General features: G+C 31.1%; 1 protein-coding gene across 2 annotated transcripts; it reads right to left on the bottom strand.

Moving 5' to 3' along the window:
• Positions 1 to 5,949: 5,949 nt before the first annotated feature.
• LOC132757795 (uncharacterized) lies at positions 5,950 to 28,780 on the bottom strand. Of its 2 annotated transcripts, none has more exons than XM_060749183.1 (3): positions 28,468 to 28,780; positions 7,911 to 8,316; positions 5,950 to 7,473 (listed from the first exon to the last, which is right to left on the bottom strand). In XM_060749183.1, exons 2-3 carry the CDS (start codon positions 8,275 to 8,277, stop codon positions 6,938 to 6,940), a joined length of 903 nt encoding a protein of 300 aa, XP_060605166.1. In that variant the 5' UTR covers positions 8,278 to 8,316; positions 28,468 to 28,780; the 3' UTR covers positions 5,950 to 6,937. The 2 variants fall into 2 exon arrangements, with proteins under 2 accessions (XP_060605166.1, XP_060605167.1); XM_060749184.1 differs by lacking the exon at positions 28,468 to 28,780 and adding an exon at positions 12,173 to 12,375.
• Positions 28,781 to 64,088: the final 35,308 nt, after the last annotated feature.

The raw sequence follows: 64,088 nt of genomic DNA, 5'->3' as shown, positions 1-64,088 counted from the left end.
GAATTACATTTACTATGCTAAACTATTAACAACAGTTCTAACATCACGTGCTCCCATTTAAATATATATTTTTTCATTCATTTTAGTTGTAACCATGACTACTTATAAAGATGAACCCTTCGATGATTAAGAAGAGATAATGGCTCCATTAGTTGGCTCGTTTCTTGATGTATCTTTAAAGGAGACAGTTAATAGTGAGATATTTGACTGTGTCATTTGTGGCAGAGGTTACAAGTCCAAAGTCTAACTGAAAAGACATCTAAGATAACATTTCAGCGAGATTTGAATGCACAAGATGTACACAGTATTGGAGCCATTGCCTAACTTAAGATTTATTTTTCACTGCTGCGAAATATATTTTCCGTATTTTGAATGGTGTCTTGCTGGACTACTTTCACTCTTAATTCAGGCAATATACAAAATTATAGGAGAAGTCTTATGAATTGAAAGGTCAAAAAAGAGAAGAAGTATATACAAATAAAAAAATCTAGTTTTTTTCCCTAGAAATACAGGATTTATTTTCATCTTGTGATATGAATCATCGAAAGGTTCATCTTTATAAGATGTCATGGTTACAACTAAAATGAATGAATAAATATATATTTAAATGGGAGCACGTGATGTTAGAACTGTTGTTAATAGTTTAGCATATTGTAAATGTAATTCAAAGGCAAACTACAACGCTATTACAAACATGAAAATTTAAAGAAATGAATCCACGTTGTCGTGTTTTTCAAGAACTTGATAATATTGGAAAATATTTGAACTGTCAATAATATTATCTTTCAAATTTACATTAACATAATATTGTTTTATGATACACTGATGCCAGTTGCGAGGGTTAATAGTCTCCCTTTATTACATCAATTTAATATCTTATAATCTGCGCCGATTATGTAAATTTCAGCCTTTATTTGTAATAAAGCGATGAACACATTATTACCTCGAGAAAATAATGTCATATGCTAGCAAATGAATATCCACTTACAGAAGTTACTTGCTGTAATATGCAATTGGCGTTATGTCTTAAAAAGGGAGTGCGCTGCTAAACTTAAGATACATATAGTATTGTATGCATGTAACTGACATACACAACAGATCAAGCACACAGTGCATGAAATATAGGAAAATGAAGTTTTTAAATGTTCATTTTCTCTATTTATAGTGCAATTTTGTCGTACTAAATCATCACTTTTTGTATTGTAGCTGCATGTTGCTAAAAAGCTTTTTTCGATGCACATACCGCATTAATAACTTTTCTATCTTGAGAAAATATTAGAAATGATAGTTTAACGTCTTAATTCCGACTAAAAGGACGCAAAGAAAAGAGGAATTGATAAAAGATTGACCTTGATTTTCTGTCAGACTGTTAGCCACTTTCATGGTATTTCTGCCATCGACGGCAGCATTTATAATATGTATCTGCCTACAACGGCAGCATTTTTTCTTCGACCGGACAAGATTGAGCGTCTGTAAAACTTTCATGAAATGACTCACGGAGTAGATATTTGGCTTGCGTGACCCCAATGGATGATTGTCTATATTGATAACAGGAAATCCTGCCATTTACTTAAAACTTGAGATATTTTGAACAGAAAACAGGCAATTTCACGGATTTTTCCGAGGCTGTCACTTTTAACCTACTCAAAATAGTCTTAAAACAGGAAATAAAGAGTCCAAAATTACCTTACAGTATCTCCATTCAATGGACAATAGTTTTATAGCAATGATATGGGCCGTATTTGTGTAATATAATTAAACCAACCAAATTTATAACCTACCTGTACCGATCGGTAATTTTCAGATATCTGCCATCACTGCAGTGATCTGCCATCACTGCCGCCGGTAATACGGTGTGATGTAGTACAATTCATTCTGCAACTTTTATACACTTTTCAGTTTAATTTTATTATAGTAGGAATAGTAAGAATATTTGTAAAAAAAATGCATGTATAGTAAAAGCTAAAATAAATGGCTTTAATCCTTGACCCTAAATGATATTATATATAGAAGATCCAATCCATAACGGAAATCAACCCAGTATTTTTTATTAACATTTAAAGTTCCATTGCAAAAAAGCAACACAATTTATTACATGTACATGTTAAGGTATTGAATGAACGTAAGAGCGGATGGAAGGCGCTTTTTTCAGACCAGTACGTGTAATACAATATTAGATCCACTTCTCGTATATTGCTGTTTTCACCAATGAAAACAGCAATGAAAAGTGAAACAAAATGAAAAGTTTGGATGATCTCCAAACTTTGTCTGTAGCATTCTAAGGTAGTGTTTTATCAACTTTGCTCATATTAATTTGATTGGCCCCTTTAAGCTAAAAAGTAGAAAAACCTTTGAACATCATCTCCTACTGAAATAATTGATGGATGATCACAAAACTTTGTCTGTAGCATTCTTTAGGTAGTGTTTTATTATCAAGTTTGCTCGTATTAATTTGTTTGGCCCCTTTTAGGGGCCGCGAAAGCTAAAAATAGAAATACCTTTAAACTGATATAAGAGGTAAGCACAAGTTTATACAGTTTGGTTGGAATTAAAATATTATTTATTTCCTCCTACACTATTGGCCATCTTCACACTTTCTCTTCATTATAAAACAACATTGATTAAGGTGTCACTGGTGTACAATTTTGAGAGTAAGAAAAAGAAGATTTGCTGTTTATTTGAAAATATTTTATTGTTGTTTTGCTACTGCCAATGTTCAAATACATGTTCAATTAATCTGTGTTATTGTTATTTTAACAACAGTCCAAAATGTGTCATGAAACATGCTAAAAGAAGTGGAGTGTAAATAAGCATTAAAAAGTATTTGAAAAACACTTCTACAATTTCGATCTTATTCTGAAATTTAAAAAAGAAACCTAAAGAGGAACATTTGACATCAATCAGTAAATAGAGTAATAATAAATCCATAAAGTAAAACGAAAACGCAAGTCTGTTTATGTTTCTAATTATATCATTTCCGAACTTTTCCGTATGCAAATGAGTTACTTCCGAATGAAAGCGATCGACCACAAATGGCGGGGATTTAGAATATTTGCGATGTTATTTCCAGTTGCATCCGAGTGTTTCGGCGAAATTAGATGGAAATTGTATTGCAGTTCATCATTAATGAGGATATACTTATGATTTAGGTGAAAATTTATGAAAACTAAGGTCTAAGGTAAAATATTCTCGTTCAACGGAATTATAATTTTGATATTGTTTTCTGATAACATAAATATGTAATAAAAATAGATAAAACCTTTACTGAATGAATGGAATAAACAAAACGAATATTATCGTTACTACTGGTTATTTGATAGAATTTCAAGTTCCTGTGAAATAACTTATCTAATCTTAATATTTAACTTTTGTGAGAAAATAATATTTAAATTAACTATATCGTAGTATAATACATTAATTGACAGTGTTGTTTTTATTGACACTGTGGTTTACATATGATTAACATACAGACACAAAACTTGATATTTCATCAATATTGAATTAGAATGTACTGTAATGAGGAAGTCCCCGTCGCTACAGAAAAACACACTAAATGTGTGCGTACAGTTATTTTACAAGTTTGCTTCTTTAAAAAGAAGGATGTGAGAGGTCTTTTTGCTGCTGTAGGAGATTTGTTTAATTCGAAAATATTTGGGGATATTTTTGCATAAAAGACACAATGAATGGTTATAAATTACAATTATTTAACAAAATAGAATTTATTTTATACATTGAATACAGTATCATAATGAAAGTTTGTTTTACACTTCATTTTTTTTAAATGTTTTGAAAGATTATATGCCGGAGAAATGGACTTTTTTCTTGTCGCTTAAGGGATACTTTTTCTACAAAGGGAATAATTTATGTTATGTCATCAAACTAAATTTAAAATAATATGCACATGTATATATATTAAAAGAAGTATCAAAATAAAAGTTTCTTGTAAAATTAAATAAGCAAATTTTCGGTTATATTTTGGTAAGTATATGGAAATATTTCCTCTACATTTTCAAAAACAGGCATAAAGTATTCTAAGTCCCAGATTTACATAAAAAATGTTAGTATCATTTGATTTGAATAAACAGTATGTAAAGCTGCATGCCTCCAACCACAATTAATATTTGACGAAAATCTTGAGTAAAATTTGCGTCATTTGCGCCAAAAAATCTCCGTTGCGTTATTTAGTCGTACCGGTTAAAAAGTTTAAGGAGCAGCAACATTTCGGTACACGGTTCACTCGGTCATATTATAGTGCATGGTGATATTTTACCTGTTATGTTCATTGTTACTATTTATCGGAATATGAAATAGTAAAACGCTATTAAGAAACAATACGGTAATTAATTTATACAATTTAAATGTTTAAAACAGAATGAAACATCCACGTAGCGCTAAGTGACGTAAATGATATTTTCCGATTTTTCTACGTGCCGATTTGTTCACTTCGATGTTAATTTTTCGTTTAAGTTAAGTCGTATTTTGAAACGGAGCATGCGCAAAACAATTTTTGTAGACTGCTCCTAATTAGTATACGCTATAAATGAGATTCATTCACTACAATCAGATACGCAAAAATGGATGCCGCCAGCAATCAGTCTGAACACTGTGGAGAGGTCTGATGACCTCTCCAATAAGACCAATTATTAGGCTTGCAGTAAGAAAAATTGTATACATTTTCGGAAGGATGCGGAAAACTACTCTTCTATATCGTTTTGTTATCAAAATTAAGCATGTTGGGACTTTAACTAATCGAATACTCGTTTTAAAACTACTGATACTGTATTCGTTTGTATGTGCATACCAGGTTGACGGTTGATTTTGCAGCACAAAAATACCTCAATAACTTCCTCATTACTTTATATCTTATTTTGACGATCATGCAAAATGTTAAGTTCTGATCAGCATGCACAATGCTATTCTTCAAGAAATCACAATATACAACAAATATTTGGGGGAAAATGCTCATGCCGACTTTCATGGCCATTATTCCGTATCGCATGATTTCACCTCGCTTAAAGAATTTTCGCACCGCTAAACGTTCGACCCCCTTTCTAAAGACATCTCAGATGCAATACTGAAACCGGCACATACCTATGAAAGTTGTCAGAACGAAAATGTCTTGCACATGTGTAACATCAGACCAAAGCCCGAAATCAGGTCCAGATTTGCTTGTACAAGCAGTGGATGTAGAAGGCACTGGTCAACCACAGAGGAGATCTACAAGTGTATCTCAGTAATTATACTACCTGTCATATAAAAAGAGCGGGAAAGGGTTGCCCCGTTCTTGACCAATATAATCTTGTAAATGCTTACTAATAAACACTAACCTATACACAAAGAATAAAACGCAACAATATTTTTATGCGCGCGCGTAATTGATAGTCTACGATGTATGGACATTTAATATGTATATCAACCTATTTTCAGATTGGGAAAATCCAGTTCAACCTGTGAATATGATACTTCACCCAGTGAATATGACTATTTAAATTGTTTTGAAAAAAAGGGAAAAGCTAACGGCATTGTGTCACTATGAGCAGAATTAGATAAATCATTTCCGACCATTTGGTCTATCAACGTAATTCAACAAAAGTATAGGAACTGGTTCGAAAAGGGCGAGTTTACTGTACATATTTTCTTGGAAAGCTCATAAACGGACACTACATTTACTTACAAATATAACAAGGTTTAAGTTTTTTAAGATTAAATAAGTTGCATACATTGATTTAAATATTCAATGTTTTAAATATTCAATGTTCTGGTCCCGTTTTGATTTCAATTTACCGAGCAACCTGTCCATCCGTATACGTAGTATAACTTCAACCAAATTTTCGCCTTTGTGTTTATGAGCCGATGAGTCTCATCTCTATCACGAAGATCAGTGAATGACAAACACTATTTGACAATTGATACAAATAAAATAACAAATACATCAAGAAAAAACAAAATTTATTTTCTTACATAATCAATTACTTGTACATAATTTGAATGATTTTGGTCAGCTTATTTAAACGAACAAAAACAAATTATATTTGTAGTGTATATCTGTATCATTTATGAAAAGAAATAGATTTTTGTTTGTGCTTAAATAATTAACACACAGAACTAATGTTTAGAGTCACGTATGAAGAAAATACATGCAACTAATTAATATAATTTGTAAGATAAGATTCAATGAGACAGATTAGTGTGGGTTCAAATCCAACCAGGGACTTCTTTCATGTAGAGAATATGTCCAGCTGGCTTATGGAGCGCTGTTAGTTCACCTTAGTTGCCTGCTCGTGTTTTAAAATAATTAACGGAGGTGTTCCCGAAGTCTTCCTTCTCCTGTAAAGCTGAAAAGTCGCCGTATAACCTTTGTGCCACTTGACAACCAACCAACCCGAACAAACAATCATGTCAATAATAGATACTCAAGGCAAAACATTTTGCGATTAGAATTAAAAGTTAGAAGGACTCCACTTATACTTTTTGACATGAAGGGATTTGAAATGTTTTTCGAGACGCGTGTACCCTTACATTAAGCCTAGACCAATTGTTTCTGTGCAAACTTTTAGATTATTCTCCCTCTCCGCTTTCCCAGAAAATGTGTTTTCACTGGGCAAAAAAAAACATAAAAAAAGCGTTGCAACGTTTCTCGTTAATCGCGGAATTATAATCGTACAAAAAACTTTTACAATTCAACTCTTTGTATATTTTGCAGATTTTTCAAATTTAAGTGATCCCTTGTTATATGCTAGGATTTCAAGTTTTATATTTTCAGGCTTTTTGGACTCAGTGGAGTTCCTTGAAAAAGGAACCCCACTAACTATATAGTGGTTTTTGAATCAAATGATGGTCTTTTTCCACGTAGGGACAACACAAGGACAACTCGTAAATAAATAATACATCATCACGTATTGGCGTTATGAATTCATACACGTAATAAATGCCGCCGTCAAACTTCTACACGTGTACTTATGACTAAGATTGGAGTACCGCTGTTTTTCTGTCTTCTTTTCAAAAGTTTTTGCTGCTTTCTCTGTTTGTGTCTTCGTTTTCTGTAATTTTTTCCACTTCTTAATTTATCACTACCCTTTTCAGCTTTGAAAGCATCTAACATATCTATATTTGTCCCAGAGCTTTTGTTCAATACTAAATCCACTAAACGACCACATCCTATACATTCTATTTTTAGATCTAATGACTTCTTGTCGGAGTCTAAAAGTTGTTGGGCAGATTTCACTGGTAAACTTATTCGCTTCCATCGTCTCTTTTTGACTCTCGTCTGTAACACTGCCAAATATTCCCACGTATTATTGTTTGCGTTTAACTGGGACACTCTTAATATAATTTTCTTTCCTTTTCCGCCTTTTCGAATTTTTCGTCGTCTATCGACATAAAGTAACAAAGACGCTCCAAGTGCCTCCTCGTTTTCAAAGTGTTTATTACTGTGTAAACTGAATTCCAACACATCTCCTCCTCGATCGTTGTCTGAAATGATGAAATAAAACGCTTTTTTACAAAAAGGAAAATTCTCTTTATTTTAAAATGCAATATAACAACAAAACCCTAAAAAAGAAAGTCGTTAATTTAAGTAATGCAATACGTATTTTATTAGTTTGTAAATAATGCCACGAAGGAGTGCATATATATATATATATATATATATATATATATATATATATATATATATATATATATATATATATATATATATATATATATATATATATATATATATATATATATATATATATACACACATATTAGATGCGAGAAACAAACTTTTAGCAACTTCTGTATGTAATTGTTGCTATATAAAAACTTTCTATCGGAAAAGCAGTTGTTTAATTTCTATGTTACATGTATTATATATAAAGAACAACAACCTTATCTATTTTGAATACTGGACAATTTGGTGTACTTACAAACAGGTTTTGAATAACTTATAATCTCATTAAGACGATATCCAATACGCTTTGGGGGCCTCTGTGTCATTGGTATTTCTTGTACATCCGTGGCGTGTCTTATCTTAAAAGGCTTAATTTGATTGGATAAACTATTTATAGGCATCGGATTTCGTCCAATGGCATTCAGGATACGCTGTTTGATAAGTGTCAGACGCGGGAGTACTTCTTGCACGTTCATCACGAGACTCTCTTTACAAGTTGTACAATTGGACCGTCTTAATTTGTCCATGTTCCGCCATGAAGGTTGTTCAAAACTAACAGTCTGGTCGTTGAAGACAAATATAAGCACAAGACAAGGGACTAGTCTGAAGAACCTGTGCGTCATTCTGTTTCACCTTCGACAATTATCTTGACATCCTCGAATCTGAAAAACACAATTATACAACTTTTAAGACTTTCAGAGATTGCTCAATAATTCTTTCTTGCCAACATTCTAATGACTAAACATCACAGTGTCTGTTACTTTTTTTCTATAAATAACTTGGTTTTTAAAGGCACTTCCACTTTTGATCTATCGAGAAATAAGTCCGTTATATATTTCTATAGTAAGATAATAAATACTATCCTTCACGTTTTTATCTAAATCACCAACTATATTATTTCAACCATTTCTTCTTAAATTATATACACACCAGTGTGATCAATGGTCAGTTGCTGTAGAAATGAAATACTATTTGAATGAATCCAAAACGTTACGAATTTAGTTGACTGTGTTCGAAAGACTAGAGACTTACAATGAAATATGGAATATCCAACCGAAATTAGTAGCGGCAGTTGATAAACTACATTAATTAGGAAACGGAAACACTAGCGTTCTTTAGTATTTGTTTTTGTTAGATAATGGTCATCGTAAGGGTCATTCCTTTAACAGCATGTCAATTTGACCTGCTCTCAAGTGCAAATATCTAAGTCAGAGTAGTTTATCTTACCCGAAAGAGCCACTACAGATTATAAAGGGCGTCTATCTAAATAAAAGTGTCTAATTTAAGTATGCTCGGTTAATTTAGAAAAGATTTCAAATAAAGTAGCTAGACTCGTGCCTTACACCAAACCACGCGCTCAATTTCGACAAATAATTAAGAAGCGGTCAAATAGTTCGCTAAAAGGTGAAATGCCGAGCACTGGTGTCGCTTTAATAGAGTTAGATCAATCAAAAGTTATAAATTGAAGTAATTTATTTCACACAAATGCAAATTCATTTTACATTTCGTCATCACTTGACCTTAGTGGCCTTAGTTAACGTCCAGCTAGTAGGCCATCAAGAATGTTAGTACACTAAGTTAAAGATACTTTTAATTTGGTTTCTTTTTTCTTACTCTACACTATGGTTTAATGCTGTTTATGCCATATACCGGTACGCCGTTTTGTAGCACATTTTGTAGCCCATAAAAACATGTTATACGGAACAGATTAAAAAGCATGCTTAATGCAAGGCATATGTTAAAAACCTAAAGGTCATGTTTAAGCCGTTAATCAACTTATTTTATGATTTTACGGTGACAGTGTAACTTTCTCCACCGTTGCATTGACTTTAGGGTAATAAGTTTTCGGATTTTATTTTTTTTTTATATAAACAATGTTTGAAGAAAATGCAAAGCAAATATAATTGTTTTGATAGCAGCCAGGTAGATACATTACTATTACAACCAGCAATGAACAAAGTCTTATACTTCTGTTGACCTTTACAATACCAACATGACCTTAAACTTCATCCGCCATTTCACCTTTCACATAAAAACCTATAAAATCACCGTGTGTTCTGATTTATATTCTCTTAAATTATACAGAGCACAATATTTTAACGTTCACATCGCATTTTAAAAGCCCTTATATACATGTATATAGTCAGTATAAAATTCATCGACATAAAATTAACATGAGCTTTTTTCAAGCATAATCGTTAAGACGTAGATTGCCAACTTTCTTATATTGTTTATTTTTTATATAATGTTTCATAAAGGCCAACATTTATCAAATATTATTTATATGCATACATCAACATAATCATTAAAATCTTTAAAAAGCGAGACGGTAAATGGTGGACAATGCAAAATTCAAGGTAGACATATATGTCTTTATATTAAGCTAGATAATAAAAGGGTATAGTAACAAAATCTTATCACATATGATATCTTATAAATATAGACACAATCACCTCATCTCTTTTTGTAATAAATTGTTTCATAACATAAAAATTATGAACTACTTTTATTAGGTTTCGTCAGAATTGGGGTAATTTCTGTTATTAAATCTAGAACGTTCGAGCTTTGTTTGGTTACTTAAGATTAACAATGCAGTAATCTTCTTACTGGCGGATCAAATACACCGCCTTTAATCCTATTGTTTAGCGAATTTTAAGCAATGATATTGTTAACTTATTAAGTCATGCTTAGATACGTAAGGTTGTACTACGGTAAATATTTATAATGCCTAAACATAGCTCTTGTGTTACTGTATATTTTAAAACATTGCATCAGTAATTGGTATTACCGAGCACGGGGCGCGGTTACATTTTACAAGTGAATTTTTGCGGGATTATAATTTTAATAACTGATTTCAGAAGGAAAAAATATAATTAACACATGGCAAATATCTACAGAGGCCGAATCTCTCTGTATAAAAATACAATAACAACAAAAATAAACATCGTGTCTTAAACAAAATAGGGAGAACGGAATTATTAAATACAACCAAGAATGGCACTAAAAGCTCGGTTTGATCGAGTCTGTTTATGGATGGTAGTAGTAAATTCAAGCAACAGGCCACGCCCCGTTTAGACTTAAAAAATAATTCATCAATTAAGCATGATATGGTGGAAATACAAATTTGCAAACATCTGCAGTGGGGTCACATCACTTTAAACATAGCGACATTCACTACAGAGTTAACAATAGCATATTCAGTCATATACTATGATATTTAGATTTAACAGAGAGAACTATCATTACGTTTATAAATCACGTATTTTATATTTATTTTATTTCATTTTGTTTTGAAAAAAATGAGCTATATTTAATAACTTTAGTCTTTAGAGGAAACATATCATTACAAAATGTACTAGGTTTAAATCGGTAAAACACGATAAACAGTTATACATTTATAAAAGACATTAAAGCATTCATACTGAAGATGCTCAATGTTAAGTATTCATATTTTATGGATGTTGTCCACAACAAGCACATGTGGTCAATAAATACTACTGGAACATGTAACTCAAAACAAGAGAACCTCAATATGCGAAACCCACGTTATTTATCCTATTTTTCTCCTCACTAAACAATTAACAGTGACCTACATATCAATTCTTTGACCTACATATCAAGTGTTTTTAAGCGTTTTAAACAGCTCTAGAGGCCACTAATTAAGCACTACTATGTGATTAACCATTACACGTGAACACACACTATGATATATTACGCTTATGAGTCAGTTATTTTCATGTATAGTTTGATTTATTGCCGTTTTTAATGACATTGATGTTATGCTCTATTATAAATAATGTACTAATTCTAATAGTATAAATAACATACTTATATTATATCATTTTACCATACAATATACAGACAGCATATAACATTTTCTTACCTTATGGGAGCAATATGTATTGTGTTTGAACTGATATATATTTTTGCATGTTTAGTCCACTCATATAACTATTGCAGTTAAAAAGATGAACATATAATGTCTTATTTTCATTGAATCATAAAACATTTGATTCAATAAACGTGTATGTATTATATACCTGGTATTTATACACGTACTGAACGTTTGGATAATATTATATGACTGCTTTACATATTATTATCACATCAACATTACATTATACATGTCTATAATATAAATGGTTGGAAAGAATATAATTAAAGGCATATTCTAAATATTTCCTTGCATAATAAGAATGATCGTTTCATTAATCGAAGTAAGAACTACAGTTTATACTCCGCCCCTCACCCCACGATTTTTTTTTGTGTGTTTTGAAAATTGCAAATATGCTAATGTATCTATTTGTTAACAATTGCCTTGTCTTGATAATAGATCTTACTTTTTATTTAAACTTCAAATGTTTTTCTTTTTATGTTTTTTACAATTAAACTAATCACTTGAACAAAATTATTGCATTTATTTTATTGTCATTTAGATCTTAAAACAAGACAGGTGAAAAAAATATTAAAGATATTAACAACAAAAATCATATAATAAAATTAATATAGTTTTCTTACCAGAAAATAATCGCTTAATTATAAACACAGCACGTACGGCTGAATTCCAATATTTGACAAATTTTAATACGATCAGAATTATAATACAAATATAATCCGCTACAGTGAGAAGTGTTTCTCCAATAAAGCGACATTAAGCTCTACGTTTTGCGGCAGCAGTTTGGCCTGATCAGTCAGCCTTAGTTATACTAAATGACCATTGTAGCAAATATTTACTGGTCTATTAATACTGTTAAATTCAGCTAAGTGTGTACACGACTAACAGAATGACCAATCAATTATGAAAATTCAATTACGTCAACAATTTCTAAGTTACGGTGTACTTTTAGAGCCATCGTTGAATGAAAAGAAATAACTTTGATGCTCACTTGTAAATGTCTGTGATATTTGGAGAGCTGTACTTTGTTCTAACACTATCGAATATTTAAAAGAAGACCGGAAGCTTGCTTAACTTCATAACAATACACTGTAGCGCCGTTCGTATTAATATGCATGCGCATGCATCGTTCGTCGCGGAATCCAAAATACCAGGATTTTTATGTAATATTACACGGTATGCCATTCAAAAGCTTTGTTATTAATTAACTTATATCATCTGAGCTCCATAATATTGAGCTAAAAAAACAACGCTCTAAAACAGATATATATCTTTTTGAATAGTATCATACATTTCTTTAAGCTATTTGATCCCTAATTGGAATTGTTTGTATTTTTTTACAAAGTTTAAGAAGAAGAATTTGAACTAGCGGTAAGTGTAAGAAACTAACTATCTGTGGAGCAGATATATCAATGAGTAGAATGGTTATCCACATTTCGTTATCAATTTGTTTCAATCACGATTCTTTTTTATCATGCAAAGTTAAATAAAAAAAAATCTCACCACTAGTTTGAATTTTCCTTTTTATTTGTTTATAAATGTGCAACACCTTTTAGTTATTACCATTTCGCTTTAGTGACAATAACATGCCTTCGTACTTTTTTGTTGCATAATGGTTTAAAGGGCATGGTTTAAGCTACATCCCACATGAAAAGTGATACCAATTGAAAGGCATACTTTTGTTTTCTGTTCAAGATCGTTAAATATTGGTTTATCTAATGACGTTAGTAATGCCACGTGACAAATCATCGTGTATAAATCCTCGCTGCTGTAAAATGGATTAAAGCAATTTGACGTGAACAAAACAAATAGCAAATTTTACAGCAATATGATGGATTGAATGTTATTCTTCCAATTTTTAAATTATTGTTTAAAAGCCCTACCTAAACCGCAGTTTGAAATCAATACCGCCTGAACTCATGGTAAATCACGAAACATTACAGCAAGATAATAAACTTATTGCTCATATTGAGCAAGATATGAAAACACAAAATAATATTGATACAGTGTTAGATTGATCCAAGCAAATATATATATAAAATGTTTGAATTATGCTAAAACGTTTAAAGGCCATGGTGAAATTCAGATTTAAATGAGCTTAATCTATGTGAGGCAGAGAGAAGATGGTTTTATTGACTTTCGAAAAGCTTTCAATTCAGGAAATTCAGTCAATAGAAATGTGCTGTGGAAGAAGTTATAACATATATTTTTTTCAACAAAAATGTTAAATGCTGTAAAATCTCTTTATTGTAATGTCAAAATTTTGTGTAAAGTAAAGCAGTTTGACTGGTTCCCAGTCAATCATAGAGTCCGACAATCTTTGTAAATGAAGAAAACTTTCCGTCTCTGTTGAATTTTGTACTGTAAATGGTATGACCGTTTTTATAAGAGGTACCTTTTGATTAATTGAACAAATATCAAATTTAAACTGTATCTCTTTGTTTTAACCGCATTATTCTTCGTGAAAAAATAGAGAAAAACAGAATACCTAAAGAAAGCCCAACACGACAAAATTGAAAATATTGCAGGCACGGTTTGATTAAGCCTGTTCATGGACGTTACCGGAAAGTGCAAGTTACCATCAAAGCCCCCTAGCAGCGGCTTATGCAGAATTCAACATTAAATACAAGTTTTGCTCAGTAATTTATAATTATAGGTACTATACAATGTATATTTATTGTTTTTATTTATTTATTTTATTATTTTTATCACATAACGGCCCAGACATTTCTTTAGCAAAAACACCCCTCGATGTCGCCCCAGCCAGTGTTATATCCTCGTAACTATCTCGTTTCATATACTATAATTATAACTTATACGCAATATAATATTGGCCGTGAATAAACATAATTACGACACCAAGTTTGCAATATAATATTGGACTTTCTAGTTTTATAAACATATATTTGCTATGATATAGAGTGTTATAATAAAGGCGGCTAAACATGCTATTTTTACTATGTCCAAGAACTTAATTATATGAAAAATAATAAATCGAGCGGCATTATAATATTAAGCGTGAAGAGTCACTTTTCAATAATGGTGAGATACAGATTTCATAAAATTAAATCAGAAATGTCAAACAATCACACCAAAATAAATATTTCTATGATAAGAGAAAATCTGATAGTCCCAAGGTTAAAAGGAATGCTTAAAAGCATGAAATTCAAAATTCTTATAAAGATTAATCGGGACACTTAAAAACGGAAACATATGCAAAAGAAAATAAAGAAAAATAAAATAAACTCAGAAATGAATTTAAAAAAATGTGCCTAATTATCTGAGTTAAAAGCATTTAAACGCTTTTTCATTTTTTGCTTTTTTTCACAATTAAAATAATCACATTTAAATCAACTATTCTGAGAAAATGGATTAAACGAATATCGGAAATAATCGAATGGTACGTAAATCTTGAAAAATATTTCCAGTCCCATCAGTTCTAAAGACATCAGTGTGTCATTTGATGTTGAATTTTAAGCTATCTGATTTAAGGGTTTAAAACTGTAATAACTTGTGCAATATTTTTTTTTGTAAAATTTTATAAAGTTTAATAATGGTAAAATCATGTTGTTTGCACAATCTTTTGGTCGGTTTTCGAAGAATTTTTAACATAAAATGCTTAACCTACCTATAAAATAAAATGTTCCGGAACAATATATTATACTACTACTTTAGTAGGTTGGTGGGTTTTAGCCGTTTACAAGCATCTGTTGCACCATTTGCTCAAAAATAAATAAACCAATATATTTCTTTCAAAACGGAAATTAGGAATTATTCTTTTTCTAAGTTCAAACAAAAGTTTTGTAAACTGTAGGCAGCAGTGATGTAATTTTATACAGTTTAAAACGTATATATTCATAAAACATGTACATGTAGTTTAATTTTACCTCATCTAGATAACGTTAAAAATGAGAGGAAAATGCTATAAGCTCTTGCGTTCCATTCACTAAACTTCTACACATGTTTCATTAAGATTTCTACAGTTTAGTAAATCCCACATAAACAGAGGTCAATAATAGAACTAAGGGAAACTACATTTGCAAAAGAATATTTTTAAGGCAAATTCATTATCTTTTAAAACAATTATAATGTATAAGTTTTGTCAGAAATCAAATCAATTATATTACACAAACATCAAATGAATTTGCATTGTATTTGATTGGTTGTATTGATCTTAAAACTACATAACAATAATGTGGGAAATATAAACCAAAGTTATTGCTTGCTGATAATTTTGGTTTACCCATCATTTTTGTTTAACGTACACTCACCCTTAACACCCTAAACTATAGTCAAGGTCAAAATAATCTATGCCATGCCTTACTTTCAATTTAATTTTCCATTCACTGATTATAATAAATCCCCCATCGCATTTTACATCCCTTTGATGCGTTGGAGAACAACAATAAGATAAAGTAGACGTAACTAGGATAATTGAGTTGATATCACGAATCTTCAATGAAGCTTTGAAATTAACATGACATTATTGAAATTGTATGACATTCATTGCCATAGCGTTTATACAAATACGTCATTTCTTTAAGTCGGTAAATTGATTTATTTTGAAAAGATATCCATTATTTTATTATAGTGACTGATTAATGACATACTGAATGGACAAGTTTTCTTGGTAACAAGGCGAGAACAAACGCTAAAGGTCGAAAACATGACACACAGTGTCGTTGTTGTCGTAGTTTCGTGTTTGCAATCGGCACCCGAAAAACTATTTGGGACTGATCAATACCGAAAGACAAATGACAATCTGTTAAGAACATATCAAACTTACGCTATAAACACATCTGCGGATGTTTCAAAATTCCAAATTTTACTAGTCCATGTTAAATTGTTGAATACTGCTTAAGCCGGTCCTAGGGGGCGTGGACGGTAGTTTGCACTTACAAATACCGTCAATGTACAGGCTCAATCAAACCGAGCCTGCAACATTTTCAATTTTGCCGTGTTGGGATTTCTTTAAGGATTCTTATTTCTCTCTATTTTGCATAATAAACACTAAAGTATAACAGAAAAAGCCAGGGTGGGTGTAGCAGTGATATCAAAATTATTGCTTATATGTACCTTTTTTGTATTTCAAATACAACAAAATTGATGCACATCTTTTTACTATCATTGAGATAACGTGGGAAGGGCCAACGCTAATGTTGTTAAAACTTGTTTTTCCGAACATTTTGCTTTTTTATGAACAACTACAACATCCATGCAGATACTGTAAAAATCATCCAATAATTTCTTGTGTATTCATTGTATATGTTTTGTATAGAAATAACAAAGAATTATAAAATGATGTATATTTATTTGTGAAATAAGAAAGAAATGGAGGAATGGAAGGAAGTTAATATTTAATTTACAAACATGTAAACAAAAAAATAAAGATTACTATACTTACTATAGTTACTGTTTACACGTTGTTGTAGTAAATTAAAACATGAGCACGTTAAATTACAGGAGAAGACGTGACTTGTTACATTACAAAACATGAAATAATGACATAAAAATGATGAAACTTGCGTGTTCCAATCAAATCCAAAAACACTCTGCTGCCTCTGTAACAGTTGAGGTATTGAAGTGATTAGATATATTAAACTAACATATTTATTCATTCCCATCTATTTTATAATTACCCAAAGCCCGATTTTTTACTAAAACAAATGATACAGTAAAAGACTTATACAGAAAATGAATATTTGGTAATTTTAACCTTATAACTCTTTTATTGTAAATAACTGTCGCTCATAATAAATTTCTCTATTTCAAGGCACTGATTGATGAACGATGGTATATATGCTTTTTCAAAAAATGTACCTAGGTTCAAACATTGCAATTTAAGATGTTTTAAAACAACAGATTAAAAAATAAACATTAACTCTTGAATAAAATCTGCTTTACTTGATAGCTCAAAACTATTTATTTTCAATGTTAATAAATTAAGGTTATCTATTAAAAGTTAAAGGAAGAGTTCCTATTTTCACGTTCGTTCATTCTTTGAAAATACAACACTCACAAGTCATTTAAATTCTTGATGCGTGGGCTAGAAGAACGAAGTCTTTCATTGATCATTTTAGTTTGTAATTATGCTGCAAATGTTATTGATATCAATGCGTTGAAAGTTAAAATGAGTGATCAGTTTCTCCGAGAATGGCGAACAATATTTCTTTCACAACTGAGTATTTCTTTAAGGAATATATACCATTGTTCATCAATAAGGAGGATTTTTCTACTGAGAAATACTTGAAAATAAAGAAAAACAAAATCCCTAAAGAGCGCCGAAAAAGGAGAAAAGTGAAAATGTTATAGGCTATGTCTGATTGAGCCCCCTCCCCTTTAGCACTGGCTTATTAAGCAGAAATCTATATTTAAGCAGGAAAATGGTAAAACTTTGAATTTAGAAAAAATTCGCAGTTCTATTCAAACGAAAGTCGTATTTAACGATGATTTTAGAATCCATTGACTTAATTGAGATTGATACGTGATATAGTTTTAACAGCTGTCAGAGAAGATAGCACGCCCGACTAATTTAATACTGGACACGTTATCTTTGTTAAGAAAATTTAAAAAAAGAAAACTAGTTTTTAGCGTTGAAGAAATGACTCTACATCAGATATACATATACAAATGTATTTTATATCTTTATATTTAAAGGCATAATTGGCTAGGACAGCAATGTCAAAAGTTATATACTACTAAGAGAAGATTATCGAAATTTTTTTTTCCAATAAAGATGCCTATGATTATGTTATGACGTAATGAAAAAATAAACATCGTATTTATTGCTTGATATGTTTTGCTGAAAATAGTGTTATAAATTCTACTTTCTGACAAAAAGGAACAACATGATATATATTTGAGCCATTATGATTTAAGTTAAGTAGCTTACAAACAATTAAGGGGATAAAAGACCTGTAGTAAATGGCATACAGGAGCGCGTTGACATATTAATGGTCATTTCTTAAATGTACTCATCCTATGGTGCTAAATTCATGCCGTTTTCTTCAATGCAAGCTCTTATTAAATGGTGTTTTTTGTGTGTTTTTGTAAAAACATTTCAAAAACAAATTAAAAAGATGGAAAATCGAAATTGTGACATAATAAATAAGGGATACGATATCACTAAATGAACACTGAATGAAAAGTTGCGTGTGAAAATTTTATTTAAACATAACTCAGCCTTTTGTTGTTGTAACAAGGGCGATCAGTGATCACATATGTCGCCTCATGATAGCCATAACTCGGCCAAAAATCACCCAACCTAAAAACCTGTATTATATGCACAAGAACTTGAGCTACCGAGCAATCCTGTAAAGTTTCATTGAAATTTCATTTGTAGTATAACAGGAATAGTCCGGACAGATTTAAAAATTAAAATAATTAAAGGGCCAAAACCTGACAAAAATCAATGAACCTCAAAATGTTGATGAGATGCAAACTTAGACATGGTATTTATCATTCCCTTAAGTTTTGATGAAATTGCACCAGTAGTTTCTGAGGAAAAGAACTGACAAACTATGTAGCTGGTAACACAAAAAAACACCTTTTTAATTCGGGCAATAACTCGGCCAAAAATCGTAAAAGCGTATAACTTGTGTATAATAGGCAAGTACTTGATCTACCAATCAATCATGTAAAGTTTCATTGAAATAGCATAAGTGGTGTGAGAGGAGTAGTTCGAACTTTAAAATTAAAAAAATTAAAGACCATAACTCCGATAAAATCATTAAACGATGAGAAGCCGATGATGTACACAACAAAACTTGGTAGTGATCATTCCTGTAAAGTTTGGAAGATATTGCACCAGTAGTTTTTGAGTAGTCCGGACAAGCTTTTGTGTAAAATTTCATTGAAATTGCATTAATGGTATAAGTATAAGAGGTGGAGTCGATCCCTCGTGGTAAAAATAGTTATTCCTTGTTAGTTGTTATTCAGGAAAATATTTAATTCAATGTTACATATTGATATCTGGAAATCGGCGGCCAATTAAAACAATTGAATCAATATATGAAAATTGCAGAGTTGCAAATTGGTTTGAATTGATTATGAGACAAAAACCAAAATGCAACATCGGTCACTCCCCCCCCCCCCCCCCCCCAGTACAGGGTTGAACCATTTTAAAAGAATACCAGAAAAAATTGATGACGACATAAAACAAAATGTTTAAAGCTACTTTAAAGAACTATTTTTTCTACATCTACGTAGTAATTTGTATAACGTATAAATGATCTGACATCTGGATATGTACTTTTGTTCTTTTTTCTTTTTTTTTCTTGTCACAGAGTAACTAATACAACTTTTCTACACTGGATGTTACAGCGGCGAATCATTAATGTGCCAGAGATTTTTTTATTATTAAACTAGTATAATAGTGTAAGATACATTTCAAGAATTTGCTGAGAGTTTTGATTAAATAACCATAAGTTAGAAGTAAATTCAAACTTGTAAATTTGTAAATGCAGCCGCTAATCAATCGTTCAATTATATGTATCTATAAAATGTTTAAAATGAAAAAAATGCATTTTAAATTTGCCAGAAATTAAATAAACTTGTAGAAACTACAAGTTAAGGCGTCTTTAAATTGTATATTTACGACTTAAAAACACATCAAAAGCAACAAATTGTACCAATAACTCTTGAAATCAAGCAGTTTTCCTAAATGCTCTGAGAGGTGCAATTTTACATTGATGTAATTAACAGACTAAAGTCTAAACCAAGAAAAAGGTTTTATTGCATTCTTGAAGAATGTTCCAATTAACTTGTGTAATTGTGTTGTAAACATCCTTCGTTTATTATTCGACCAGATACCTTGCAAGTTCATTAAAATATTTATATATTAATTATTGCAAAAAGAGTTTTGTTTCGTACTTTAGGGCATAAAATATTTGAAGATGAACAGTGGCATATCATTATACGAGAAATAGAAAATAAATCTGGACAAAGGGTGATCTATCAGAACAGTATTATTTTACCATATAATACAGAGGCCTGCAAATGCACTCTTCCTAATCGGAATTTTCTTTAAAATTATGCAATTGTCAAAAAAGTCCGGACCTACATCTGCTTTTTTTTACTTCCCGTATTAGCCATTTAAAATTTAGCAATAAATCTATCCAAAATCAAGAGACTATTTAATAAGAAAAAACACTGCAGAAGCACCGAAAACAATAATTATGAAAACTGCAGATTCGATTTGATTGAGACTATTCATGACAGATAATGAAAACATGCAACAATTCTTACAACTCTAACGCCCGCCCCCTCCCCACCCCCACATGACCGGCTTAAGCTGTATTCAATTTTCAACAGTTGCGTGCTGGAATCATCATTGATCCCGAAGGACAAGAAAAAAATAATAACACTGAAATGATATACGGGACAACTTCTTACAGCTGGTACACAGTACATGACATCTGCTGTTGTACACTTATGACAGGAATTAATAACAAGAACTATTCATTATTTTTCTTAAAACACGTGTTGCACTTATTCATTATCCCTCATGTACAGACTCAATCAAACCGAGTCTGCAATTTTTACGTAATTTTGTTGTTATTAATGCTTCCGAGGGATCACTTTGTTTCCAGATTTTTATACTTCACAACAGCAGGTGTCAAGTGCCGTGTGGCAGCTGTAAAAAGTTGCCCCGTAATTCACTTCAGTGTTGTTATATTTTTCTGGTCCTTCGGGATCATTGATGCCAGCACTATTAAGTGTTGAGAATTGAGTACCGCTCAAGCCGGTACTAGGGGACATGAGGGATGTTGCACTTATTCATTATCCCTCATGTACAGACTCAATCAAACCGAGTCTGCAATTCTTATGTAATTTTGTTGTTATTAATGCTTCCGAGGGATCACTTTGTTTCCAGATTTTCATATTTTTAAGTTAGATTAACTTCAGTAATATTACATACAAAAATATGACAGAAAGACAACAACAAAAAGAACAATAACAACAAAAGGCAATTGCCACATTACTCGATTGCATTGATTGAGTCTTAAATCAATAAAGTGAATATAAGGGTAAGATACCTCGCGTATGAGACAGAAATGTCAAATCACAAACCAGATTAATTTGTTAATTCCTCTAATGGAATTAATACTTAGTACAGAGAGTTCGCGTTTTATACAGAACAATGCCCCGACTGCGTTGCGTTCAAGCCAGAACATGAATGAAATCTATTGATTTAGTTACTTTATCTATTTCAAGACATACATGAATAAAGAACACTAATACTTAGCTAATTAGTCATATAAAGTTTAAAACTCAACTCTCAAAAGGAAATAGAAGTATTGTTGCGTATTTTTGCCAACACTGAAATACTTATTAGTCAAGTTATTATCTATCTTACTTAATAATAACTATCTTACCAACAAGTTGAGAAAATATCAGATAATTATCTGATTAACGAGATATATTTTCTATTGTAAACTTAAATTACTTAAATAAATATAAACAAGAGCCGGTTGAACCGGGTGATGCTCCCCGAAAAGGTTTTGGACACAGGAAGGTATACCTCTTGTTGTGTCAGAGTTATGTCACAGACAAAGTTCAAAGTGTAAAAACAACCCAAATATTGTTCACGACACATTGTCTCAATATGGGGGTCATTTTTGTGAAATAGTTGTAAAATCCGACTTCAAATAACGAAGTTATGCGCCGGACATGATTTTGCTGCAAGGTCATGCTGTGACCTTGACCTTTAAGGTAGCGACCCAAATATTGCGCGCGACACAATGTCTCATTGTGGTGATCATTTCTGTGAAATAGTTGTAAAACCCGACTTCAAATAATGAAGTTATGTGCCGGACACAATTTTGCTGCAAGGTCATGCTGTGACCTTGACCTTCAAGGTAGCGACCCAAATGTTGCGCGGGACACGTCGTCTCAATATGGTGATCATTTCTGTGAAATACTTTTTAAATCCAACTTCAAATAGCGAAGTTATGGACCGGACACGATTTTGCTGCCAGGTCATGCTGTGACCTTGACCTTCAAGGAAGCGACCCACATGTTGCGCTCGACACATAGTCTCAATATGGTGATCATTTCTGTGAAATATTTTTAAAATCCGACTTCAAATAACAAAGTAATGGACCGGACACGATTTTGCTGCAAGGTAATGCTGTGACCTTGATCTTCAAGGTAGAGACCCAAATGTTGCGCGCGACACGTCGTCTCAATATGGTGATCATTTCTGTGAAATATTTTAAAATCCGACTTCAAATAATGAAGTTATGGACCGGACACGATTTTGGTGCAAGATCATGCTGTGACCTTGACCTTCAAGGTAGCGACCCAAATGTTGCGCGCGACACGTCGTCTCAATATGGTGATCATTTCTGTGAAAAAGTTTTAAAATCCGACTTCAAATAACAAAGTAATGGGCCGGACACGATTTAGCTGCAAGGTCATGCTGTGACCTTGGCCTTCAAGGTAGCGACCCAAATGTTGCGCGCGACACATAGTCTCAATATGGTGATCATTTCTGTGAAATATTTTTTTAAAAATCCGACTTCAAATAATGAAGTTATGGACCGGACACGATTTTGCTGCAAGGTCATGCTGTGACCTTGACCTTCAAGGTAGCGACCCAAATGTTGCGCGCGACACGTCGTCTCAATATGGTGATCATTTCTTTGAAATAGTTTTAAAATCCGACTTCAAATAACAAAGTTATGGGCAGGACACGAATTCGGGACGTACGGACGGACGGACTGATGGACTGACCGACGGACGGACAACCCGACGACTATATGCTCCCCCGAAATTTTTCGGGGAGCATAATAAATAAATATCTAACATCCAAAATCATCAAAAAGTGTCCACAACTGTCAACACTTGCCATTAATCAAAAGATAGTTATTTGCTTATCTTTAAATCTTGTGTGTTAGTTAGTGAGGCAATCTAGTATCTGATTATCATCGGTGTAAAAAAGAAACGTTTTCAGTAACAAGACAATACGGAATACTTCAGACATAACAGATGATAAACCTGCCTCGCCATTTTTTTATCTAAAATTATATTAATCATTCTTTAAATGGTGTTTATTATACATAGTGAAAGACAATTAAATCAATGTCATTCTTGTTGTGTATTTGACAATATGAGACAAATGTAATAACAAATTCAATGGATAAGTAAAATCAGAATGTTCAAATTCATCGTGAATATCGTGATGTTGCAAGAAAAAAGTTGTTAAAGGAAAGGCTTTAGTTCATGTAGTTCAAGTGAGTTCACATAAATATCGGTGAATTGAAAAGAAATTGAAATATAGCTGATACATCAACCATCAGGTTATATCAATAGTATTGTGTAGAATAAAACAATTTATTTCACACCGCATAAAATATCACCAATGTACTTTCAACGTTTGCACCAAGTGATTTTCCAAATAGAAATTATTATTGGAACCAATCTAATCAATTTAGCTTCATTTTCATTTTCACAGTCCAAAAAGTTCGTATCATTACCCATTAAGTCTAGTTTTATTTTTAGAGTACCAAAACTTTATATGCAATCTGTTTCGTACTTCATCAGCCAAGTTGCATATAATGGGCATCTACAAACAGTTCTAATTATTTAAGTTAAGCTACTCCGGTTATAGCTTTATTCATTTCCAAATTTCAGTTTGTAAGATTCGTGACTTTATGTTCATATTTATATGCATGGCGACTTCTCTTTTATTTAAGTGATGAAGGAATGTCATCGACATACAAATAATATATAGTGAAAGTACGACATCAAAGGTCATCTTAAAATATAACATCGTCTAAAATATTATAAGGATGACAAGTACAATGTAGTTCCCTTTGTTTATTCCAATTGATGGAAATATTTTGAAGTGCTTAATTTCATCATTATAAAGACCATGAAGTACATTATAGTGTGTCTTATCTGATAATAAAGTATTCATTATCTGTTAAATGAATGAAACGAAAGGTTCCATGAGTACCGCCGTGTAAACATATCTAAGGAGGTTACTTCAATTTTTTTTAAACCATTGCATGCGGACTTTGGCAGTTGTTTCGGTTGTCAACTAATCATGGTCTTTAATACTCAGACTACAACCTTTACATTTGTGTTATGTTGTGATTTTAAAATTCAAAAGAAAAAAAACAACAATGCAACAACAGGAGCTGGGAACATTTTCCAATTATATTGTTACTGCTCTCTTGAGTTTCTATCCAATTAATTATATTTTTTCTCAAATTTATCAGAACTTAAAGATATGCGTGGGTGTTTTCAATCAGATTAAAGAAATTTCAATTGAGTGCGGGACACTTAAGAAATTGATTAAATATGGTCTTCATTGCGATTAAATATCAAGATGCTTTAATTTGCATGACTCTGCTGTTATAGAGTACACCTTACTTTGCCAGTTTGTTCTTGATCAGATATAATCAACGTTTAGCGTCGATTCTCCAAACAATATGTATTACTTCCTTGTTGATCTTCTTTATCATATTTTGTGAAAAAGAACTCAGTCAAAACTAAAACTCATGTTTTATGTTGCATTTTAATGAAAATGAGTTATCACGGACTAATATAAAAATGTACATGTATATGTTTAACTTGGACGTTATTAATCATAGGTCAATATCTATGTTCATGTCATTATATATTTTCATATCATTAAGTATTTGTTTCAGAAAAATGAATACAGATACTATCATTTTAAAAGGTTTTAGAATAGTGTAAGCTAAAAGAAAAAAACAACAACAACAACAACAACAAAACAACAACAAAAAACAAGAAAAATAATTAACAAAACTGGGCATAGCATGTTTAAAATGAGTATGAAGATTTGAAGTAAAAACCTCTAAACCGATTTTCAAACAAAGTTATAGATTGTTTTAATCAAGAATGGTTTGCTGATTTAAAACAAACTAGCTTTCGTAAGAGAAGTATCATAATTTGTTATCTTATGAATTTAAAAGTATATGTCGTACAAAATTTTGTATATATCCTCAAAAGTTAAGAATTGACCGAGACAGGTTGGCAAGACTGGAACGCCTCTGCCAATTATGTGATATCAACGAAATTGAAGTTTTCCCTTACGTGTGTATTATCTTGACATGATGTTCTTTCTTATGTAATATATAAATTTGTATGTTTACAACATAACATACTGATTCATAAAACACTAAATTATTTCATTATGATAATTTGTCTACTTTCTGTAGAATTTTGAATACTTGTTTGCTTATCGAGAGCATTGTGTATTTAATTTGATATAGTAGATATTGTTTTATATGTTTAATAATGACTGTATTATATTCTATTCTATTTGTTAGTTCCAAAAGCAGATTTTTTAATTTTTAATCAATGAGAATCAAAAATGGAAACCTTTAATGTCGCCCAACACGTCAAAATTGAAACACTGGAGAATTCCTTTGATCTAGTCTATTCAAGGCACCGCTTCTGTTAAGTATGAACATGGTTTCGTTTGCAATTGACAGTGCCGTTCATGAACAGGCTCTGCAGCAATTTCTATTTTGGCCGTTTTGGACTTTCTTTAGGGATTCATGTTTACTCTATTTTATCGTCACATCAACGTTGTTTGTGCCGTGTGGAGGCTGCAAAAAGTTAACCCGTACATTCAATCAGAGATGTTATATTTCCGATCCTTGAAGATCGTTTAGCAAATCATTATTTTTGTGTAAATGGTATTTTTAGCTTTAGCTATTTTTAGCTATTTGGCATTTTCTAGCTGGATGTTTCCAATATAATGTTGAATCACCATTAGGATATGTTGCCTGTTTTTTAACCTGTTGACATTTTATCTGTGATATGCAGCGGTAACTCTGCCCTTCAAATCCCATTGTTAGTTCCCCATGTTCTCGTTAAGGCACACCTTTCTATACTCTGACATACGCCGCATTTGTGATTGATGATGTCACAATTGAAGGTTCATGATAACGCCGTATTTAACATTGTGTTTAAATGTGGAAGTCCCAAAGTTTAAGAATGTATGTGTCCTAAACAAGAAAACAATTGGCGAACCTTAATAAAATGAAAACTTTTAAAAGGTTATGAAGTTCTATTTATGATCTTACCTTGTGATTTTCAAAGTGTTTTTACAATCAATTCACTTTATCGTTTTTAGAAACGCATTGCTTCTTTCATAAAATGAAGTTTATTCATTATACAGAGGGTTTTTAAGTTTATATTCTAACATATGTATATTTAACAGTTTATCTTAGTGCATCAGTCTGTTTGAAAAAACATCTCTCAGGCAATCTTATTAATCGATTTTTTTTTCAAGAGTTATTGTTGAAATGCGTTGTTTTAAATGTAGATTGAATGAAAAAATATTAATTTAATTCATATATGTTGATGAGACAGCGTTATATTTTAAAATTCAATATTTCTCAACTAATTACAATTTCTAGAACACTTTAGGTGCAAATGATGATGGAGTTTGAACATAAAGAAAAACATTTAATTGCACCATTGAAAAAAAAATAATAAAACGTTTTTATTATCATAATTTTGATTCATTTCAGATAAATGAATATTTGAACAGCTGTATATTAGATTATTTATTTTTCATTTCTTGAAAGGTCAGGTTTAAACACTTTCATTTCGTTTCATTCAGGAAAATTATCTAGTTTAAAATGTAATTCTGTATGTTAAGCTTAACAACTAGTTGCTAAGTAGGCGACTGGTTTATTGGTTCGAATTGCAATTCCGGAAATTTCACTCTTTAATGACCAATTTATCTAAATGTCAAAACGAACATTATTTTATTTCATTTTATGTCAAACACAATATCTACAGCACAGTAATATTTACAAACATACAACGTTAAAACGCAACAAACTAGTACTAGCAATATCAAAATGATTATACTTGTTAATACAGTTAATGTTCAAATAAGTTTCATTGACTCTTCATAAAATGCCATATAAATAAGAAATGATCTTCAAAACGAATAACTTTAATGACTTAAAATCACTTGCCCCGCACCTTTGTGGGTTCATATCCCACCAGGGATTTTAGATACTTTCATGTGAGGCAGCTATCCAGCACAACCCTTACGGGACATCGGTAATTTTACTATCTAATAATGCGAAAGGGCACCTGAGGTCCTCCTACTTCATCATCAGTATTAAGGCATGACTTCGACACGTTATAAAGCACGTTGCTTATTGTAATGTCGCAATTCACATGTTATCTATCTATATACATGTATTTTATTCATTATATTAGCATTATACTTTGTGGATATCCTCTTTAACACTTCTAAAGATTGATTGGATTTGATCAATCATTTGAATGTTCGAATGGATAAAATACATGTCTGTCCGGTTAAAACGTATGAGAGAAATTTAAAAAAAGGAAAAAAAGTCCAAACTGTCACAATTATACTAATGAGAAATAACAAGCTTTATTCCATATGATTTATGCAAATGATTAGACCATAATTCATTTTTAATTTCATTATTATAAGTGACTTAATGTACAATTTCGAAATGAGACGCTGCTTTCAATTGTTTTATAAGAGACCATTAGGATATTTTGTCGACATTGAGTTTAATCCTTGACAGTATATGGAATAGCTCGCACGGGTATATACTACCTGTTTCGATATGTATGCAATATGGTTTAGAACGATTTATATTTAATATTTTTATTATTTTAAATTAATATATATGGTATAACGATTGTAATAGTTTATATAATTATGTTAATGTAATTTGGAATATTTTGATAAATTATTATGTGCGAGCGTAATAATATTTGACGTAGAGGTAACATTCTATATTTACTTATTACTATTTTTTCTGTTTGTGTTTTTAAGGAAGATGTATGTGGAGTGTTTTATATATTCTGTTCTCCTTTTAAGTTAGTAAAATTATAAAAGAGTAAAAAAAGAAGCGAAATCAAGAAAGTAACTAAATCTTACCGTATCAATAATTTCCAACAAAATGAATGTTTTGGTTAACATTTGCACTAGCAAGTTAGACAAGTCTAATTGGTCACATCAGTCATCAATGGACGGGTATATTTTATCCTGCAAGAAAACATCAAATAATTTACATGTTGTCCATCAGTAAACTATCTACATATAAAGTCAGTCAAGTTTAGTGTCCCCTCGATCCTTTTCTATAAGAAATGGAGACACTTTTGTTTTCATTTCAAACACAAACTTTTTACTCTCGTACCTAATTACACTATTTTCCGTGATAATATTCGCTTGATATGTATGTATATGTATGCTGTCACCACAAGCAATTTCACTTAAAATGTTAGTAAATATGAAACTAGAGGACGCATTTGTCATTTACATTTATCCTGTTATGTAGTCATCATAACTTCGTACTTTATACTATTTTTTAACCTGTACATAGGTGTGTATCTCTGTCCTGCAATATATATTTTTTAATGTAGGTGCAGAAAGTTTAAAACTGTTTTACCACACATATAATTATTTGACACAAAATTGATGTATAAAAATGGAAAAGGAGTTATTCCTCGGAAACAACACTATTAAATGAAAATTGCAAACTCGTTTTTATTGAGTCTGTTTATGCGAGATAATGAAACCGAATTTAAGTTAGAAAGTTAACCCCTATCTCCCTCTGTTATTAATTTGTGAATACTTCATTCAGAGGTTCATACTCAGGCATGATAATGTTAGATCTACAAAAAGCATTTGATACTGTTGACCATGATATTTTATGTGGAAAACTGAAATTGATGGGCATCTCTAATACTGACTGGTTTATGTCTTATCTTAAAGGTAGAAAAGAAACTGTTAGTGTTGATAATATTTTATCAGATTATATGCCTGTTACATGTAGTGTTCCCCAGGGTAGCATCCTGGGTCCTCTTTTATTGTTGTGCTATGTAAATGACATGAGAATTAGTATAGATCAAGAATGTAAGCTTATTCTGTATGCTGATGACAGAGCAATTTTTTTGCTCACAAAAATCCAAGTATTATTTCTCAAAAACTTGGACAAACACTTGTTCTTGTTCATCTTTGCTTGTAGATAACAAATTGTCACTTCATCTAGGAAAGACTGAATGCCTTACTTTTGGCTCAAAATGTAAACTGAAAAAAGTTAAAGAGTTTAAAATTGTTTGTAATGGACATACTATTGAAACCACAAAATCTGTCAAATATCTAGGTTTAAATACTGATGATTCTTTGTCAGGTGAATCTATTGTTAATAGTATTCTCACAAAGGTGAATTCACGTCTTAAGTTTTTGTGTAGGCAACCAAATGTTTTAGATTTTAGGACTAGAAAATATTTATGCTCATCATTAATACAGTGTCACTTCGATTATGCATGTTCTTCTTGGTACCCGAGTCTGAACAAGTATTTTGAATGTAAGCTTCAAATTTGTCAAAATAAAATTGTTAGATTTATACAAGGTGTGGGACCTAGAGATAGTGTCAATAATGTTATTCTTGCTATTATGTCTTTATTAAATGTAGAAAACAGAAATAAGCAATTACGTCTTAATCATGTTTTTAAAATTGTTAATAACCAGTGCCCTTCATATATGAAAGAAAATTTGTACCTGTTAGAGACATTCATTCTTATTCAACTTGGGCGAATCAGTACAATTTTAGGGTCCCAAGAAATTATGGGAAAGATAATGTAACTTTTTTCAAAAAGCAATTAATGATTGGAATTCCTTGACTACACGCATTAAATTAATAAGATAGGAGATGATTTCAAAATCTCACTGAAGGTCCATTTACTAGAACAGTTAGGAAATCATAATTAAATTCACTAGTATGACTAGTGTTTGATCTTCATGTTTATTGTTTTCCTTCAGCAAAGTTAAAGGAAATATTAAAGTTTAATATTTTATTTATATGACATCTTCCAGTATCGAAAGTTTTGTTTTTTCAAGTTTTTTGTTGTTATATTGAATATTCTAGTAAGTATATATCCAAGGACCCCATTGGAAATAAGCCTTCGGGCTTTCATGGGCAATCTGAGGTTATTGCACACTACTCTATACATGCTTCCACTTACCTCGTCACATTATATTTAACTGGTAAATTGTTATCTACTCATAGGAAAGAAAGATTTTTAGGTTTTGTTCTTTATTATTATATTTTATCATTTAATGAGCCTCCTGTGATATTTATGTTTGACAAACTTCAGAAATATTTTATTACAATTGTATCATCAGTTTTATATAAAATGCATAAGTGTTTGTATTATGTATATGTGTGTTTTAACCTGACTAAATATATATCTAATAAATATCTACTGCATTAGAGAAATCTTAAGATTTATTACCATAAGTAAATTTATATCACCATTGATGTATCACTTGAGTATTCTTCATTTCATCTATTTTCTAGAATTGACAGCAGTTACTGCAAGATATACATGGTCAGCATGCATTGTTTGAACATTCCTATATATCAGTTTATCGAAACTCGCTTCATCTTAAAGACATAATAAAATAATACCTGGTTTATTAAACGGTTACATAGTACAACATTTCCAATGTTAATAGATTCAGGGTGCCATGTCATACAGTTGGGGTCTGTATGTTCTCTATAATACTCGGAATAAATTCAAATTTTGAGTTTGTTTCGTATTATAAAGCACGTTTCTAGTTCTAGTGCGCAGAAAATAATACATAAAAAAACTCGATTGAAAAGTGTCATGATCTTCAAAAAATAACACTACACAAGAAATGTAATCAACTTACTTACATAAGAAAATTTGACGTTAAATATAAATACGTAAACGAAACATAAGGCAATTATTTGAAAACTCTTTATTTTTACTCATTATAATGAAGGTAATTAATTAAAAAGAATAAACCTGATACAGTTAAATATTCTTTCTGACCAGACCATTGTCCGATCACAATATATGATCAGATTTATCGATCATCAAAATTTCATTGATAGACTGACAGCGTAATCATTGACAAATAGTTTATTACCAATTTGTTTGAAGTTAATCTACGAGTGATTTTGCAATTGAGATAAAAAAAAAAATAAGATATTTCATTCAGTATATGCACCGATTTAAGGACATTCATTTTAAAATGCAAACACGCGAACCTTGATTTTCTTTTTTAAAAAACTCCTCTATTTTCAGCCTGTAATGAATTGTATCGAATGAAACCTAATATGTTGTTCTGTTATTTATAAAACAACTATTTCTAATATGTGAAATGCTGTATGTTTTTCATTTTTGTTACATTTTAGTTATGTTCGTAGAAATAATACTGCCACCATGTTTAATGACCAGTGACGTTTTGTTTAAGATTTAATGTTGTCGTTCAGGGTAACCTTGACACGTTAGTACAGTAAGGTAACCAACATTTTACTAACCAAAATTAAAAACAGCAGGTAAGATAATTTACATATATTATACTACTTTATATGAATCAGTTCATGGGGCTTAGCTACTAGTAAATTGTAGACGATTATATTTTTCAGTTTTGTTAAACAACTGGCCGATATTCGAATGTCATGCGAAATTCAAAGACAATATGTAACAATAATACGACCTTCTATACTAACTCGTGTCATTGGACACTTCTAACATGTTTTTTAAATCGAACAGCCAACCTTTTTTTAATTAACTAATTAGATCATGTGGATTTTTGACATTCTCAAGAACTTTTCCACTGACATTTGTCCTTAATCTACAAAATATAAAACCATCTCAGTTGGACTGAAATTAATGAAAATAATATCATCATGCTTTTAAATACAATTTTACGTTTAAACGTATCAATTTTCGCTCTTAAACCACCTTGATTTATTTCGTGCTGTTTGTGGTTGTTTTACTACAAATCGACGATATTTAAATAGATGTTTTTCTATTGAAATAAGGTCAAATTCATTCATGGCGTATATTGTACGAGTGTATATTTATCAAATACTAGAATGATATGTTAATAACCACTGTTCGTTTTTTTTTTAATTTTAGTGCACATACCCACTTCGTATTTTGCCAAAGTTAATGGAAGAAATAAGAATGATGTAACACTAAGTTTGCAATGGTCACATATATTCGTATATATTACAGAAAAATGAAAAAAAGATGTAAATATTGAGTGTATGATGGTAACGGATACACGGAATTAAAGTATAAATATGAGCTAAATCAAGGTACTAGTTAAAGTATTTCCCAGAAAAAACAGAAATCGTTGATTTGAGCGTTACTAGTCACGATTTAGTCACCTTATGTCAATACAATACTGGTTAGTTCCAATAAGCTCCCGATCTAACAATTTCTTATATTAAATATGATTTGCTAAAATTTGATTTTTGAAAATAATGAAAAATGCTATACAGACTCTTTTTAAATGTAAAATAAATATATTTGAGTACACACAGAGAAGGCATGTTTCGTTTATAATACTCTACACATTGTAGGTAAACACATAGTGTTTTATTTAAAGAAAAGGCGAATTTAACTTGATCTGTAAAAGAGAATATAGCTTCACAAACATAGCTTGTACATTCTCTTATCCAAATTAGACATATTCAGTAAATAGAGCTGCAATAAAAAAATTTTACCTAAAGATGGACATAGTGTTTCTTTAAACTTAATAAAAGTAAAAGATTCTACCAACCTTTTTTATTACATACTGTATAATAAATCCTTAAAGGTCATTTTTTAAAATTTTCATCAAGACAACTTCCCGTTGAACAATGCAGTTCCGAAGAATGTATCACGTGATATCCTATAACAACAATTATTCCATGAAAGCTTTCAAATTGTGATATATAACAGTATACAATGAATTGTACACACGTAAGCACATAGATATAGTGAAATACTGTAAAATTGCTAACTGTTAATGAATATATCTTCTTTTTCTCTTCTTTTTTTTTTTAAAAAAAAAGCTTTAATTACACCGCTGTATGCGTCTTCGTTATAATAATTCAAACTATCATTAAGTCGTTGATATTTATACTATCATTTTCTACTAACATCAGTATTATCATTATGAGGAGATATAAAAGTAGTTATTGTATCTGATATGTCTTCAGATCATTCATTGTTCAACAATACGATACCACGGTATGCTTTTAGAAATATTAATAATGTATAATAGATCGATCACCAATCGTATCATTGATTCGGTGACAGCGTGTTACCATTAAATCATAGTTTATTACCTATGTGTTAAAAAGTTAATTGTATCATTGATAATCAATAACGATATTTCTTTCAGTAAGAACTCAATTATTAACACGAACTGTTTCGAGTTAACCGAATAAAAAAACTATTTTAATATTTGATATGAAAATGATGGCCCTGATTACCACAGATCCACAACGCCATTTTTTAACCTTCGATAAATGAAATCAAGTAACATTTTATATTTTAATGCAGAAACATTAAAAAATGTATTAAATTAGAAAAAAAACATGATTATTGTTTTATGTTTTACATTTACATCAAATGATTATATTCCGATACTTTCTCATATTGATTTATATTTCATTTTAAAATAATATGCAGAACATAATTAAAGGCCTCTTTTTTCTATTTGAAACAAATATGAATTATTTGTCATTATAAAAAACCAACAGGGCTGAAATACGATAAGCGTCCTATAACGTAAACTATTTAATATCACTTAAAAATACCAATTCATTTCATATGTTTCCTTACCAAAACATAAAATATCGGTATTGGGTTTCATTTTTGACAACAAATGATAGAAATCTGGAAAAGGCTGATCCCTCTAAAGTCATGAAAACGACAATATAATATAAAAGTTGCAGAGTCTGTTTATAATGTCAATATGTGCAACACCTCTCATGGCCACTAGCACCAACTGTTTGTTGTTTGTTTTAAAGGAAGAAGATGCGATGTTGCGAAAAATTGATTAGTCAGGATGTTTTCACAGGTTCGGGAATGGCCATGTCCCTTAAATGTCGTCGAAAAATGACGTAGTGGAGAAAAAACTTGAATTATAAGAATAAACGCATGATTTTGTTCAGCATTTCAGTTTATTTATGTTTTGTTAAAGTGTGTTAAAATGATAAATATGAAACAATCGTTATGGTCATTGGCTAAAAAATAAAAGAAGAGAACAATTATCACAAGAAAGGACAGCACCCAATGAACGCTGCCTTCTACAAAACTCAGTTACACAGTACCAACTACATCTAAATCATACGTTTGCGCATTGTCAAAATATAACAACAATCTAGCAAAATGTTTGTAATGCAAATAAAATATTGACATAAACCAAAAAGTGTATCATGCGTCCAATGAGGTTATGTTTTAGGACTCAATTCTTCACTTATCTGATTATTTACAAATAACTGCAGTTAAACTCATTTCATTAATCTAGATAACTTGACTCACTCACATTAGTGTATAAGCAGCACACATGTTCTATGAACATAAATAATTGCCTCGATGTACCCGTTTTTCAAAACCGAAGCCTATTACAGAAAGAACGCAAATACAAGTTAACTGAATGAACTGGTGCTGGAAGCCCATTCCCTCTTAACTTGAAGAAGTCCCTAACTTTGATTGATATGAATTTTTTAGTTATTGACTCTGATAGGAAATATAGACCCTTATTGAACTAAATGACATATCTCTTACTACAATTTGTTGATATGGTGAAGAAAAAGTCAAACTTCATTATAAAATTATGGTTTTAATAGAAAACTTCGCATATACAATAATTGCCTATTTTTTTGCCTATTCGTTACTTTCCCCTTTGGCTAATTCTCTGTAGAAATTGCACTTAGCTGAAGTACATGTGTAACACCATTTTCAAAATTAGCTCTTTAAGGGCATTACTGGTGACATGTTCAGGATGTTCAGGGTCTTTAGTCGACAGCGAAAGCTGCTTTTTGTGACCACCGGGCGGATGGACCCCAAAGTACAGTCTCAAAAAATGTCATTTCTATATATATATATGATAAAAAAATAATGTACAAAGGACGGATACTTTTTACGGTAGAAGTCAGTGCTACCTGTTACGGTGTTATGTTGATAAAATTTATAATTCTTTATCAGAAAACCATAAAACTGAAGAAAAGATAAAATGCAATTTGTACATTTAGTTCACACAGTCGTCAGTATGTTGTTTCACTGCTAGGAGAAATAATTTGTACCACTGTTTGAAACCCAGAAAATAGCAGTCATTGCATGCCAGCTTCAACTGCAGAACATGATATGAACATTTAATATCAGGGTACTAATATTTGTTGGTAACAAGTAAGATTGCACATACAAAACTATTTGAACATTTTCTCAGCAATTCTCAGTATCAAATACCCACCCTTCTTTTTATTAATTTACATAACCCGCTTGGTGTTAATGAAAATAGAACCGTTTGCATGCGTCATAATTATATCAAAGATACCGGTAATGTCGTATACGGATAAAGGTTAAAGTGAATATATCTCCGTGATGAAAATATTATACGAATGTTTATAATTGTGTGGCAGTATCAAAATACAAGCCTTACGTAAAAATAAATGTCAGAGATGACAGTGGTAATTGTGTGTTTACGTATATGCCACCCTAGCACCGGTTACATATTAATGTTGTTTAGTTTGCTCGCAAAACATGTTACAGTGATTTATTTTTATCTACTATGAATTGTTAGAGACATCAGCTACAGAAAGTCAAGGATTATAAATATTTATATGTTGAATTTGCTTTTGATAAGATTTTGATTTTTTTTATCTGTACAAATACGATGTGATATTATTATTTAAAAAAGTCTATATTAAAAGCGGTGTGAACTATTTTATTGTGATGGTATAGAAGTATATTACTGTTCGCTAAGTGGGAGTAAGATGTGAAAAGAAGAAGAAAAAAAAATTTACAAGTCATTCTTTCCTTAAAAAATATTATATTTTCCATTTGCAATAGTTCATTTGGCGCTAACATTACATGATTTTAAGGCATCAAAGTTGTGAGATAGATAGATCAGCTGAAATACAATACAAAACATCAACATGTATATAATCTATATCAGAGATCATGGAATGAATTAATCAAATAATACAATGTATAAAGAAAATGATATCATCTTACCCGATTATGTCATGAACGGATTAAATAACAACATTCCAAATGTTTCACCATCACACAGAATTGAAAGCAAGAAGAATACACAACAATGAACCAGTTTTTCACAATCCCAATTAAAGAACAAGGCACATAAAAACTGTCGTGATGAATTAAAACAATGCGGCGCTTTGCAACACTGATTGGGTTAATCAATTACATTTAATTCCAGAGCGTTCATCGATTAAAAGCCTCACTGCTGTTTTTATGTAATGGACTTTTCTTGTCTTGCATTTGCATTGAAATCGTCGGATTTTAATTGAAGTATTTCTGTTAAATAAAACTTCAAAATTTCACCATTATTTTGTTTAAATGTTGAATTCTGCATAAGCCGGTGCTAGAGGGGGCATGGACGGTATCTTGCAATTTCCAGTACCGTCCATTTACAGACTCAGAAAAACCGAGCTGGCAACATTTTTAATTTTGCCGTGGTTGGCTTTCTTTGGGTATTCTGTTTTCTCTATTTCATAGTACATACAAGTATATCATGCGTTCTCTAAAAGTTAGACCCGATAGATAGATAATAAGAACAATGCGATCAGAAGACACTCTCTTTACTTATACTTAGCTCTATGGGTATTCTGAATAGATTGAATGCTTAGAATATATCAACATTTGCCTTTACTTTCTAAACAACCAAAGAATTTGAAGTACATTGAAAAAAACTAATAGCAGCCGTTCAAGGGGTTTAACGTTAATTAAGACTAAGTAACTCTCGCCTTTAGTTATAACAACAATGCCAACTGTAAAACAAATCAAATAAAAAAAAACAACAACAATTTCGATTTGATTGAGAAAATGATAACTTCAAATAACTATCATATATTAACATATTTTGCTATCTCTTTAATAATTTCAAAGAGTGGTAATTAGGGAAGTTATCATTAATTGATCTTCAAAATTATAAATGTCTCTCTACCTTTATGCAAACAACATTAAGCTTGAATTTCCAATGCATTTGTATTTTTTTTAATTATATATATTATTTAAGTAACGTATTGAAGATATTTGGTGAGGACTAGTGTATTAGCCAAATAAATGCACCTATACACTATAAAGTGGCATTCTTTCACCGTGGCTGAATTAGAAAAAATACATTACAAGATCACAATCATTGTTCTATATTTTATCACAAGTAACTATTATAAACAATTAGTGACGTTTAACAGTCATTCAACCCATTTACATAGATGCTTTTATATTTATATTAAGTCACAAATGGAAATGCAACCTAATATAGAAAGATATACTAGTATGTTTTTTTTCCACATATTTTAATAATTAAGTGTAAAGTTATGATTTATTTGCAAATAAAAAACATATAACTGACACAAGTATATTCAAAATATCATATCATGCATTTCTCCTGCATTGAGACGATCTGTATCTTTGACACTCAAAATACCGGTGCTTCAGGCACTGAATAACCAACAGCAATCAAATCAAAATCACAAAGTTCTTACATAGCTTATCCTTTTCAATAACAATAAAAGTTAAAACAAAAAAAATCTATCAATGAGGAAAATACGAAAATACTAAAACCATCTCTATGAATGAACCAGTAAGTGTCTCAAAGCCATGTAATTATCGAAAACCTCGTACGCATATTGCAAAGACAATTTGTTTGCTTAAAGTGACATGCTTCTGTGTTTATCCCTTTACCAAATGAAAGAATTGGCTGAAAAGAAAATGCAGTAATTATTATTGCTTAATACGATGATTATTTTGATTAAACTAAAACTTTCAACAAAGTCGAATACCATAGACAATTACGTCATCTTGAAAATATTTATAAATTAAACATATACTCGCATTTCTTTATTTATAAAAAACACTACAATTATTGATATTTGCATGTAAAGATAAGTTTCTACCTAAAGGTAAAAAATTGTGGCTGAATAGGACAATAGTTTGTAACTGTAATGTGATATGTCATTTATTAATTTGAAAAAAAAGCTTCAGCATATCTTAGGTCTACATATGATAAAATTTGAACATGTGCTTAGTTAAAATAGCTTTTATTTGAGGAAAAACTTTTCGTTTACAACCCCGTCGAATATGGCTAACGGGTCCATTCCCCTTATCGATACATCCAAGAATGCATTTAAAACATATAAAAATAGTTCTCAATTTATTTCCTTATACGTCACTATCTGACAAATAACAAAGTTCAGTGCTTAATTTTCATCCTCAGAAAAGTATAATTTGCAAGTCAGCTACATCTATTTTCTAATTATGCTAATTATTAACACTTATTTTCATGTACAATTACATACTATCCGTTTATTTTTATCATAAACAAGAAATACGTTGACTGCTTTTAAGTTTGTCTTTTGACATCTGTCAGTGGTATGCAGTCTTCGCAAAACTTCGATTCCTTTTCAAAAAAATTCCATGTAAACAAGTTCCGCTAAATATTTTTCTAGTTAAAGGCACACTCATTCTGCGACTTATCTGGATCTTAAATCTGTCAATTTTCATGATTAAAAGATTCATTTTTTAGCCGGTGCTTGGCGGGGGACGATAGCTTGTACCTTCCGTTGCAATCCATGATCATACAAGTTTAATCAAACGAAGTCTGATAAATTTTCAAATTTGGCATTTCAAAAGTTCTTTGAAGGTTCTTTTTTTTCTTTTCCTATTATTTTTTAAGAGTTGAAAAAAAAGTAAATATAGCCGATTTATTGTCATTGGACGCCAAGTTCTCATTTTATGGACTTTCTTATGAATACGATTCATTTAGCAATTAACATTTATCCAAGTTATTATATGTTTAGTGACTTTGGTAGGTGATTTCGGCCATTTCGTGTCTTCGCCTCTCAAAAGGGGAAGGCGAAGATACGATAATATCTTCGCCTTGGCTATTGAGGGAGCCGACACGAAGACAAAATAACGATATTTTAATAGACGAATAATTACACGAGATCTCTTTCTGTAAAATTATCGTGTTAGCGAAAGACAAAGACACGATAATTGGCCAATTAAGTGAGTCTTCGAGTCGTCGTGTCTTCGCCCCGAAAGTCGAAGAGACACGATCATTTGGCTTTTGTGCGAAGACACGAAGACACGAAATGGCAAAAATCAACCACCATAAGTGACTGAGTCTACAGATTTATCATAGGCTGTTAATCCAGTTTAAACATAAATGGATTATTTATATCTTAACTGCAACTCATCATCTATTCATTAGTTTAGATAATCTGTACCCCTTATTAGGTCTTCATAAGATGTAAATGATAAATTCACTTCTCTTTCGGTATCTGCACGCCATACAGGACATCGGTTGATTTGGAACTTGGCTGAAATTTTCACCAGGGACACATTGACTGGTTAAGACAATAAGGTGCATATAGGGTAGGTCTCTTTATCGCCGGTAAATTAAAATTATTTTGCAATCTATCATTCAGCTGCCGACATCCTAGCTGAAGCCTAGGGTAGTGGTTTTATAATGTGACAAAGACGAGGACGAAGGGAACGAGGGAGCGTGTGTGATCCTAGCACGAAGAGACGGCTTAGACAGCGGCATCCTTTTTCTGGTACAAACTTCCCTCTTGAGCGTTAACCTCCTGGTTACTGTACGTTTTAAGTGCTCATTGACCGTTGTACAATGACTTACTTTCGGCTCAAAATTATTTTCTTTTGTCTCACAAAAATTGATATTGCACGGAAGTAAATTATCACTACTTTGTGCTTCGAAATAAACTATTTAAGTGCTATCTAAATTAATTAATTCCTATAAACAAACAGGTTATCGAAAACACAATAAATTGCTTATTTCTTACACATTACAATTTTCAACTTTATTTATTCACCAACTCTAATACATAAGTCAGAGTTCATGCCCGATTTTTTACTCTACAAAAGGAAGTTTGATTTGAAAGTCATTTACACATACTTTCTAATTCTGCTAATTATTTACACTTATTTTCATATTCATTTACATCATCTTCTAAGCTAATACATGTATTTATTATTACCCTTAATAATATATATAAATCAAAATAGCCGTATTTAGCGGAAAGTTGACGATTTAAGAGGACAACGTTCTCAAAGCTTGAATGCTAAGTGCAAAATCGGCATTTCAAAACTTCCTTTTTCAATTACATTACAATAACAAGATGTTTTTAAAAGTATATAGCTAAATTAGGCAACCGACATAGTGGAGTATAGCCAAACCAAATAGAGAGTAACGGAATTCATAAAGAACGCCTTTAACGGCAAAATTGAAAATGCCGCAGGCTCGGTCCGATTGGATGAAAATGATACATTTCTCGGCCTGCCTGATGTACTTCCGGTAGTCAAAGAACACACCTAATAGTCTTACTTTTCAATATAATCGCCCTCTACATCAATGCACTTTGCTCACTTGTGCTCCAACTTCAATATAGAACTCTCTATTTTGGTCTTCAAAGAACTCATTGACCGCCTCCATGACACCTTCCTTGCTTCCAAAACGTCTACCACAAAGCTTTATTTTCAGTTTCGGAAGCAGGTATACGTAGAAGTCAAAGGGGGGGGGGCAAGTCCGGAGAATATGGGGGATGGGGAAGAATTTCAAAGCCGCAATCAGTTGCGAACTGGCGCATTGTCGAGCAGGAGCAGAACGTCTTGAGTCAGTTTGCCACTCCTTTTGTGCGCGATTTCATGACGCAGATGTCTCAATTCGTCTGCATAGTACGTACCGTTTATGGTACGACCTTGCTCAAGATAGTCAATCATGATTATCCCCTGACTATCCCAAAAATTGAAGCCATCATCTTTCCCTGCTGATGGCACCCTCTTGAATTTCTTCGGAGGGGTGAGCCAGGATGATTCCACTGCATTCTCTGTTTTATGGGTTTTGGATCGAAGTGATGGACCCATGTTTCATCCTGAGTTACGATCCGGTAGATAAAATCAGGTTCATCCTTTTAGCGAGACAACAGATATCTTGAAATGTCAAGCCTGGTCCGTTTCTGGTCGTCAGTTAACTGTCCGGGGACCAACCTAGCGGAAATGTTTGACATACCATAGACACCAGTCAGAATTGCCAGAACTGAACCAAAGCTTATACTCACTTCCCTAGCAATGCTTCGCATGTCTCGCCTTCTGTCGCACATGACCAGATCGTGCACAGCTTCGGGAATTTCATCGTTGGTGGCCTTTTTTGGCCGCCCAGACTGCTCATCATCTCCAATGCTCTCCCTGACTCTCAGCAGCCCATTTTTTCACAGTGCTATAAGAAGGGGACTCCTTCTCAGGTGCATCTATGAAGTCTTCATGGATTTTCTTGGGGGATATTCCTTTCAAACAGAGGTACTTAATGACGGCTCTGATTTAAAATTTCTCCATTTGGTCTAAATGACACACCCTTTACTGATCAAAGTGTGTTTTATGTTATTTAATCTGTGTAAAACCGCGTGTAACTCGGTCAGTAATCTTCAAAAAGATATCGTTATCGACGTCTTGTGTGTAAATATCAGTGTAGTAGCTTGAAGTATATCAGACCGAGAACTTTTTTTTATCATACCTCGTATATTACAAACAGTACAATGGCTATGGAAAGAAGATTACAACATATCTGCACCTGTTTAATCACATACCTTCCTTCGCATTTGTAACATTACAGTCCCTGTCACATATAAAGTACCCATGCCGACATTTGGTCTCTATAACTACGTAGTCAACTTCTTTGTCCTTTTGTTTGATTTTATTAACAAAATGTATGAATTAACTTTAGATCATACATTGTACTTAAGATAGTTAAATGTAAATAAATGAGATATACTTTGCATGTCTAGTTCTATACAAAATGTTAAATACACCCACATATGTTTAATAATGATATTATTTGTAAATTGTCTGTTGTTACATTGTATGTAATCTTGACTAAATAAAGAAATATTGTATTGTATTGTCATGTAAACACTGATATTTTTGTAAATTTAAAAACACGTCATTTTTGAAACCATCGGCAATTTGTATCTTGTTATTGCAGTCATACTGAAGTAAAACATTTTCTTATATTCATGTACATTGGTAATGTAAAACAAATATCATATAAAAAGTTATTAACTGAATTTTTGAACAGCTGAACCCAAAAGAAACCTGCGTAATGGAAAAATGATAAGAAGAAGTATTGCAGTTGAATCGGCAGATTAAGGTAAGTGTTTTCATTTGTAAACAACATACACATTAACATGACTTATCAATCTTTTATTGCGGAGTTTCTCGTTGTGATCAGTATACAGTGTAAATATACCGATAATTTGTAAACAAACTACCTAATATTGAAAAATTTTATGTTGCAACGTTTATACTGATTTAATATGTCTTTAAAACTTTCACGTGAAAAAAGACAAATGTCTTTTTTTAATTAATTTAATAAATTTTAATTAAATTTTCATATTTTATACAGTTTAATACATGTATGTCAATTACTGATTCGCTAAACTTAAGGCAAGCTTTAACGAACGAGAATTTGTACAATTACACTGAGGTGTTCAAAAAAGAATATTATGGTTAATATTATCAACAAACATATATCATTTTGAAATAATAAGTCTTACACATGTTGAGGTGATAAAGGTATAGACATCTAAACTTCAAATACAGTTTTTTTTTGTTTTTGTTATTTTCTGTTTCTATTTAATCCTCGAACTTTGAAGGGAACATTATGAACATTGTAGAGTGAAAAGTTGGGTAGCATCCATAGTTCAATATCGCTTATTTAATCCTGTTTTATACTTAATTATGCCTTTAATGCTACTTTTCCAGCACTTTCCTCGGTTGTGTTTCCATTCTTAAATTTCACTGTTGCAAATTACTGTCCACGCAACCTAGCACCTAGTGATAAACTTTTAAAGTGTCACTAAGTACAAAAGTGTTGTTTGTTGAGTAAGGTGATAACGACATGCACCTAATCACCTCAACATCTGGACTAATGTTAACCTTTTATCTAAATCATTTCTCGTCAGATGTTAAATTCCTGAAGTTGACAACCTAGCAGCTAGTAGATGACCGCTTTAAGCAGTCTAATGTTTGCAATATGGCAGCCTAAAGTTAGTGAAAAGGTGGTTATAATCAATTGCCAAGTAACCAACAAGCCTATTTATTATGAAATTAAATTTTAATCACAAAGTTAACCCTTACAGTCTTTCTTGTATGAAAAACAAAAAAATGTTATCTTTCAACGAACGAAACGACATCAATTCATCTCATAGTCCATGAACAGGCTCAATCAAACCGAGCCTGCAACATTTTCAATTTTGCCGTTTTGGACTTTCTTTAGGGATTCCTTTCTCTCTATTTTATCGCCACATCAGCGTTGTTTGTGCCGTGTGGCGGTCGTAAAAAGTCGCCTCGTACTTGCAATCAGGGATGTTATATTTCCGATCCTTAAAAATCGTTCAACACGACATTATTGTTGTGTTTGTGTGTTTTTTAGTTCTTTCAATTTGGCTTTGTCTGCTTGGTTGGTTCCAGTATTCCTTACTTGAATACTGTATAATTATCCTAAGGATATGTGGCCTCCTTTTTAAATTCGTTTTTTGACGTCTTATCTGTGATATGCAGGCTACATAACCTTTGATCCCCTTTCAAAATTCCATTTTGTTAAGTTTCGCCCATTGTTTTCTCGTTTAGGACATAAGCGAATTGCAGTGTTAAATGAATAATAGCACAATCATTTTGTTAAATCGGCTATATTTAATCAGTCTAATAAATCGACAGTTTTATAAAAAAAATGATTTAAAGACTAAATTACTGCGCCGTTCTTGACCAATTTAATTTTATAAATGCTTACTCATAAACAGTAACCTATGTAACATGTTTTTTTCAGTAGAAGAAAAGAAGTCGCCAGGTCACATTAGAAAAGTCGGTCAGAGTGATCTTATTAATAACAAAGGAAGACTTTTTGTTAAAATATTAGACCAATTCTACATAAAATTTACATTAATTATTGTTATCTCTCGCTACCTGATTATTACTAAAGGCCTTTATGGTTTGATTTATTAATCGTATTATATAGCTTATATCTAATCAGGTCAATGTTGAACATAACGATACCACGGTATGCCTTTAGAAATATTTTTATATAGTATATCGAAATAAACACTTAATTTATTACAGATAATTTGACAACAGCTTAGTAATGTGTTAAAAAGATTATCAGTGATATTTTTGTTGTTGTTGCAATTATGAAATTAAATTTTCATATTTTATACATTTACATATGTCAATTACTGATTCGCCAGAGGATATCATATTCACGAATGAAAATTTGAACAATTACCCTGACCTTTTTCAACAAAAAGAATATGTTAACCAAAATAAACTAAGGCAATATCAGGACAGGATTTTATTCGCAAAAATCCCCTTTGAACACCAGAATGACAGGGTATGTTTCCAAAAACGCAAAAAGGGGTACTCTTGAGAAATTCTAATCAAATCAAGGGGAACCAGTTAAACTGCAAATATTTACCAAATAGCGGCTGGAAAAATGGAAAAGGATCATTCAACAACCATTTCTACTATATTTAACAAAATGTAATACATACTTTATAATTTCATTTAGTTTATACAAATTTATTTTAAGTTTGATTGTGTTAGAAGCTTATTGAAACACTCTCAAATCCGTTCCTGGAACCAGTCAGTACTAATCAATGAATGTAAGGTTTCTTGCTCAAGGAAACAACGACTTGACCTGATAGGGTTTGAACCCACAGGGCTTGCAATCCTTAGAATACCAGTCCAACGCGTGTACCAAACGGCTACGTCGCCACATAATTTTAATTTGACACCTAAACATTGAAATATAAAATCCAACAACTGTTAAGCTTTTGTTTCTATCTTTTACAATAAAGGTCGTTTTTATTACCATTATAATGAATGTATTTCTACCTAAAATTAACATTAAGTATTTGCAGTTTTGAAATTAAGTAAAGATATTTCATTTAGTTAAAATTGTGAATTACCCCAAACCTTTTCTATCAATCTTTAATTGTTTATATCTTCATGTTAGAATACTTTATACGTCTATATTGTGAGGTGTTTTCAACTAACAGCTATGAGCTTCTGCAAACACGTTATATTTCGAGTTAAAACTGCTTAAAGGCCCATCAAGCCTCACAAATAGCTTCAAAACCTTTTTATTTTTGATTTCCTGTTTCAGTTTCCACAATGTCACTCTTTTGCCATATAACAAATCAAGTTTTTTGTTTTCTTAATTATATATATACACTACACATTGAAACAGACTCAACATTCTTTGTGACTGTATATAAAGCTGTTCTGAAACCATCATTTACATGATAGTGGATAACCAGTGGCTATACTTCCATGACTGTTCTACTTGGCGCTGTACCGTAATTGGACTAGCATATCGATTTGGTCTGAGGCATTATTTGTCTTTAATTAAATCTACTTCAAAAAAGCTTGCATATTTCTGTGAAAACATTAGTAAAAAAGTGTATCTTGTTTGTTTGTGTATTTTGTTGTTGTTGTCGTTGTTTGTGGTGGTGGTGGTGGTGGTTTTTATATATGACTTAGTTTCTGACAAAATTGATCTGTTGTAACACCTCTATCAATCTTTAAGGAAGGAGCCATTTGAATGAATCGTTCTGCAGTCAGATTTCGTTAATCCTTTTGTGACATTTTCATCAAATACCTAACATGTTTTGAACAAATTGAAACCCATATCGCAAAAGAATATCTTTATAGCCGATACCAAAATGATAAAAGTCAGGAGGTAGAGGTATATTTCGTTTTTGATTTCTTTTAAAAGTATTTTTAAAAGTTACTCTGTGATAATAGTGAGATTGACATATTTCATATTTCCCCTTTCACGTGCACTCACTGATCGACGGAAAGTATTATTCCTAAAGATGATCAATTTTTATAACAATGTAAAGTTCGCTATCAACTCTTTAAAATGGTTTATTAATAATGAAAATAAAGATATGAAGAAGTTGACCGTTTTTGTTATTTAGGTATAAAACTTGTTAAAGTTCTGCTGTCAATGCCCTATGACCAAGCGCTTATAGTCATTGATTTAAAAACCAAATTAGCATTATTTGACTTGTTCCGATTTTAATGCATGGTTCTTAACTTAGGGAATATACAATTATAAATAGAAAAGTGAAAAAGAAGGGTGTTAGATTAAATAATATGGAGAGAAATGAAAGATTGTGTTTATCTTGTATTCAGAAACAGATCGAGATTGAATCTGAAGATCATTTTTTATTAATTTATTCAAAATATAACAATATCAGAAAAGAATTACATCAAACATATTATGCATCTTGGCATTCACTAATTCAATTTGTTACACTTATAAATGACTACAGTAACATTTTTCATGTAAAATTAGCAACATATTTATAATAATGATATTTAAGATTCTTTCAAAGTAAGAACTCTGGCTATTGAACAAAATGAATTTGCACAGGCAAACAATGTTAAACACCATTATAGTTTCAGATTTCAAAGCTTATATGTTATGTGTTTGATTAAACGTTTGAATAATTATTGTGCATAGATTCAGATGTTATTTTGTTTTGACCATATTCAATAAATATTTACTTGTAAATGACCAAAGTTACCTATGTCGATTGCTGAATAAAGATTGATTGGTTGATTGATTACTTAAAATATGAATCGACTTAGGCCAATATTTCGTTCTGTTTTTACTAATGATACCAGCTGATTAAAAAGAGGACCATTAAACATTATCGTATACAAAAATCAGGGACTGTCTTATCAACGATTCTACGATTTTAGCAATCTTATCGTACGACTTTGATCTGCGATTGTCGTACGATTGAACGTTAGACAGTCTTAATAAAGCGATCGTACGTTCAACATGAAATCGTAGGATTTTCATAGACGTACGATTTTTATGCTTGTACTCTAGCACATACTCTCCCAAAAGGAGATAAGGCGCAGTTTAATGTCAATCTTGAAGGACGACGTCTACTGCAATTCAGCGATGTCTGAAAATGCAAAGGTGAATTAGACTGCTGATTAATTTCCAAGGGATATCATTAGTACTTTAACCTCAGAAGGATACAAAGTGAAAATAAAACAACGGCTCTCCACAAATGAAATATAATTTTATCTTTCATGCAAAAGAAACATAATTTCTATTTCATTCCATACTTTTCAGTAATATATTAATATCAAAGACTTACAGTCTTATAAACTAGTAGGTGTTTGCTTTCTGGACACAAATTCTCATGTATTATTAGGAATGGCAAAAAAAATTACACTACCCCCGAAAGAATGAATTATCTACATACTATATTGAAATATAATTTTAAGAAGAATTGCTTGCATTAAGATACAAAGATACGGTGTTTTCAAATAACATCGTTGCCGGGGAAGCAGAGTAGAGGTCAAACAAATTGTCAATATAGAGGCATTATAGAACAATGATTAGCAAAATACAAATGAATAAGTTATATACAACTATTTTTCTCCAGTACTGTTTTGTATTCTCCGTTCATGTCAGTGCTTTGACATTGTATTATTGCTTGTGAAAGTAAAGTAATTATGGACTATTGCGTGTAAACGTAAAAGTGAAATGGATCTGTCTCAACTCACTGTCATTATAACACTTGTGTGATATCACAAAGAAAAAGACATGCTTTCTGACCAAATATCATTATTATACATTTTAACAAAGTTCTTTACTAGCAAGAGCGATTTACGGCTTTATTACAAATTACATATCAATTGACTGAATTAACTGATAAAATGGTAGCATGGTTTAAACATTACTGAATTGCAGAAATTCGATCAATACATTCAAGTGTGGTATACATTGTGTGTCAAAAAGAGATACATATCGCTAGTTTAAAAATGAATTTTCCTTTATTTGTTTTGTGAATAACAAAAATGCATTATGAAGATTTAGATGCTCTACTCAGAAAAAGGCAGACATCGACAGAAACAATAGAAAATACACTAAATGTAACACAAACGTGGTTGAAAGCGAATGGTATGTCCAAGCGTAAAAGTGTAATGATAAAGATCTCAACTCACTGTTTGTAAAAAAGGTGTGTGATATCAAAAAGAAAAAGGACACGATCCTGACCAAACATCTTGTTATTTTACACATATGTTTTATGTCTTTTTAATGACTCTATGGTTTTATGAATTAATTAAATGGTTCCTAGAGGTACTTCAAAATAAATTAAGAATAATACAAACAGGGACAACAGAAAACAACGCTACGCATTAATGGAAATCCAGCTTTACATATGAACCTGATCTTTTGGAGTTTCAACAAGTACAGATGAATTTAAATTGATTAATAGCTTTTACGGCATAAATATTCACTATATGATATTTTGTACTTATACATGTATCTTCATTCTGTGCAAACGTATATAAGTGAAAATCATTGTAAATATCTTTGTTACATGACATCTACAGTATGATTTCATCTGAACATACTGGCACTATTAGAAAACTGCTGTAAGAGAACGAGGTCACTGATTGTCTATGTATATTAAATAAGCAATATACAATGAAATACTTAATAAAGGTGTGTTTGTTTATTCCAGTTCTGCTGAAAAAAAAATTTTGCTTCTCGTGTTGGCTTGTATAATGTACCGAATCACCTCTAGATTTGTCAAAAAGTGACAACAAAATGCACTCAAAACAAACAAAATACTTATATGACATTCCCCTATTTGCATTTCCATGACATTTTAAAATGAGTAGATAAACAATGTATTTTGTATTTCATCATAGGCTAAAATTATGATTAAATGGACGATATCTATATTTTTTCTGAATACTTCATTTAATATAAAAAAAAATTACAATATTACATATTTAAGATTATTATACAGTAGGGTGAACGTGTCAGTTTACACGCAAAACGCACGTTACACGCTATACGAACGCACGATACACGCTATACGAACGCACGTTATACGCACGCAAAACGAAACGAAATACGCAGACGCACGCAAAACGATATACGCTAAACGAAATACGCTTAACGATATACGCACGCTAAAACGCACGCAAAATGAAAACGTTTCTAAACCTTTATTAAAATATCGTAATCATTTTAAGTTTTTAACAACTTTAGCTAGATGTAGATCGTTTAGCGATAAATTTTGATTATCATATAGATCTATATATGGTAGCTAGAAATGTATTTTAAACGAGTTTATGTAAGAACTGAAATGCACTCGACCTAGCACCGAAATTAATTTTTGTCACAGCCTCAACAAATGATTTTTAGAAATATTTATAAGCTATCATGCGCTAATATCGAAAGTAAAATAGTTAGGGTAACGTGTTCCTTTTTATGCGCAATCGGATAAAGAACTATCCCTTGCGTTCACTACGTAATCTCTACGTAATAGTCCAACATGGCCGACATTGAAAATGCATTGCAATGTTTCATAAATATACAGTGCTAACAATTAAATTCAGATGGATTTATGAGGCAAATCTATATATTAAGTGAGGCTGCATCATAAACAATCGAACTATATAATCTTGAGTGTGAATTAAAGGAATTAACTATTTTGACAGAAGTCACGAAAACAGATTAAAAACACAGGATTCTACCACGGATAACATTAAGGGAAATGGATAACATTAAAGGAAAAGCTTCCAGAATCAAAAATTATTAAATTGCTGGCACAATACGTAGATTTAAATTGATGTCCTGTATGTTTCATTGGGACAAGTCTCGGAATGGCATGATAAAAATATTAATTTGCCTAATATTTGCAACATGTAAATTGCACAAACCTTTGTGTATATTGATAAACGCTAAAACAGTGACTGTCAGATCGTTTTTATACACTTTAGACAAAGTAGAATGTATTAAGACAAGTTATAGATAAATAAAATGAATGAACTGATAAAATGGTAGCACGGTTCAAACATTGTGTATTGAAACAATCAGATCAATACACGCTTTCTTTTACTTGGGGACTAAATCAGCATTTTTTTCAAGTATTTTTGTTGTAATCTTTGCTTCCGAAATCTCAAACCTTTTTTCCACATCTTTTGTTTTCTTTTACAATAAAAATGAATTTATAAACACCTGGATATGCGTTCCTTTTTAATTTCACAGCAAGTTACTTCATATACCACTAACTTATGACATCTAACAAATTATCGTTTAACCAACTTTTTATTTAATAATTGCAAGTAAGTAAAAGGTCACAGTTTGATTGATCATAAAACCATTAAAATGAACGTTTCTTCTAACTTTAACTACAGCTAAATGTTTAGATGCACGTCATCTTTCCAACGAAAATTCATTTCTGACTGTTTACAAATGACCTACTTACTGTAATGACGTGTTGTTGGAAAGCCTGAATATCATTCTGGATTTAATGACGTAAATTCTAAGACTGGTGAAAATAACGTTTATTTTATAAGAAACTAAATTATTTTAAAAATTGTAATTGCTCTTTTAAATATAGGCTTGCTAGATGTAATGAGTAAAACAATTTAGCGTTTTCTAGTACCGGTAGTATCGCAGGAACATGAACATAACGAAGAACTTGTGCAATTGTTCTTGAACCATATAGAATTCTACATTTGGAAATCTTTCAAATTGTCTGATTTTATAGTCTGATAAATTTCTGAAAACTTCTACAAAACGCAAACAACGTTATTTTACAGGGGTATGGAAATTCATTAAACATCAATAACCCCTTCGAAGCAGAAACGGAAATATTATTTCATTGAAATTATACGGAATCAAAAATCAATTTACCTGGAAACATGTTTGTTTTGTTTATTATATTTGATACATTATAACAGAGAATTGATCCAGTTCTTTATAGGCTAATGAAAGATATAAGTGTAATGGAAAGTTAAACTGACGCACACATTATCACTATTGTCTAAAACATCAATTACGAAACAAGAGTATAACATATCAAACGCTCCTTATATATAACTATACAATCATATTTACCTTCTGAAAAAGGCATCAGTTACATTTTGTCATAAGATACTACTTACAATATTAATGATTTAGACAATAGTTGTTATATTTTTATGTACAGTGTAAAACTAGACTATCATACATACATAGGTGAGTAGTACTTGTTAATATCATACAATAACGTACTCATTTTTAAGAAGGAATAACCTTTTTTAAACAATTCTCTTTATGATGAGTCAACAAAGAGAGTACAATCCATTAACTCTGTGCATTGAAAATGTTATTTAAACAACAACAACGAACATTACTAACCACCCTAATTATTTCATATTAAAATTTCATAGTTCGAGACTTAAATATTCGTACATGTATATTTAAAACTTAGAAGTACACTAACTGGCCGAATCTAAATCTATTTACAGTAGGTTATAAAATGATAAAATTATTTGCAACAATTCTTCTTTATCAATTACTTGAAACTGATAAGTACAGTAAATGGCCAGAACTACAATTAATGGCCGAATCTAAATCTTTATATGGTAGGTTATTAAATAATTAAATAATTTGAAACAATTCTTCTTTATCCATTACCTGAAACGCATGTGATATATTTAAAAAATCTAATTACTAGTTTAATTTTACCGAATGAAATTTACTGTCAATGTAAGCCAATGATGTCAATAGAATGTCAACACACCCACGCAAGTAATCAATAATTCACTGATAAAGTAAAATCAATGGATATAGCATGTTTCTGTACGCCTGTCGTAAACTGTAGACGGTTGAGAAAGTAACTACGTGAAAGCATTCAACTTACAAATGATTGCAAACTCATTGATAAATTTTGTGTTGATTAGAACACGAACTATAAAGTTAAATAATTCGTTAAAAGCAGATACTGTCCTATGTTAAACAAGTCGGTATAAATTCAGTCGACGCTCCTTTCAAAGTTGTTTTACATGTTATAAAAATTCTCCTTTTTAAATAGTTCAGTTCAAAATTTTTTTTTAAATAATTTTAAGACAATATGATTACTTAACTTTTACGTATATAACTCATAAATCTTGATTTGTACGACAATAACATGGTATTATGTCATATAAAGGCCCATTTGGTACAGTTTACAAATTTGAATATTTATGGATGACAACGGGTTAATAACAACGGTTAATAACAACGGTTAAATATCAACTGTTTCTGAAATCTTCTGTCCTGATCAGTAGTTGCTATATCAAATTGTTCATTATGCATGGAAAAATACTTTGCTCATAGTTGTCCATAATAAACAAACATAAATATATTTCTAAACATTAAATGAACATGCAAAACATCTGGAATTGTGTCCAATTTACTTACCTGTAACAAAGACATAAAGCGTTATAAAATGCCATGGCAAATTTATTGTTTTATAAAGGTCACAACTTTATACAAGTGGCACTAATATTTATTACGAGATAGATTTCAATTTGACGTGGCTTTACTGAGGTCCACACTTCTCAAAACATACACTTTGAAAATTTTACAGAGATCAATTGCAAAACTAAAAAAGGTGTCATTTAAAACAAAGCTTATTGAGATAAAAAAATATGTTAATTGCTTTTCCACACAGAATTATAAAAGAAAGTATAATAACATAATAGAAGTGCTAATATTTTTGCCAATAAAATTATATTTCAAGATTGCACTGATAGAATGAACAAGGGTTAAGAAATATCTGATGAAAACTATTAAAGCTCCTGATAAAATTCAAGGTAACTGATGAGCAGAGGTTACTTTAACACATATTAATGTGCAATCGTGTAAAAATAACAAATTCTTAATTATTAATTGACAACTAAAAAATACAAATATTTTGACTTCCAATTATGATTACTTTATAACTGGTGTTTCTAAGCATTTAAAATATAAATTGTTTCTTGTTGTTGTTGAACCACTGTTGATGTATTCGCGATATTTGATTCACTGTCTATGTAAGCCAATGATGTCAATTGAATGTCAACACACCCACGCATTTAATCATTTATTCACTGATGAAATTTAATGAATTGATATGGTATGTTTCTATATACCGGCTGTTAATTGTCAACATGACGGATGAGAAAGTAACTAGGTTAAAGTATTTAAATTACAAATGAAGTGTAAACGAAAACTCATTGATAAATTTTGTGTTGACAAGAAGTAAAAAAAATAATAAGCCCTAAATGATTATAAAAGTTGAGGTAAATACAGTGGACACTCGGTTGAAAAAAATAGCGTTTAATTCACAGTTCAGTACAAAACATATATTTATATAAACTGTGATCTTGTTACTTATTTTTACAAATACATCTTATGTACAACGTTAAGACAGTATATGAGCCGCGTTATGACATGACAAAAAACCAACATAGTGCGGTTGCGACCAGCATGGATCCAGATCAGACTGCGCATTCTGATCAGGATCCATGCTGTTCGCTATCAGTTTCTCTACTTATTATAGGGTTTGTAAGCGAACAGCATGGATCCTGATCAGACTGCGCGGATGAACAAGCTGGTCTGGATCCATGCTGGTCGCAAACGCACTATGTTGGTTTTGTCATGACGCGGCTCATATGATAACATAACCATTTCATATCATTTAACCCATTACCTGCTGGAATAGCAAAATGGATTTATTTTTTTCTTTAAATTGGTACATTCGGTGATGTTAATATCAAAGTACAAACAATTGAGCTGGCCTGGCACGAAATATAAATCAACTGGCTATTGATTAAATAAATTATATTGCACTAAATATAATAGATTTAAAATTAATATTCTGTGACATTTGAGCCGAGAACATATCAAAATGGACTTTCTCTTCCTAAGCAGAGGGTTTAGAAAAGCAGGTGTCTAAAAAGAGATTCAAGATGGAAGTGTTTCAGTCGTAATAACGGCCTTAACAGATTCAATCAAACCAAGCCTGCAACATTTTTAGTTTTGTCGTTTTGGGCTTTCTTTAGGGATTCCGTTTTTCTCTATCTTATTAAAAGTGTATCAATGTTTAACACAATTCTATATTTAATCAGTAAACTGGAAACATATATTGGCATTCTAACAAATGTTTAAATTATAGCATTTACTTTTTCATTTTATAGATTTATTGTTTTGCATTATATCACCAATTGTGGTATTTTACATTAAAGAGAAACAGAATAAAATTGCTATGAAAGTTTTCTGAATCCCATGATGAACGTATACTGTACTAAAATACCTCTAGTTGAGTGAAATGAGTGAGAATAAATTAGGTTATTAAACTGAAAAACAAATTTGTAAATGTGATAAAGTTTTGTATCCGACATTTTCACTGTTATAACATATCACTGACATTTAGATAATACCACCATAAACGAATAATTGTACCTAATAATCTTTTTGCCACAGCAAGGGATGTTGATCAATTTAAAAAAAAACATTGAGAAAGAAAATTTGTTTGCTCAATTTTAACATTTTCAAGCCAATGAGCTTTATTCATTTTGGAAATAAATTAAAGAAACATGACAAATTTTAAGAAGGCAAATTTGATACCTATGGTGGCTTTTTGATTTGACCATTTTGAATTACATTTGCATTTTAGCCTACCAGTTCATTCTTGGTCAGTATTTGTATTGAGAATATATTTTAGACGACAAGTTTAGCTTTAGATAATGAATATACTTGAAAAAATTATGGTGATTGTTTCGTGGAAAATGAAACACCGTATCAAAGAAGAGCAGGTGTTGTGCATTCATAATGAGGAAGGTATCATCACATATTATTTATGAGCCAAATACAAATATGTTATTTAAAAATTTGCAATAAAGTTTTAAAGCATGCATAAAACAAATATTATATTATTCAATATCAATACGAACATGCAAATAAAATCAAACTTACCAGATCTAAAGGAGTTTCTTATGTCGCCGCAAAAATACAGACACAATAACAAAACATATGATCCAAACAAATTGTCATGCCAAAATATTTTGAAGAGAAAATATGTAATAAACGCTTGTTTCAAATGCAGTCACAATTTTTACAATGCGAGTCCAATATACGGGAATATTTTAAAATGTCTACGTTCATTCATAAAGAAATTCATTCATTTTATGGTAGCGTGGAGAAATACGTGCCATGTTACGAAAGCATTACTCACCTCATATATCAAGTTAAACCTTGAATTTTACGACAGAAAAATGGTATCATGTCATTTAACTCTTTACGACTCATTTGTTATATTTTACAAATTTAAATATGTATTAATGAAAACGATTAATAGCCGCGTTTCAAATGATACATTTATAAAAGCCTGTCCTAATCAATAGTTGCTATATGAAATTGTTGATTATGTATGGAAATATCCATTGCTCATATAATGCATAAATGTCCGCACAAATGTTTTAAAATTTAAAACAAGCAAATGGACATTTAAACCTTTATAAAGCTGGCAAAAGAAATGGAATTGTGTTGGTATAAACTTATCTTTAACAATGAGTGACACTGTAATTATCTACTCAAACAATTAAGGCGTTATTCATTAAAATCATGTCCTTTATTCATTAAAACCATGTCCTATTATTCAAATAATACAGGAAATAAAGAATCCCTAAATAACATCTGAAAACGACAGAATTAAAATTTTTAGAAAGCTCACTTTGATTGAGCCTGTTCATGGACGGACGGTGCTCAAGAGTACAAGTTACCAAACACGCCCGCTAGCAAGTTCATAACGCAAATGACACTAATATCTAGTAAAAACAAAGATTTCAAATCATCTTAGCTACACTGAGGTCTAAAACCTTTAAAAAATGACAAGCTTACATATATCAAGTGCGGCACTTAAAACGTGTCATTTAGCACATTGTTTGATTCAATTAAGTGAAGTAAACGAAGATCAAGAACTGATTGACACAACATGTCCATCTCTAATTGAAATGTCATGAAAAAAGGTAATTAAGACTTACAATAAAATTTCTCTAAACATACACTAACACAAAAGTCATGTTTCAATTGCATCAAATTAGTGACAATAAACTAATTATTTTTATTAGTTTCCTAATCTAATTTATACGTAAAAACGTGAGTATTATTTTTAAAGTTAAACACAATCATAATATGAGCCGTGTCACGACAAAACCAACATAATGGGTTTGCGACCAGCATGGATCCAGACCAGCCTGCGCATCCGCGCAGTCTGATCAGGATCCATGCTGTTCGCTATCAGTTTCTCTACTTGTAATAGAGTTGGTAAGCGAACAAAATGGATCCTGATCAGACTGCGCGGATGCGCAGGCTGGTCTGGATCCATGCTGGTCGCAAACGCATTATGTTGGTTTTGTAATGACGCAGCTCATATGGTGATAAGGCAAATCAGATTTTCAAAATATATGACGTATTTAGCATCTCTATAATGTTGCAAGTAAATGATACTGTAATAAGTCAACTCGTATAAGGTATGATTTTTGTATTTCTTTTGTGCTATACAACAATGCGTTTGTTTATTTAACCGACTTATAATCCTTCCATTCACGTATCTGTTTAGAAAGCATCAACATAAGTTGTTTTACCTTAAATTAAATGTACTTGTCTCTGATATTGGTTATTTTTTTTATAAAATATTTGATTTTTTTAACTATAAGTACAATTGCCAAAAATATCTCCAAAATAAGATGAAGCAATAATATAACAAGTACGTGTTCATAGTGGATTTTATACATCGTTCAAATCATTTATGACACTCTCAATGACATGATTAGTTTGATAAACTTATTTATTTACATTCCATATGGCCCGTGAGAAAGTACAATACAATACGAGTATATTTGGCAAGACAGTATACAAACGAAATATGTAAACATATCTAAGATGGTTTACAATCAGATGCATGTAATGCTATCTTAGTAGAAAATATTACATAGCCAAATATTCAGCTCTGTATAATATATTTATATCTGAACTCAATTTTGTCTTAACGTTTACATTTCACTAAGGAATCGGTCTATAATATGTTATGAAATATGTTTCATATTGCACTTTAATGACTTAATCTTATCATAATCTGAATACTATATCTTAATGAAGCATAATTAAGTTTACTATTAATATTGAACAATAAACGTCCAGAAAACTGTTAGTGATAACTTTTCAATTCAACGGTTTGTAGTTGGTTTAAACATAATGTTGCAATCTAAAGATTTATAGAATTAAGATAGTGAGTTGGTCATAGTATGTTAAAGTATGTAATTCCGATTCATGACTCTAAATCATAATCTTATCTTCATTACGACGGGGGATTTAAGATTTACTTTAGCCTGTCTGTAAACATTTACTCAAATAATGATAATAATTTACCATATAATTTACGAAACTACTTATTTTTCTTATTACGCTTTATTTAAGTCATAATGAAACCATTTATTGAAAGTTACACTAGTTATTCCTATCTTATCCAATATACATAATCATGAAATATTTACAGTAGCTGTCCTTTTTAAAAAACACTATTCTATAAAGAATTATAAAAGAAAAGTAGTTTACATAAATAAATGTATAATGAATAGACCGTGACCTTTCTTGTATGCAAGAATTAAGAAATAAGTTGAGAAATCTTATGAAAGCGCAGCTACAATCTAGTGAACTGGTTGGCTGGTAATGATTAACCAGACAAATATAAAACAATATTAAATAATTTAAGAATAACTCATTTCATTTAATATGTTGCTATATAAGTACTTAGTTATTTGACAACCAAAAGAGTTTACAATACTATTTGAATTAAAATATTAAAACAGTGATTATCTATTGTATCATAGTTTTGGGACATTTCTGTTGAAAATGTCTCAGAGTTAAATCGTATACATATACATGCACAGTGCTTTAACTGGAGTGCAGGTATTAGTTAACCATTGATTGGTTTACTTATTGTGACGGAAGAGAAAGAGAAACCGACAGAAATATCATATTCAGATGCTCGTTCATTGGTAACTTTTTCCCGGGGTTTCGTATTGTGACAACAGGGAATGTGTTTTTATGTTTGACTATGATACAAAAGAGAAAGAACATCAAAACACTCGGCAATTTGATTAATACTCGTGCTACGACCCCTCGTGTTTCGATGCTCTTTCTATTACTTAATTGTGTTGTTTAACTGTTTGTATCTAAGCTTAAAAATAAATATTTGCTAAGATATAAATAACATCTAGGTGAGTGACTAAATACTGCAATTTTTCATTATCAATTAAGATAGGAGACTTTTCATTGACATTGCTGATGGCCTTTTATTCAACTATTTCTCTATTCTATAACTTGTATACATTAGAACTTGCAATTATGTATAAACAAATATGTTTCAAATTATAAGTAACAATTTTTTTTATTTTTATTATTTGAAACACGGATTTTATATCTCGTGTATCTTACTCGTAGATTAAAATTTACCAAATGAGATGCACTGTCAATGTAAGCCAATGATGTCAATGGAATGTCAACACACCCACGCACGTAATCAATAATTCACTGATAAAATAAGATGAATGGATAAAACATGTTCGTTTTCTGTCAATAAGAAGGATGAGAAAGCAACTAGGATAAAGTATCTAAATTACAAATGATGTGTAAATGTTAACTCATTGATTTTTGTTAATACGAACTAAAAAAAATGAGATAAAACAATAATTGAAAGCACGAAAAGTCCTAAATAATTTTAATACCTATGTTACTATATATAGTAACAAAATCTAGAGTATTTCAAGGCCATTATGGCAAGATCTAGGTCATTAGGCATTTTCGGTCATTTTGCTGCTCGGCATTATCTTTCCAAAATGGGCGAGTGAATGAGCGCACATGCAAAATGACTGACTAGTATTCAGCTCCCAGGCTGCTGACTTTGAATGAACTGTAGTCGGTTGCACATACATGTATAATTTTAAATTTAGATGACATAATCACTCGCAATCAACAAGGTTAACATTAAAGATTTAAACACTTTAGAAAAAATACATTTACTCTACCCAAGACAATACATGACGCTCAGAAATTCCGAAAATGATTTCAGACTGACTAGACATCAGAAACCGTTCTTGAAAGCACAAAAGATCATAAAAAACTAGCACTAAACGTTATTCTCCATAAAACATGAAGAGTATTTATCGATATAAACAACAATAAAACATCATTTTCTCATATTTATTTTGTGTTGTCATATTTGAGGGTTAAACTGAATGACAGATATTTGTTTACATTGACAACTGTCCATTTCATAGAAAGGGCGACAATCAATATATGCGGCGATGTCTAAACGCCGTATTTGGAGCATAGATATAAAAGACGTTATTATTCTTTTCTTTTTTTTCGTGTTTTCCGTACAAAATTTAAAAAAAACCGAAAACAGCATCAAATCAACCATAGAAAAAACAAAATTCATTGCCTTTTAAATTAAATCTTTATAAACTTAGAAGAAGACTTTTATTTCTGTTTTAAAATTGCTTAAGGATTTGTTACAATAAACTTTTCTGAATTGATAATTTCGTGACCACGATACACATAATTCTAAACATAATTTGCAAAATACCTAGAGATAAGTGGTATAAGTGAGAATAAACTAGGTAAGTAAACTAAAAAACATTTTCTAAATGTCAGAAAGTTTTGTTTTCAATGTCATTACATTCACTGGCATTTAGATGTTACCACCATAAACGAAAAGAATCTTTACCTAATAATCTTTCTGCCGCAGCAAGTTTAAAACCACCAAGAAAGAAAATTGTTTTGCTCAATAATTTTTTTTTTCAAGTCTATTAATTTAATCATATAATAAATCTTAACCAGGCAAAATAGCTACATATGGTGGTTTATAAAATTCAGCATCAATTGACATTTAGTATGTCTTTCGCTTTCTCTTTTATATGTAATTCGCCTTAGCAATCTTATATGTTTTCATGTGTAAACTCTAAAAGACTAGAAAGCTGTTAATAATTACATATAAAACAATGTTCAAAGGAAAAAAGATGTTTTGCCTCGAACAATGTTTAAGTTTTAATCATGCATAATGAGGAATCTATCATCATATATCATTTATGAGGAAAATACAAATTTGTACTCCTGATTTCCAAAAAAAATTAAAACAAATATAAAACAATTATTATATTTATTCAGTATCAACATGAACATGATATTATGTATAAACTTACCATAGTCTATGACGTCGTCACAGAAATATATACACACATTAACGAATTTATTATCCAAACTTATAATAGTCCTATGAAAATATTTAGTGTAGGAAAATATGTTATAATTGTTTATTTAAAACGTTTGTTTCAAATGCAGTCACGGTATCAACAATGCAGGTCCGATTTCAGGGAATATGATTGAAAATGTACACGTTCATACATAAAGAAGTTCGTTCATTTTATGTCAACGAAGAGAAAATATGTACATCGCATACCTCATCCATCAAGTGAAGCCTTGAAAGAAAATGGTATCATGTCATATGATTTACGACACATTTGTTATATTTTACAAATTTAAATATTCATTAATGGAACGGTTAAAGGCCGCGAAAATTGTCAATTGTTCAAATGAAATATTTATGAAAACCTCTGTCCTGATCAATACTTGTACTTCCTATATGAAATTACTACTTATGTAAGTACATAATCTTGCTCATATAGATATCCGCACAAAAGTTTGAAAATTTAAATGAAATATTTATTAAATTTGGTTAAATCTGATTTCAACAAGCAAACTGTTTGGAATTGTGTTGGCATGAAGTTATCTGTAGACTTTATCCATTAAAAACTGCTCCAAAATGTAGGTGTTATTTTTGAAATACATAGCCGTAATGTTTTTATAAAGAACATTATAAATTATTATAAATGAAAAAGATTCTTATGTGTAGTATGTACGACAATGATTTCAATTATGAGGACCACAAGAAACAATAAAGTAACATAAAAATTGAAAATCTTACATAGATCAACAGTGGTACTTAACATGGTAAAAACGAAAATTGATATTATGTGTTATAAAAACTGTCAAATTTTAGGTTAAATGAAAAAAAAGAGAGTTTTTTCCCTATTAGATAAATATAAAAGTTGCATTAAATGAAATTCAACATAGTCTGTATATAAATTGCCCTTGTGTATATACCACTTCAATAAAGGAAAACCAAAAACAAAAAAAGCAATCCCTATCATGCGAGATACATATCAGCAGGACATGAGATAGATGGGCAATATATTTAGAAATTTGAAATCTATACTTATACAGCTGTGTCACATACGTTTGCCTGTTTCTGGAGAACGGGGGGGGGGGGGGCTTATATTTCCATATTTAATTTCCGCATTGTAATAAGTAGATCAAGCAGATACACTTTTTTTGTCTTACGTCGCATTAATCATACACATTCTATATTTGAAAATAACGTGCTATGTTATTGCAATATTTATCTTTTATGTAAATGATAATATATAAACATATAATATAAAGATCGCATAAAGAGATAGAATATTGTTATACGTTATGCTATTATAACCTATAAAATCTTTGCCCTTGCTAATTGAGAAATAAAGAAACTGTATCAAAAAAATGTTCAAACAGTCAAAATGGAAGTTTTAAGGCCCCCAAACACGGCAAACGTCAACTATATATCATTATTTTATTCTCATTTGCTCTTATTGTATATAAGCTGAGACAAATGACTGCACTTGTAATACCTTAACACAGGTGAGATAAATATATGGGCGGTAAATGCTTCTGAAGGTCAGGGATATGTTTTTATTTTCAAAATGTTAGTACACTTAGTACACATTTTATGATAAACAATACGAAACTAAATAGAACCTATTTACCTTTTATCAGGAGGCATACTGTTAATGTATAAAAGGTGTTGATTTAACATTTAAAAATTCTATTCATGCGATCAGTGCAGACTTAATGCAGCTGACACATCCGTACAGTCTTATCACTTTGTTTCCAGATTTTTATACTTCTAAACAACAGGTGTCGCGTGCCGTGTGGCAGCTGTAAATAGTTGCCCCGTACTTTACTTCAGTGTTGTTATTTTTCTGATCCTTCGGGATCATTAATGCCAGCACTATTAAGTGTTGAGAGTTGAGTACCGCTCAAGCCGTTGCTAGGGGGCGTGAATGATGTTGCACTTATTCATTATCCCTCATGTACAGACTCAATCAAACGGAGTCTACAATTTTCATCTACTTTTGTTGTGATTAATGCGTTTGAGGGATCACTTTGTTTCCAGATTTTTATCATGGTCTGCATTGTTCGCTTTTAAGTAAGTACATATTTTGAACATTTCCCTAAAAATTAAAAATTGTTTTGTCTATATCTAAAGATGAACACGTCTGATTTTATAGAGCTCGATTTAAAGTTTTGGATCTTGAAAAATAAGAGAATGTTTTAAGAAAAGAAGCAGTCGATTATAAAAGTTTAAAAATCAATATTTAAAGTCATTTGAAACACGAAAAAGAATTACGAATACGTTTGAAAGGACTGTGTTTGTGTTCATTTGGTATTATAGGCTCTTACCTTGTTCTTTCATACAAAGATTCGATCATGTAATATAAACGCAGTTACTACGTAATGTGTACTATCAAAGTAACAATTTCCATCCACTAAATTAAGTGATTCAAAACCATTGTTACACTGTGTCTGTATTTTGTAGGTCCATTTGGTCAGATGTATCCATTCCTTTATATATCTCACTTACGAATTTAGACTCTGTTAAAAGGAACCGTGCTACACTGAAGAGAAAATTTGAAAAGAGAAGATGGGATTTTCAGTTCCGCTTATGTTTCCCACAAAATAAAGTTATTAATTTCATCAGGAAATGTGGCTTAGTGGATTGGCATCTCCTACGTCTTGTTGTGTTATGTTTATAATTTCAAGTTTGTTTCGTGCTCGTTTAAGTTAATGAAAATAATTTTTATCAGTGCTCATGAGTATTGATTGACTACAGAATAAATATTTAGTAGATCAGATTTGGCTTTTGATGCCAAATATCATAGAGCCCGATACAGTGTCAACAACAGGAGATATTATTCATGTTAAATGTCGAATTCTGCTTCAGCAAGGCTCTGACAAACCGAGCCTGCAACATTTTCATTTTTGCCGTGATGGACTCTTTTAGGGATTCTGTTTTTCTCTATTTTGTTTGTTAATTAATCGAAGAAATACCGATGTCCAGGCGGTTGCGCAACAAGGGAAATCTGCTATTAAAGTATTAAAGCAGGTAATTAGGCTGCTTTTTAAATTTGTCTTTTGAAGTCTTGTCTGTGATATGCAGGCTTCATAGGGATTCTGTAGGGATTCCTTTTTTCTCTATTTCATAACCTCTATTTCATGTCTCCTTTCAAAATCCCCTTTTATTTAGTTCCACCCATTGTTTTCTCGTTTAGGGCACACGCATTCTTTAACTTGGGGACCATACGCCGCTTTTCATGGAATGACACTACTGTGTCACATTGAAGGTTCCATGATAACCGCCGTATGAACACATCTGCGGAAGTTTCTAAATTCAAATTTCACCATTTTTATGTTAAAATGTTGAATTC

The sequence above is a fragment of the Ruditapes philippinarum genome, unplaced genomic scaffold (genome assembly GCF_026571515.1).
Source record: "Ruditapes philippinarum isolate M1 unplaced genomic scaffold, ASM2657151v2 ctg1097_1_1_1_1, whole genome shotgun sequence".
Lineage (NCBI taxonomy): Eukaryota > Metazoa > Mollusca > Bivalvia > Venerida > Veneridae > Ruditapes > Ruditapes philippinarum.
Note: the sequence above shows the minus strand (reverse complement) of the source record. Positions and strands in the feature narration are given on the sequence as shown.

Bases quoted from the DNA above. Each gene is read 5' to 3' on its own strand.
- LOC132757795 (XM_060749183.1), bottom strand. From the start codon at position 8,277: ATGACGCACAGGTTCTTCAGACTAGTCCCTTGTCTTGTGCTTATATTT. The intron at 7,474-7,910 runs GTAAGTACACCA...TCATCATTTCAG, and splicing joins AAGTTATTCAAAACCTGTTT to ACAACGATCGAGGAGGAGAT.